Source organism: Schistocerca nitens, chromosome 2, assembly GCF_023898315.1.
Source record: "Schistocerca nitens isolate TAMUIC-IGC-003100 chromosome 2, iqSchNite1.1, whole genome shotgun sequence".
Taxonomy (NCBI): domain Eukaryota; kingdom Metazoa; phylum Arthropoda; class Insecta; order Orthoptera; family Acrididae; genus Schistocerca; species Schistocerca nitens.
The window spans coordinates 881,714,886-881,786,974 of record NC_064615.1 but is presented as its reverse complement, the minus strand read 5'-3'; the positions used below and the strand labels follow the sequence as shown (position 1 = coordinate 881,786,974).

Below are 72,089 nucleotides of genomic sequence, written 5' to 3'. Positions count from 1 at the left end.
TTGACTCAGTTTAGTAGAAAAATATTCTTTTGGTTTGATTTCGTCTCTTTTATAAACACTTTCTAAATGATGCTTTAATTTTCTAGGTAGCATATGTTTCTACGGAAAGTGTTCCGGCGTATCGTCCAGCGCCGGCACGACGATCGAGGAACTGAAGAGCAGAGAGGGCTGTGAGACGACGTCAGCCAACAGAACGCCGACAGACCCCTGTCTAGGACGACAGCGAGGTAGGAGCGGCATCTAGAGCCGGCCAAGAGAACATAAGCTCCGCTCCGCCTGGCCGCGACTCGAGTTGAAGATGAACCGTCCTACGAACACTGCAGCAGTGACTTAGAAACTGTATTGGTTCACATGTATTTCGAATTGTACATACTGAAGAAATTGCTTATGCTTGGCTGTCGCCCCTGTCTTGCGACACGTCTCTATCTCACAAACTTAAGTATTGTTGTCATTTGCTTTTGTAATAAACAACACTAATACGATTTGTTTGAATTGTTGTCTAGTGACCCGCGAAAGCAGCTTTCCTAGGCACCCTATATTAGACGAGTGGGCAGAACACAGCAGAAAGTACTTACAAACACACTGTGGATGCTCTTCATTGTTCACAACATCGGACGTCGAACCAAAATCTAAGTAGCTATCGTTGTATTTTCTGTACTTGAATCTCCTATCTTTCCTTGGTGACCTTAGCAAGTTTTCGTTTTTTACTTCCACTTGAGAAATTTAAAAACTTTTCCATAGCATCGCCTTTATCAGCTTTATAACAAAGTCACAATATAACAAAAACTGGTTGAAACACACAACAATCACTGCTGGTGCTAAGTGTAACATGTGACGGTTCAGCTTCGAGGTTATGACTGCTTAAGCAGGCAGACGATTTCTAAAGTGGAATTTCTCCAAGTCCACACAAGTTGACAATAGAAATTAAATTTCCTTCAGCTGTCTTTTTTGTCACTAACTACGAAAAAAACGCACTGCGCCCCAGGAAGTCATTCTTAGTGCAGCAGGACGCCGTGGTTCTAAGTGATGCAGGTGACTATAGCTCATTAACTACGAATCTGCGGACGCGTGGGACGTTGGCGAATAGAGGTCGCCTCTATATTCACAAAGAAATATTATTTAAAGATAGACAAACTCTCAAACAATCTCCGCCTTTATCCATACTCTAGCGAGCCAAAGCGACGAATGGACGTGGCGTGTGCTCGGTGAAGCCTATGACATCTTCAACAAAAATATTGAATAATCAGAAATACAGTTACCGCAAAATAATTCATGTGCGATGGAGGTAGCACTTTTTTTTTTTTTTTTTTTTGTTTTGATGCGGTGCACCACGAATTCCTATATTGTGCAAGACTCTTCCTCTCAGAGTAGCGCTTGCAACCTATGTCTTCAATTATTTGCTGGATGTATTGTAATCTCTGCCTTCTTCTACAGTTTTTACCCTCTATAGCTCTGTCTAGTGTTGCAGTGGATGTTATTCCCTGATATCTTAACAGATGTCCTACCAACCTGCCCCTTCTTCAAATGGCTCTGAGCACTATGGGACTTAACATCTGAGGTCATAAGTCCCCTAGACTTAGAACTACTTAAACCTAACTAACCTAAGGACATCACACACATCCATGCCTGAGTCTGGATTCGAACCTGCGACTGTAGCAGGAGCGCGGTTCCAGACTGAAGCGCCTAGAACCGGTAGGCCACATTGGCCGGTGCCCCTTCTTCTTGCCAGTATTTTCCACATATTTCTTTCCTTGCCGAATCTCCGGAGAACATCATCGTTCCTTAAGGGTCCATCTAATTTTCAACATTTTTCTGTAGCACCACATCTCACATGCTTCGATTCTCTTCTGATGTGGTTGGTTTTCTCACAACCCGTGTTTGACTACCATGCAATGCTGTGCTCCAAACTTACATTCTCAGGAAGTTCGTCCTCAAATTAAGGCCTCTTTTTGATGTTAGTAGACTTCTCTTGGCCAGGAATGCACTTTTTGCCAGCGCTGGCCTGCGTTTTATATCGCCCTTCCTCCGTCCGTCATGGATATTTTGATTCCTAGACAGAAGAATCCATTAACTACCTATCCTTCGTGATCACCAATCTTGTCTCGCTGTTCTCATTTCTACTACTGCTCATTACTTTCGCCTTTCTTCGATTGATCCACAGTGCATATTGTGTACTCATTAGACTTCATTCTATGCAGCAGATCAAATATATAAGTAATATATGAAACTGTTATTGTGTGGAGGGAGATATATATAAATCCTGACTGTAGAACATTTATATGGTTTTAACTAGGGCAATGTTTAAGATGAGTCAAGCAGAGCAGAGCAACACGCAACAGCCTTCAGCTGTGAGCACCGACGATAATGAGGTAGTAAGAAGTGTTGTAGAACCGATCGCTACAGATAGCGCAATAGAACGCCCGGTAGACACGGCTGGAGATGTAACAGCAGGGATGCAACATGGATTAGATCCATTAGTAATTATAATGAGACAGATGCAAATGATAACCGAGAGTATGAATAATATGAAAACCGATATTAACGCGAGATTAGCCTCAGTTACTGAAGGGCAAAACCAATTGAATACAAAATTAGCCTCAGTTACTGAAGGGCAGGAAAATTTGCAAACCGACATTAATGCGAAGTTAGCTTCAGTTACTGAAGGGCAAAACCATTTGAATACAAAATTAGCTTCAGTCACTGAAGGGCAGGAAAAATTGAAAGCTGAGATTAAGCAGCACTTACAGGCCAGTTTTTCCGAATTAGAGCAGCGGATAGAGGAAAAGACAAAGGAACTAAAAGATCAGGCCGAAGAGACGGAACGAAAATTAACTGCACAAATAGAATTGGTTAAAGCTCAATGTGAGGAATCTACTCAACGTGTACGTGTAGAAATGAAGGAGTATGTGGCCATTAAGATAGATACCGTACGCGAACAGGTGGAAATGGTTCCGCAGTTAGTACAAAAGCAAGATGCCATGTCATGTGCAATTGCGCAACTTCCTGAATTGGCACGTACGCAGACGAACCTAAAGGAAAGTGTGGAACATCTGACAGAACGTCAAGACGTTATTGACCACCAGATTAATGTATTAACGGGTAAATTATCCGAAATCACATTAGAAAACAAAAGGCTAATGTGTGAAAACGTTGAGCAAAATGCTAAAGCAGCATTCCAGAGTCTACGCGCCAAACACGAAGAGAATTTGTTTGCGAAAGGACTTGAGGAAGTGCGACAGCAGTTAGGTGATGATCTCGAGCATTGGAAACAAACGATCGAAGAATCGATACGCGTTTCACAACAAGGCTCAGAACAAATGAATACAGGTCGACAGCAGAAGTTGTCAGCGACTATAGACCCAGTTACTGCACATTCGCACACAATACCGACATGTGTAAGTAACTCGAATATCAAATTGCCACGAGCTAGTTGTTCGCGTGATGTCCTAGCGGATGGAGATTACGAAAGCCTTTGTCATGCCGAAGAAAAAATGATAAAGCATCGGCAATTTCAGATTTTTAACACTGACAAAAGGGGGGTCCATCCGATTGTTTTTATTCGAAGTTTTAGAGGAGTGCTACCCAGAAATTGGTCGGAGTGGCAGAAGATCAGTTTCGTTACTGGGTATATACAAGGTTCGGGGGCGATCTGGGCCTCGGACATGACTTCTGTTTGCTCGACGTATGAAGATTTTGAAAAAGCGTTTTTAGCGAAATTCTGGTCAGAAGGAGTACAGGAACGCCTAAGGCAGGAGGTGCTCTACCCCGAGCCTTTCTCTTTTTCGAAGGGAAGCCTTAGGAAATATTTTGAAAAATATATAAATAAAACAAGATATTGGGACAGACCTATGCCTTTGCCAGACATAATAAACATACTTAAGGCAAGATTACCAACTAGCATCCGGAATCAATTAATTTACGGCAACGATAAAGACCTGGAGTCGTTCCTCACGACGTTAGATCATATAGACATTATAGAAGAGAACAGCCAGAAAGCACGTAATAGCTGATTCCAATATAGGGAGATAGAACCTCCGGCTAATGGTAGGCAAGGGAACGCACAGAGATCGATAAATAATGGAGAAACTCATCAAAATCTCAACAATAATACCGGTAATAGTCTTGCGAGGGGCTATCCAAGGAATAACAGGAATGGGAAAAGATACAATCCCGTATGGGGAAACGAAAGGAATTTTAGACCGCAAGCTTGGAACAATAACGGTAATAGAAAGTGGAATCAACCGGGGGGAATAAACTCAAACAACCAACATCAGTGGGGACAGACATCTACGAATCAACCAGTAATTACCGAAGTGACGGACGATGTCAACCACCAGGCGAATCAAAATCCAACAAACTTGTAAGGACCCACTCGTGCCCCGGAGGAGCGGTCAACAATAGGTTGAGGGGCAACAGGATATGTGTACCAATGCTAACGTACAATGATGGACGATTACTGGCAGATGAATTGACCGAAGACTTAGAACCCAAAGATGAAGATAAGGAACAGGTGGCAGTAGCCGAAGTGCAAGTCATTTTGGAGACTGTACCTATAACGGCGGTTTTAGACACAGCTGCAACCACGAATGTTATTTCGGAGGCTCTATTCAACAAGATCAGAAATATAAGACGAGTACCAATTTTTCCAGTTCAAAATTGTAGAATAATAGGCGCCGTTGGGGCTCGATCGGCGAATGTAAAAGTGCAGTCACTACTTAGTGTAGAAGTAGGAAATGTAGCAATATTAAGCACATTCCTTGTTGTGAAAAATTTGGTGGTAGACTGCATTATCGGAGTCGACAGCCTACGTCAATACGGATGCAGAATAGATTTTAAAACAGGAAAAATTTGGTTAAATATAAATAAACAAGAAATTGAGTTGGACTTGTTGAAAAAAGAAAGCCTTACCAGAAAATATAATAGTGGGATCAGTGTGCAAGTAATCAGGACTGCACAGAATTTTAAACAGCACGCAAATAATGAGTTCCAAGTCAAAGGAGATTTCGGTCAATTAGTGTATGAGAAGTTAAATGAATCTGACTGCATCACTGAAGATCAGAAGAAGCAGCTCAAAGAATTATTATTAGTGTATGAAAACGTGTTTGATGAGAGGCCAGGAGTGATTAAAGGATACATATGCCATCTCTACGTTAAGCCGCACGAAACATATTGTCGAACTTTCTATCCTGTTCCCTGGAGGTTAAAGGCTCAAGTTCAAAAAGAAATAGATCGCATGTTGAAATGGGGTTTGATCGAACCCTCCACAACCCCTACTGTTCACTATTGTTGGTCGTGCCAAAAGCATACACGGGATCGAACAAAATAAAAGGGTTATTTCCGCACAATGACTTAAAAAGATATAATGAAGATTAGAAGATAGGGAGGAATGGTGTTCCGAGTGCCAGAGATGAACACTCGTAAAAAATATAACCATAAACTGTGTGTGTGTAGTGTTAAAAACCTTTAAAATGAAATAGTTAATCAATGACATAGAATATAGAAATAGTGACTAATTATTATTATTGGATGTTGTAAAAAGGATAGTGGAGATAGGCTTCACCTGTGGTTTGAGTGAACATAGGACTTTAGCTTTGCTAATGTGATCAAGATGTATAAAGTATCTGACTGACCTGTGAGAAAAATGAAATGTTTCCCGCAAAAGGACGCTGAATAATCAAAAAAAAAAAAGGTTCAAAGTGAATATTCATATATAATCTCATGTGAACGCTTAGATGGGTAAACGTGAGAAGGGATGTGTTGTGGTAGTGAATCGTGAGTGACAGTTAACGCCGCAAAGACAATTTCCCGCGCAAAACAGTTGACGTCGGCGCGAGAATTAAAATCGATAGAGACGACACAGATATGCTTTATAAGAGACTCGCACCAAGCGCGAGAATAAACTCATTCAGGTTGAACTTTAAAAGGAATAAGTGTCACAATTAGGAGTTAAGAGTTTTTAAAATTATTAATATTTATAGAATTAATAGTTGTTAAATGGTTTGTGTTCGTTTGGGAATTCTGTTTGAAAAATCCAGTTCCATAGATGCGCATGGATGAACGCAGTATGAATCAGAGAGAAAATGAAAGAAGCGAATCCGCATTCCTCAATGCTAATAAATTTTACAATTCAGCACTAAACCGAAGAAATATATGTGTTTAGAATAAAAGGTTTTGAGGATAGCTAAATTATATGACTTCTTAAGGAAATATGGATGATCTCTGGGTATAAAATGAACTACACTTTCCATTATTCGATGATTTGAATCCAAAATCTATAGTAAGTTACATGAATCCTTTAAATTACGAAGGACAAATCAGTCATAGAAAATCTGTTAAAGCGTTTGGATTTATAAGTACCAGTGGGGAGGCAAAGTCAAAAGGAGTATTCAAACAAAAGTAAATCGGATGATGCTTTTGGCAACATCATTAATTAAGAGTTGAATTCATTGAACTACGTCGTAACAAAAAGGATCCATGAAGCCATAAGGATTTTGCTTTCAAAAAGGAGAATCTTGGACGGTGCAACCTAATCAGTTCTCTTACAGGAAGAGTTTCCTTTTTGTTCACTGCTAATTCTTTTGGGAATGAATGTTGCATGTCAATTCGAGTATCCCGGTTCCTTCTACTCTTCCCATTGTGGGCCGCGTAGAAGACCGACTACAAATGTGGACGTCGGGGACATGCAAGACCCGGGGGAGTTTAGCACCGCAAGATATTGTACTAGGAGCAAGATTGTAAAACGCAAATTCACGTTATTTATTGTAAAAAGTTTTTTGCTAGAGGCACAAACTACCTTTTTCCAAATCGTGATACAAATTGATCCCTATCTTTTCTTTAGAGATAAATTTCAAAATTATTTTTGTTCTTCTATAGGCTTTCCTATCTTCTATGTATCGTAGGCTGGGGGTCTAAGCTTAAGAGGTTTTCCAAGGTTTCCCTGCTTAAGAAAGTTCCCGAATGGGTAGACCCTGACAACAGTCTATGAAAGATCATCTTCCTTGGTTGTGCACAGCAAACATAACACCGAGATGCACGTAAAAGCAATACAGCCGCGATACCTGTCTCTTCATTTCTTCTGTTTTCCACATTTCTTTTCTTCGTCTGTCTCAAACATAATATTCTTTTTCAGTCGGAGGACTGACAATCATCACTTCCGGGTTATCCACGATAATAGATAGCTCGCGAAGTGTGTTCGGTGAATCAGAAATGGAGCTCACAAACTTCGCTCGCTGCGAGGGGCATTGTAATATCCCCACGGAAAATTACCCTCTACCACGCACTAATTAATAATGATTAATCAAATCATACATATTTATTTACGTTTGAAAAGTATCTGATCAGATTTCTAGTAAGATATGCGCCGACAGCTCGTCGACGCCAAGGTAGTTTTCTAGTACGTTTATTCTCTGGAACAACAGAGGTAGAGATATGTATGCTCCATGGTTATTATAGTTGGGATAGAGAGAGAGAGAGAACGGAATTTTTTTCCAAAATCGGATTGTTAAAGAAGTTTTAGGTACTCTTCTTCGCACTAAAGCGAACAAGGAAAATTTGTGCCGCTAGTGGGAGAGATAAAGAACTGATAAACCTGTAAAAATAAATCTCCTGAGATTTAAAATACCCGGAAACGGAATCTGTACAACAAAAGGATTTAATATAAACCGTTCATCTGAAATCAGGTTTGTGAACATTTTATTACAGAGTGAATGAAGAATGAGTTCTCTGTATGAATCATTGATGATTGTCTGGGCCTGTAATTAATTGGGAAGTTTCAGCTGTGACGAAGAGAACCTGCAATCTATGAGTTTTACAAATCGTCCAAAAAGGCTTCGTCCACATCTGAAATATTAGATCTGTCGTAAATTGAACGGATTGTTCAAACGATCGATTTTCCCAACTGAATGCAGCGCTTAATAATAATAACAAACGTAAAGATCTTTTCTAGCAAAACTGCCGCTGAATATTAAGACGAGGGGCTCTACCAGAGATTCGACGAGGCTGATCTCAAGTAATATATTTTCATTGTACACAGATAAATTATAGAGAGAGAGAGAGAGAGAGTGAATGTAATTCTAGAAATTACTTACAATCCTCCAGTAGTATAATTGTTTGTCTGTCCTTTTACGGATCAGCCAATCATAATCCACGAAGCCCTGACTTTACTGTACTGATTCAGGCGTGAGAGTGAGGGAGCGATAAAGACGACAGTTACACTTCTGTACAGACAAACACTACACCAAGTTAGCGGCAAGCTGCATTCACACTCAAAGACTTTCATCACGATTCAAAACATCACAAAACAAATAAAAGAAAGAGAGTTTTAATTAGAGGGTGCAGGTATTCCTTCTACGTGGACTTTAATGTACAACATAGTGCAATGTACCATAGCCTAATGGCTGTGAAATCATGACTAACTGTAGCTGATCGCAAACAATCTTCATACTAGCCACGAAGAAACAATCTCTAAAATAGTAGTAAAGTTATCCAAATTTCTATGCGAACTATCTGTGACAAAATATTAACAAACTGTAAGTCCGTAATGCTTAAGGAGTTGAATACTTCAGCACATAGAGATGATTCAGTCTCACAAGAAGCGATGACCGTCAGACTTCAAGCTTTCTGCGAAATTTAGTAAAAAAATGAAAATCGGGGGGCCTCGATTCACTTTCCTGACATAGACGATACTGAAAGAAAAAGTTCTGCATCGAGTGCCACTGACTCGTGAGCACTTGCACTATCTGCTGCTTAGAATGAGGCGCTGAAGCTGCGTACTCCGTCCTATGTGATAAGCGAAAACTGCACATCATCCTCAGTTGTCACATATTCCCCAGTTACCGTAACTGTAAATAGCTGTCTCACCGTGCTACAGCATTACGAGGACCTTGAATGATATCGTGGTGGGTAAATTGCCGGACTTGCCACTGTGAAACGATAAGCAGAATCTGAGTGTCATCCTTACCTGTCGAAACTTTATCTGTTACTATAATAAGAAAACACTGCCATCGTGGTGCAACATTGTGGCAGGTATGAAATTTTCTCTCCGTTCCTCTGCAGAGTATAAATTTAAGCTCTATGAATAGACTTTCCGTTAGCAGATTTTCTTCAGTTTGATGACTCGCTATACTATGCGGATAAGTCCAATAATTTCCCATTGGCATTCTTTCATCGGCAGTCCTCACCAGTTGTCAGCTACAACGATGTGCCATGAAAATTAATGTTCAAAAATGCTTCCAGGTGCATATTAAGGCAAAGTCGTAAGCTATTTAAATCTTGACGCCGCTCTACAGCCAGAATAATATGATTCAAATTTACTCCCGCTGTGAAAGATGAACTATTTTCGTTCAAATTTTCAATAACAGTCTGAACAAAATATACCTCACGAAGAGTGAAATATACGGACTTTCATACTGTGTAAAATAAATTGTTACTGACGGTGTTTTGTGTGCAAGTCAGGCATCAGTAATATGGATGTCAACAGCTTAGCGTAGGTGCCGGCACAAAAAAAAGAAGAAGAAGAAGAAGAGTGGATGCAGCCTTTCTTATCAGATAAGCGAAGTTAAGCGCTGTCGGGAGTGGCCAGTACTTGTATGAGTGACTGTCTGTGTAAGCCAAGTGCTGTTAAAGTGCTGTTAATACCTGTCCCTTTGCCTTTACGACAAATAGGACAGGAGGGATGGTAGCGTAAAGTAGCTGATCGCCAGTCTTTGAGCTAATGTCGGAGATTCAGTTCCAAACCTCTACATACCTAGTGTTTCATGAAGTGAGGGGATGCGCCTCTGCTGGTGGGATGGGGACATTCACCTCAGCGGCCCCCATGGTGTTCTTCAAAAGGAGAAGGCTACACGCCGAAACCCTCCCCCTTCTCTCACCGCCTCCAACACGTACATGACACTACACAACGGACACACTCACTACAGTCATGTACAGCTAACAGATCCACACAGACCATAACAGGAAATGAAGAGACTTGCACAGACGGGACTAGCAAGCACAGCTGCAGGAAACCTGTCTTTGGACCGAAGGCCACAAGAACAACAATTACAGATTCTAAGAGGCGGTCAAATGAAAATGAGACAAATGGAAAGAAGTAAGTAGGCTGTTTATTATTCCAAAAGTAGTCGCCATAACTGTTAATGTTTTTATCACAATGTGAGATGAGACTTCATGTGACACTGCACAGAGGTTTGGAACTGAAGCCATGACATTGGCACAATGACTGAGTAACACCGAAAATGCAGGATGCGTGGCACCTGCTACCGATATATAACTTTTTTTAATTGTATGTAAATATTTGTAATTTAAATGCTTTCTTTTAATAAGTAAGGACAGTACTTCACTGTATGTGTGCATTTAGATAGAAGTCTGTTGACGTTTCATTGTCTTTATCTGTGTTTCGCCGTGAAACTTATAAGCTCTGGGAAAAGGCTAAAGGAATTGTTATTTGCATCGACTAGCAACGATAATAGCAGTGCTTGTGCGTTGTAAAATCTTTGCGTAAGGAGTTGTTGTGCAGAGCGCGCGGAGAGAGCGAGATACGGGTTCCAGCGCTTGTAGTGTGCGGAAGTGTGGTGTTCACGCTCTCGCAGTAGAGAGTACCATTTTCGGCGACATCATGTACGCGCGCCGGCCAGATGTCTAGAGCAGGAGTACGGACAGTAGACGGGCGTAAGAGGCTGTATTAATTACGATTGCCCGTTCCTATAACTAGCCATGACTCCAAAATATGCTGCCGTCTTCAACAACAGCAGCAGTTCCAGCAATACAGTTTCGTCGTCGGCTCCGAGTTTCGTCGTACGTACAGCACTGAAGTAAGACTGTTCATTGGTAGAAAGTATTAACAGCTAACCCAGCAGCACAACTGAATGCGATTTGATTGATAAGATTTATTTAAATAATAATCAGTTATCCTCAGGGCGATTGTGTCCTCATTGCCCCCAGACGTTGTTAACAAGCAGGATCCTTGCTCCTTTTTTTCCCCCTTATATGCTGGGTGTCATAAGAATCAAATTGAATAGTTACAGCCAGTTTATTGGTGAAATATTTCTTTTTTAAGAATTTTAGCCTTAGTCTACTTTCAATTAACTGTTGTACAACAGACGCTTCAGTATATGACTAAAGTAAAGCAATTTCATTTTTCAAGTTTGAGAATCAATCACTGGAAAAAATCCAAATCTAAAGAAATGCACAAATTATGAGCGTGGAAGTTTTATTTATTTTACATATAGCTTGGAGCACATGGCTGTTTGGTTTGGTACGTATTCTAGTATTTAATTCTTTTCAAGTCAGTAAAAAAAAACGGCTCAGTTGTTCAGATAATAATACGAAATCCAATTAGCAAAATAAGGTCACTGAAAATCATTGTTCACGTAACGAAGCTCAGCACTAACATACAGTTTAATTGCATATTTTCAAATCATTACTCGATTCCATTTTTCAAAATTTAATGCCAAAGATAACTTAAGAGTGACTTCTCAGTTTTCTTTATCATTACATAGTCACTTAAAATTAGTGTAAAAAAAAGTGTTTAACAATACATGTTTTTCTTTCCCATCATCTTGTGCAGGATTGACCAAGTGGGCTGGCGACCGTTAATTACTTCCTTTTCGTTCATTAATGTAACTTTTGGATTCATGATCAGTGGTACTCCTTTCTGTCCAGTGTTGTTCGTGAGTGAATGCACAAAATAACTTTCATTTTCTAAATTATAGCCCTGTTCGGTTTAATTACTTTTATTTTTAGTAGACTTTCCATCAGAAGGGTCGGTTGTACACTTTCCTCCCACTTATCGGCATCACTTCTTCAGGAAAGATAGCCTTATACAATTAGAAAAAATCCATTAGGCATACACGCGATCCACGGTCATATTTTATATCACAAGCAGGATAGGCCGATTAGTAAGAGGGAGGTTACAACTGGTTTCATGGAAAAAAATGTTTTCGGTTGCCTGCAAAACCACGATTGCACACGGGCCCACCCACACGTTGCCGAGGTTGTTTCGACAACGCTGCAGAAGTTTCTCTGGGAAGCCCTTACACATCCTCGATACAGTCCCGATTCCTCCCCACGCGATTTCCATATTTTTTGGAGCCTTGAAGAGACATTGGGTCACGTCGATTTCCTTCAGATGAACAAGTGCACGCCTGGGTGCAATCATGGTTCCATGGGCAATCGCAAAAATTTTCCCACGAAGCCACTGAGCGTCTTGTGTCACAGTGAAATAAATATATGAGCAGCTAGGGGGATTACATTTGAAATAAACGGTTTACTTATTTTCCTCCATCTGCCTCGCTTTCATTTCACTGCCCCTAATACCGGGAGGCTATAGTTAAAGGGCAGATTCTCACTGAGGTCCAGCGTCGGCTGTATTTTCGTATGACACTGAAACTTGGAATATATGCTAATGCGTTATGCGAACCGATTTACTATGGAAAACAAATTAGTTCCAATTTTGCCCACCAAGAGAAAATATGCCGCTCTAGACTCTCAGTATGACGGTATGACATCCATGCTGTCAACTGAAAAGCCATAACGTAACGTATGGCTATCGTCAAAAGAGACCGTGCACTGTTAGCGAAACTGTTTTATGTGATGGCAGCCATTTCGGTACTGCACTGAGAGATTATCGCCAACTGAAATGCATGAAGACAGGCTGCATTTAAAGACGATGATAATGAAATTCGAAAACACGGGTGAGCTTGGTGTGACGCCTGGCAGAGGAAGGCGTCCTGTCCCAGTGGGAGCTATTGGCGAGCTTGCTGTTGCTGTAAGTTACTATTCAGCACGTGCCCTAGGCAGTGCTATTCCTCGTGCAGTGTCACGAGAATTGTACATTCCATGGTCAACAGTACGGAATGTTTTGCGGTATATTTTACTCTGGTAACCCCAAAACATCCAGATGGTGTAGCAATTCAAATCTCATGATCCGCAGCAACGTTTTAAATTTGTTCTTTGATTTTTAGCACATATTGAAGTTGATGACATGTGGCCGGGCAATGTCCTATGGAGTGACTAGGCACATTTTGCGTTACGGGCTGCAATGAGTAGACGGAATTTCCGAATTTGAGGTACTATTAAACCGCACGTTATGCATGCAGACTCACTACACTCGACGTATGTGACTGTGTGATGTGAATTTACAAGCACCTTCACTCTTGGGCTATCCTTCTTTGAAGAGACTACAGCCAGGGGGCCTGTCAGGTGCACCATGATGTCTCCACGTTATCGAGACCTCCTTGTATAGCATATGATGCCTGCTTTGAAAGAGCTCAACTATGTATAAACCACTGTTTTCATGCAAGATGCCGGCCGCTGGTGGCCGAGCGGTTCTGGCGCTACAGTCTGGAACCGCGCGACCGCTACGGTCGCAGGTTCGAATCCTGCCTCGGGCATGGATGTGTGTGTTGTCCTTAGGTTAGTTAGGTTTAAGTAGTTCTAAGTTCTAGGGGACTTATGACCTCAGCAGTTGGGTCCCATAGTGCTCAGAGCCATTTGAGCCATGCAAGATGGGGCGACACCTCATGTCGCTTGGCCAACGAAAGATCTGCTTAATGCAACCTTCCAAGAATGTGTTACCTCCAGACGTTTCCCAGATGCATGGCCTGCCATGTCACATGATCTAAACCCCTGTGACGTTTGGCTCTGGGAATACCTAAAAGAATTCGTTTAGTAGAGATAAATTCGATATCTATGTGATATGAAGGCCTGTAAAAGGAACATGTTACTCCGATCCCACTGCAACTGCTGCCTACAACTGTTGATCACGTCGTTTCACGGATGTAGCGTCTCGTCGACGTCGCCATTGCTCATAATGAACAGACTGTGTAAGTGGTGGTTAATAATAAAATAAACATTATGCTTTTCTCACTTGTTTGACTTTTTTTGCCCACATCTCGTTCCTAATCCATTACATATGGACACATTGGTATCTGTTTTTCTTTCATTTACAGCACCAGATTTGCACCTGGTGATCAAAAGTGGAACTATTTTTTTTTCTACCGTAAATCGATTCCTTATTAACACATTAGAATATTTACCGAAGATTACAGCCCACACTGGACCTCTACAGTAGCAACATTTTAATGATTGCGGCCACAGTAATTAAATATTTATAGGCACCCTAATCGGTACAAGCCTGTTGTCCACAAGTGACCAATATGTCTCTGTTTATAACGATTGCTTACTCATTCGTAAAACAGAACAGCAGTTAAGACGCGAAGGCACGTCCTCTCTAAAATCTCAAAACGCTCAAGGGTAATTCCGTTGAGGGCCTTCTTTGGTATTCCACTCTCTGTTCTTGACCTCCATAGTCACCTACGTCACACTTGCGAAGTCTGTCAGATGTGATATTCATGTGCAGACAAGAAAATTATTACAATTTCGGAAAAAATGGATGATTTATTCAGGAGGAAGAGCTTCAGAAATTGAGCAAGTCAATAACGCGTTAGTCTTCCTCTGGAGCGACCAGTGTAACTTGGAGCTGAGTTTTCTCTCCTGAACTTTGGTGGTCCGTGCTGAGTCATGTCAACTCCAAGTTACTGCCTCGCTGTCGTGGTATCGAGAGCTGTCACCCCTGGAAAGCATATACTGTACATTCCAGCTGTATCGGTTGTAAGCCACTGCCTAAACGTGCTGCCACGTTCTCGCACTAGAGCAGTATCTGCTGTCTTGTCAGTAAAATCTAGGCCACTCGTTCCTGGACCGATAGCAACATTTGCTACGTCCTGGTCTCCCGTTGTAAGATGAAGAAGCAGAGCCACCGTGGTGAAATATTGCGACAGAATTTGTAATTTACCACGTATATTTCACAGAGCATAGATATGAGCTCTGTAGAGATTTCATTAGCGACTTTTCTTCAGTTAAAAAGTTATCGATGGTGCTGAGCCAATGTCGTAACAGCATTTTTTGAAAGAATACACCATCATTTGACTGCACATTTTACCCACTTTGGGCTGACTTCACCAGATATGACGTGTTGATGGTATAATAACTTGTAGCATTGTACTCGATAATGGCCTAAAAACCGAAATATAGACTGTACAGAAGAAAAATGCAGTAATACACAGTCAAATGGCAGTGTGTCCGTTCAAGAAAATTTCTTTAGTTGTTTGACTCGCGATGTAACGTTGACGGACGTCACAGTTCAACTATTAAGCAATATTGCAAGCTCTTCATGTCTGCCTTCTTTTATTCATTGACAACTGTGAGATTTCAGACTGTCAGTGGTCTTAACATTGTCAGTTACTTTACAGTAAGTGCGAACGAACTATACGACACAAAAATTAAACTCAACGTTTTACAGCTGTGAATCGAAACTGCTTCTTCAAGTTGAAGACATGCTAGTCAGGAGACGTCCGTTGCTCTAAGGCCTGAACACAGGTCCAACGTTTATCCCGCTTACACTGAACCATGACAATCCACATTAACGAATGTCAACTCAGTATCGCCATAGAAACATTTTTTCCGTTTATAAACACTTTTCCGTGGGTTACTTCTTATGCAGTGGACAGGTTGGCAACATGTGGTATGAGATGAAGCAACTTCTGCTACAATGATGAGTTGCTGTTGAAGGTTTGAGGAAGCTTCAAGTTTATTTTCTTTTATTTATTTCATCCAAGGACCATCTCATGATGATATACGAGCTGTCACGGTAATCTAACAAAAATAAATAGCTCACAATTGAGTAGATACACACAAAATACTTAAGGACGAGTTTTAAGGACTTTATTTTTATATTCATAGCGTTCTCTGTTTAATCAACTTGAGACCTGTATGACCTGTATGGGTCTCTGGCAACGAGGCCACACCGTAGGCATACCTCAACATCAAATCTATTCGTGTAAACCGCAGAAGTAAACCTACAGCACTTTAAGGGAAGTTAACTATCAATTTTAGAATCACTTCTCGTTAGTGTAATTGTGTTTTTTTGTGTTGGGGTACGTACATAAATGTTTATCCGATATCTAGGATTCCACCAGATGATCGACGTAGGAAACTTGTGACATTATTGAAGACCAACATCCGATACGCAACGAACTTTCTGAGACTACACACTATTTCCGATGTTTTCCAAATACATCCAACACCCTACTGCTGAGCAGAAGCAGAAATTCAAGGGCATTATTGTCTCACTGAAACCAACACTCAGGAATGGTCAAAATTTGTTGCGCCTGACCGTCACTGATATAGTTTTCAGAACTTTAGTTCGTCACTCTGAGCGGGATCTGATATCACAGTTCGATGACTGGAGAGGTACATTTTGCCCACTGTCGAAAACCATTTGAACGGTGTCACATAAAGAACAATGGGTGGACGAAGGATTTCACGGCATAGAAACACAGACTAATAAAAACGTAACTTCGTAAAGGAAGCAGAAAATAAGGTAAAAAGGTGGAGAAATATTTGGAAAAACTGCATAGTTGCCCAGACAAAATTGCCTCATCAGCAAATCAGGATGAGGAGTAAGAAGATTTGGGTGATTCAACATGCTTTTCTGAATTTTAAAAAGCTAGGCACGTATTCTGAAGAAAAGTGTCGAAGTATTGATGAAATTACCAGCGGAAATAATACGGCATCAGGACAAAACGGAAAGCAAAAGCTCATATTTACCCAACCGACGAATTTCCACTAGACTTGGAATACACTATAATTATTGAAATTTCAAACCTACCAAGAGAGGGTTGATGTGTAACTGCCGCAAAATAAGCGGAAATCGCAGTGATCTAAAGTACTCCTACTTTATCGAAGAATAGAAGGTAAAACTGAAAGTAGATTAGGCGGAGACCAGCTTGGTTTAAGGAAAGTAGGGACAGTCGAGAAGGAATTTTAGCTTTGCGTTTAATTATAGGGAGCAAATAAAGAAAAAACAAGGAAACTTAAAATACGTTTGTGTATCTGTAGAAGTACTTTCATAATGTATAGTGAACCAGAATGTTTTCCTTTGTTAAGCAGCTACAGGAATAACAGCTTAATCCACTCTCTTAATGCGAAAGAGTGTCCAGTAGACAGAGGTCACTCAGGTACATTGAAAGCAGATTATACGTTCAATTAATGTTTTGGTCTTAGTTAAGTATCAGACAAAAGTGATGTGGATAACTATCGAGGCATATTCCTACTTCAGACCGCATACAAAGTTCTATCAGCCTGTCTTCTTCAAAGAGCACAAGAGCAACTGGAAATAAAAATAGTTGTATACGTAGGTGGCTTTCGCCCTAGTAGATCCTGCACAGAACAAATTTTCAATCCAAAATCCGTGCTAAAATGCAAAGCAGTCAGAAACAGACCAATAATTTGCACGTTTGTTGACTTTAAAAAGGCATACGACTCAGTTGACTGACAAGCACTTTTTGATATCCTTGAAGAACAAGGGTTAGCTCCATAAACCCTTAACCTCATCAAAGAAACATTGACCCATACTACCTCCAACATGAAATTCATGGTTGAAATATCAGAGCCCTTTCTGATAAAAAATGGCGTCCGACAAGGTGATGGTCTGTCTCCTCTCCTATTCAGCCTTGTACTGGACAATGTCATCCGCGAATGGGAAAAGAAATTGAAGAATAAAAACTGCTGGAAACGTATGCAGATGGGGCGAGTCAAGGATGACATAAGAATTTCATATTTAGATTTTGCTGACGACTTATCTTTACTTAGCGGATGATGAGATAACAGAAATCGAACAGGTTGAAACCCTTAAAGAATGTACAAAGAAAGTTGCTCTGCAAATGTCTTTCCTAAAGTCTGAGTTCATCGCCACAAAAACTGACACCCAAAACTTGACTACAAAATACGGTCATATCAATAAAGTTCCATATTTTAAATACTTAGGTGAAGTCCTTGAACCTACAGGGCGAGAGAAAATAGCACAAAACATTCGCCTCCAAAAACTAAAGAGAGCCTATGGAAGGAATTACAAGATGTACAATAAAAAATGCTTGTCCAAAAACACTAAAATGAGGCACTATAACACAGTATTAAAACCTGAAGTCATGTATGGCAGTGAATTCCTGACAGCCCACATATCTTATGAAAGAAAGAAGGTAAAAATCATCAGAAAGATACTAGGGCCAAAGAAAACGGAAGAGGGCTATAGACTACAATCTCGTCAAACAACTGAGAAACTGAAAATACTAGGGCCAAAGAAAACGGAAGGGGGCTAAAGGCTACAATTTCATCAAGCAACCTTGCAGCAGACATTACAAAAAGGCGATTAAAATTTTATGAGCACGTCTTTAGGCTTCCCAAAACAAGACTTACGCACAAAATTCTTAAATACATAGCAGGACTTACAACTAAACCCTGGATACAAGAGGTCGAAAAGGACCTACAAAGCACTCAGATAAACTATTCACATATTTTTGACACAAACGTATTTAAACAGACAGTTGACACATGGGAAGTTAAGTCAGGGAACGAAGCTCCAAAGAAAGCAGGAACAAAATGGACAGAGGAAAGGTAGACAGCCCTGCAGAAAAAATGAGAACAGTGTGAAAAAAAGGAAAAAGAATGAAGAAGCTTTGCGATATCCAATAGGGTGTAATCGCACATAATAATAATAAGTATACTGCCAGGAGCAGGGCCTTGCAAGGGGAATAATCTGGCTGGCATACTGGCTGACATTTTTCATTGATGATCTAAATACGAGTTTCAACACATTTCAAAACTTTAAAGATCATTTGCTGCACTCGCTACGTAGGTGATCTCCCAGTAATGCTAAAAACTAACGCAAACATCGTTGTTTTCGCACAAGCGTTCTGTTTCATGCATCCCAAAATTAGCTTTCCTAATGAATTAGAGAAAAATAATTAGGTTAGCCCATTGGTTTTGACGAGCACTAAAATTAAGAACAGACTGCTTCGCATTTTTGTAGGACACCTACATGTGCTGATAATATTATCGGTACCACATCTTGTCACTGAGTGTAAAACTGCAGAGTTTTTTTCACTTCTGTGATGTACAGTCTTGTTCAACAGCTAGGCTTAGTCAAACAAACAGTCTTAGCGGATGGGTACATGGAAAGCCAAATAGTGCGACAGTATAATCAGATAAAGCGTAAAAGAACAATGCAAACATTTTGTATCACAGACGACAGTAAAGAATAACATCAAATTTGCTCCTATGACATACTGTGGTAAAATGTTGTAACGGATAAGGAAATAATTTGAAAACATAGTAATGTTTCGAAGCTTTGATTCATGAACAAGATAAGTAAAAACGTAATCAGATATTGGATTTTAAGGCGTACCCAAGAGCAGTTATCGAATCAGATGACAATTTAGTTATGATGAAGGATAAATTGAAATTTGAAAGAGTCGTCTGGACGAACCAGTGTGGAAGCAAGTGGGGTAAGGAATACCACGGTAAGCAGTTCAGGTGAAGAAGAGTGGATTTGTCTAAAGGGGCAATCAGAGATGTTGCACAGACAAACATTGGTAGAAGGAAGATAACTGTGAAGAAACCTTGGGTAGCACAAGAAATACTTCAGTTTATCGATGAAAGAAGAAAGTATGAACATGTTCAGGGCTAAACAAGAAAACAGAAACACAAATCACATGTGAATGGAATAAATAGGAATTGTAGATAAGCCAAGGTGAAATGGCTACAGAAAGAGTGCGAAAAAATTGAGAAAGAAACGATCGCCGAAAGTACTGCTTCAGAAATCTAGAAAAGGTAGAAAAGTCCAAACAAACCGCGGTGAAACCAAGGGTGGTAATATTAAGAGTGCAATGGGAATCCAACTGTTAATCACGAAACAGAAAAAAATGGTTCAAATGGCTCGGAGCACTATGGGACTAAACATCTATGGTCATCAGTCCCCTAGAACTTCTTAAACTTAACTAACCTAAGGATATCACACAACACCCAGCCATCACGAGGCAAAGAAAATCCCTGACCCCACCGGGAATCGAACCCGGGAACCTGAGCGTGGGAAGCGAGAACGCTACCGCACGACCACGAGATGCGGGCAATCACGAAACTGAGAACAGGTAGACTAGAAAGAGTGCATTGAAGGTCTAGTTGTGTGATGACGTGTTGGAAGACGCAGTTGGAGTTGATATGGAAGAGATAGGGTTCTAATATTAGTCAGCATTTAAAAGAGCTATGGAAGACTTGAGATCAAATAAAGCAGAAGGGATAGATAACTTTTCATCGGAATTTCTAAAATCACTGCGGATAGTGGCACCCAAACGACTATTCTGGTTTCTGTCTAGGATCTGCGACAGGCGACATAGCATCAGACTTTCGGAAAAGTATCATACACACATTTCTGACAACAGCTAGAACAGGTAAATGTGAAGTCTATCGCACAGTGTGCTTAACATCTCATAATCCAAGATGCTGACAAGGACAACATGCAGAAGAATGGAAAAGAAGAGGGTCTGTTGTATGAGGATTAATTTGGCTTTAGGGAAGGTAAATCCATCAGAGAGACAGTCCTGACGTATCGCTTTGCAGTGAATGCAAGAGTGAATGAAAACCAAGTCCCGTTCCTAGGATTTTTCTATTTGGAAAAAGCGTTCAACAAAGTAAAGTGATGCAAGATGTTCGAACTTTTGAAAAAAAAAAAAAACAGGAGTAAGAACGTTGGGTAATTCTAAATATGTACAAGAACCAAGAAGGGACAATGACACTGGTAGACAAAGAACGAAATACTGCAATTAAAAAGTGTGTAAGAAAGGGATGCTGTCATTCACCCCTCTTGTTCAATCTATTAATCGAAGACCCACAACAGAAATAAAGACATTTTCAAGACTGGGATTAAAATCCAGATTGTAAGGGTATCAATGGTAAGATTCGCTGATGGTATTGTTATTCTAAGTGAAGGCAAATAATAATTTAGGAATCTGTTGAATGGAATGAACGGTCTAATGCATATGGGATATGGACTTAGAATAAACCGAAGAAAGGCAGAAGTAACGAGAAGTAGCAGAAATGGGAAGAGCGAGAAGCTTAACATCAGAACTAGTGATCAAGAAGTAGACAAAGTTAAGAAATTCTCCCAGCTTTGAAGCAAAGTAGCTCATGAAAGACTAAGCGAGGAGGATATAAAAAGCAGAACAAAACTAGTGAAGACGGCGTTCCTGGCCAAAATAAATCTAATAATATGAAACATAGGTCTCCATTTGAGGAAGAAATTTCTAAGAATGTACGTTTGGAGCACAGCATTCTATGGTAATGAATGATGGACTGTGGGAAAACTGCAACAGAAGAAGATCAAAGCGTTGAAGTATATTGCTCAGGAGAATGCTGAAAATTAGGTTGACTGATAAGGTAGAGAATGGAGTTCTCTGCAGACTCTACGAAAAGAGCTACAGCGGCGGAATTCGTTGCAGGGTGCATAAAACCAGTCAGAAGACTGATAACTAAAAAAAAAAAAAAAACAACGTTAATGCAGACTTAACTGTTTGTTCCAGTAGTTTGAATCATTTCTCAGAGATATTTAAATTTTTGGACTTTATTGACGTACAAAACTTTGTATTTCACAGCTTGTTCGTGAACTTGCTATTTGTTTGACTATCATCCGACAGATTAGTGAGATGACAAAGTAAATGGCGATAAGGTAGTGCCAGAGAGAGTGTGCGGATCGCCGCCTTCCTTATCAGTCAAGGTGTATCCGGGTGGAGCTCGAGCTGTCGCTGTGGAGGGGAATGATGGTGACGCAGCAAAAATGGTTCAAATGGCTCTGAGCACTATGGGACTCAACTGCTGAGGTCATTAGTCCCCTAGAACTTAGAACTAGTTAAACCTAACTAACCTAAGGACATCACAAACATCCATGCCCGAGGCAGGATTCGAACCTGCGACCGTAGCGGTCATGCGGTTCCAGACTGCAGCGCCTTTAACCGCACGGCCACTTCGGCCGGCTGTGACGCAGCACTTTTCCCCGACGCCGGAGGCCGGGCCTATATGAATAGAGTGGGGCCGGGGGCCTTGGTAGTCAGTCGCATCAGGGCAGCAGGCATGGGCATCGAGACGTACGCAGGCCGCGTCGCGCTGGTGACTGGCGCCAGCTCCGGCATCGGCGCCGCCATCACACAGGCGCTGCTCAGACGCGGACTCACCGTCGTCGGCCTGGCCAGGAGGGTCGACAGGGTCAAGGTGGGCGTTCCCCAGAAAACACACCTCCCGTAACCAAACCACTCAGTCTTTTTCTTTCTGTACTCTCTCTCTTTCAACTACTTAGTGACTAACAGTCATTGGTCTCTTTCTTACCTATTACACGCAAAATTGCATTCCTTTGTTCTGCATATGCTCCTTCTCGTTTCATGTGCAATTTTTTCTGCCGGCTGGTGTGGCCGTGCGGTTCTAGGCGCTTCAGTCTGGAACCGCGTGACCGCTACGGTTTCAGGTTCGAATCCTGCCTTGGGCATGGATGTGTGTGATGTCCTTAGGTTAGTTAGGTTTAAGTAGTTCTAAGTTCTAGGGGACTGATGACCACAGATGTTAAGTCCCATAGTGCTCAGAGCCATTTTTTTTCCTCTGTCGTAGTCCTTCCAATTCCAAACCAGCTGTTCCAGAACACCACAGCACTTGTTCCACTGACCTATTCTCATTTTGTACGGGTTTTTACTAACGAGACAACTCCGAAAGTCTAAAAACGACTGGAAAAGGAGTTAAAATTTAACGATGAGCCTACAGCTACATCTACGAGGTAGTGAAAAGTATTGAGACTGATTTTTTTATCTACCAAAGTTTTTATTTCAAACGAAAATATTGTTACCTTCAAAATAGTTCCCTTCGGCAGCTACATACCGGTGGAGTAGTAGTTCTCATTCTTGCTCACAGCGCGGAGAAGCTTCAAGTGGTAGAGCCATTAACATGTTGGTCACATTCTTTTCATCCTCCCAAATTGACGTCCTTTGAAGATATTTTTCAAATCTGGGAGAAGAAAAAAGACACAAGGACTCAGATCAGTTGAACAAGGGGGCTGTGGAACAGCAGGCATGCTTTTTGAAATCGAAAATTCCGTCATGGAAGTGGTCGTGTGGCATGGGACATTGTCATGATCCAGCATTCACTTGTCTGCAGTGTCCAGTCTCACTCGATTGGCCGTTTTCCAGCGTCTTTCAAGGACATCTTCGTAAAACGCTTGGTTGACAGTTTGTCCTGGAGGAACAAATTCCTTATGCCCGATACCCCTAATGACAAAGAAGCAAATAAGCACTGTTTTGATCTTTTATCTGCTCATTTGAGTTTTCGGTCGAGCAGATGTCTCAGTGTACCACTTCTCACTTTGCCGCTTTGTCTCAGGACTGTACTAAAAATCCAAGACTGATCACCTGTGATCAAATGACTGAACCATTCGTGGTCATTGTAGACTTTTCAAGAAGATTAGCAAAGACATTTCTTTAACTGTCCTGCTCAGTTGTGAGGTTTCTCAGTACCTTTTTGGCAAAAGCCTTTCGCAAGTGCAAATCTTTGATCAAAATTTGATGCGTGGTAAAAGTGTTTAACAGGTCACCTGTCATCCTTAGTGTTAAACATCGGTCTCATCTCACAAGAGCACACACGTATTCGTCGGTTTTTGAAAGTGAAGGTCTCTCTGAGCGAGGTTCATCTTCAACGTGTTCTCGGACTTCCAAAAAAGGTTTCTGCCAGTGAAGAACTTGTGCTTTTGATAAATAATGTTCCCTATAGGCCTATTTCAACTCTTCGCAGATTCACCAAGTTTAACATAAAACTTGATGGCATATCGTTACTATAAATTCCGTTGTTCCATTTTCGAAACACAAAAAAAAAAAAAAAAAAAAAAAAACGCAAAACACAAAAATCACACGATCGCTGTAGGAAGCTGAAATGCGGACTGTGTGTACAAGTGCAAGGGATGAACACATTGCTCTACACAAGTAGAACAACACGGTGTTGGCAGATTGCACGCACTGTTGTCAGTCTCATTACTTTTCTCACCAACCTCATATACTCCCAGAGCGACCTTATTTTGTTTGGCTGACGATACCCCTTTCCTGTTCCAGTCGCGAATGGGGTGAGTGAAGAAGATAGTTCTTAAGCCTCCTTGTGAGCTCGGATCTCTTGAATTTTAGCTTCAGAGTTTTTAAACGAATATATTGAGGGAAAAGCAATGTGTCAGTTGGTACTTCTACTAACGTACACTGTCGGAATTTTAATAATAAAACACACCTTGACGCCTACACTTTGCTTGCAGCATCTGTCACTGGTGGGTTGAGCATTCTCGTGACACCTTCACGTTTACTAAATGAACCAGTGCAGAAAGTGCTGCTCTTCTTTGGACCTTCCTCATTTCCTCTATCAGTCCTATTTGGTACAGATACTTACATGAAATGTATTCGCACTTCCGAATATGAACAACCATCAGCTGTATAAGGCAATTATGACAGTGAAAATTTTTGCTGGATCGGGACACGAACGCAGGTTCAAAAATGGTTCAAATGGCTCTGAGCACTATGGGACTTAACATCTGTGGTCATCAGTCCCCTAGAACTTAGAACTACTTAAACCTAACTAACCTAAGGACATCACACACACCCATGCCCGAGGCAGGATTCGAACCTGCGACTGTATCGGTCACGCGGTTCCAGACTGAAGCGCCTAGAGCCGCACGGCTACACCGGCCGGCGGGACACGAACGCAGGTTTGCCATTCTACAGGAGTGGTCGCCTTAACCACTTTTCCTGTCCCTGCACGACTCACAGTTAGAACGAAACTTCTATATGTCGTTGTTCCTGCCTCACAGTCAGTATTCATGCACACATTATGTAATTCCCGTACAGGGGATGACATTTTAATTGAATGTTGCAATCTGATGCCGGCGGAAAAATATGAATTTACAGTGCCTGTGTTGCTAAGAACATGCATGCATGCCTGGAGGAATATTGCATTGTTCTTCTCAGCAATACAGGCTACTTTCTTTTTGGATGGAGTACACCTTTCAGTATATCTCAGCCTATCATCTGTCTTACCTGCGGTTGGTTTTATGTGGGTGTTCCTCTTTAAATCTTCACTTGTACTAGCACATATTATTTAATGGGCTTGACTGCTTCCAGGGTTCTTTTTGAAATCGTGCAATCATACAATTATGGGTCTTTCCGTGTGTTTATGCTCAGTATGTTGCATTTGTGTACGTTGAGGATAAACTTCCGACTCCTGCGCCAAGTGTCGATCCTCTGCACGCCTCCCTGTGTTTCTCTACGCTTTTCTAGCTATTCGCCTTCTTTGTACATAACGCAATCATGCGCGAAAAACCTCATGGAACTTCTGACGATTCCCACTACGTCGCATATAGATATTCTGGAAATTAACTGTCCTTTAACAAACCCTCGGGATACATCTGAAGTTACATTTACGTCCTACGAATTCTCTCCGTTTAGAAAAATTTGAATGACTTCAGCTATTAATGTCACTGAATTGTAAAAGTGCGTGTGCATGTGATAACGCCATCTGCAAGTCACAGTACTAGCCTCGCTCTTTTTATATCTGTCCACAGTGAGAGAGAGGCTGTTACTGTGTTTGGTAGTGCTGCGCACTTACAACGGCAGCTGTTAGTGAGTGGAAGCCAATGAATCGTGTGGGCGTTGGCAACTGATAAGTCAAAAGTTGCGTTGCATTTACTCACTGGGAGAGAGAAATGGAGTAGAGGATGAGTTGTTTTCATGCACATAATATGCAAAATTGAAAGCGCAAAAATTCATACAGGCACTTTGGTGAGGAATAGTGATTGTGAGACTAATGAAGATGAAAGAGAAGTCCCGAAATGAGACCTCCAGCAACAAAAGGAATCACAAGGCAACGTGAATAAGCACATTCAGCCCCATAAATACCACGACATGTGTACTATGGAGAGGTGATGAGCGAACACTGGACAACATGAGGACTACAATAACCGCAGTTACAATTTCTTTAGGAAACTAATGGGCCGAGATAGCTGTTTTCTTTCGAAATCTAACTAGGGGGTGATTTTAGATGTGTTGTTGCGCTAAAGGCAGGATGTAGGTCCCTCCAAGGAAACGTAACAAAAAAACTGAAGACTTTAAAGGAGTCTGTAAGAGCGTAGTTTGACACAGATAAGGACAATGGATCAAACTATCAAGCGGCTAGAACTGTTCTTCCGGACGACTTTAAACCTCGCTGGCATAATGTGAGTGCCTTCAAAGAAGAATCTAACATTTTGTCTAGGCATATTACAGCAGACTTCGCTCGCTAATGCAAGGAAGAAACAGACAGCATAATCATTTGCGGCAGATGAGAACACGTTTATTAAAGACGAGAACATAAGAAAGAAACGCGTGTGCAGCAGTGGCCAGATTCCTTTTTTATGGACTACCGCCGCGTAGGATTAGCCGAGCGGTCTAAGATGCTGCTGCCATGGACTGTGCGGCTGGTCCCGGTGGAGGTTCGAGGCCTTCCTCGTGAATGGATGTGTGTGTTTGTCCTTAGGATAATTTAGGTTAAGTAGTGAGTAAGCTTAGGGACTGATGACCTTAGCAGTTACCTCTCATAAGATTTCACACACATTTGAACATTTGAACATATGGACTACCGTCTTCGTCAACGCTATCACACATAGTAGCAACATCCATGTTAAGCGTTTAATAGTGGCTTTCACCACCCGTCTTCACTCCGTTGCCAACAACCAATTTTCTGCACTACAATACATCCTTTTATATGCGTGTCAAAGCTTTCATTAGTAAATTCATATTTCTTTTGTTATCACATTTCATATGTGTTAACTGTGGTCTTTAATGTTGGAGTACTGCAATGTGGATGCACCGAAAATGAAGTAGTATTCCTAGATGTTGCCCATGTCAAGTCTGTACACTATTCCATCTGCCCGTGCTTTAATCACTCCACTGAAACTCTACGTTAATACTTTGATAACGAATAAAGGAAGAACGAATAAACCAGCAACTTCTATTTTGGGAAACATGGCTCAGTCAGTACAGAATATGACGTATTGTTTCCAACAAAATTTGGATTTATGCCAAATAATAACTTAGTTACGACTTGTGACTCTGATGGCCATTATTGACGGTAATATGGTATTGTTTCTTCAGCGATCTGTGCTGATATAGTGCAAAGTGGCATTGTACACCAATGCGGAGAAAAAAAATGGTTCAAATGGCTCTGAGCACTATGGGACTTAACTGCTGTGGTCATCAGTCCCCTAGAACTTAGAACTACTTAAACCTAACTAACCTAAGGACATCACACACACCCATGCCAGAGGCAGCATTCGAACCTGCAACCGTAGCGGTCACGCGGCTCCAGACTGTAGCGCCTAGAACCGCATGGCCACTCCGGCACTCCGGCACCAATCTCAGTTTCATTATGCAGTACTGTGCTCTCATCGTACAGTATTAATAACTTCTTTGTCAGTTCAACCTGTACATTCGATGCAAGAAAGCATGTTTTGTAACAGAAACCCTTTCTCACGCAGCAATCTGATTATTATGTGCCCCGTGCCATGGTTTTCTTTTACTTAATGGATAACAGAATTCCTTTATTTCTTCCGCTGTGTTTTCCCAACCGCTGTTGTAATTTTTACAACACATTTCTACCTTCGTCCAACTTTTGTCCCTGATCTTTTGGGTTTCATCCAGTCAGTGGCTCATTGAAGCATTCCTTTCTCGCTATTGAAGTTGTATTTATTGCTTAACATTTTGTCATTGCTTCTTCGCCACGAACTATAGTCATCATTGCGATAAGTGGGCAACCTGTATGACGTTTTCTTCGACTGCAAATAGCTTTTCCTGCTGACAGGAAGTGTAAAGATCTGTAAACAGAAGTAGTTACCTGACCACTGTTTTCCTTTCGTTACTCAGTGTGTCAGGGTAGCAGTAATAGTCCAAAATTAGTGGGGTCCTAAGTGAAAAGAGATGGAAACTCGTTTTTTTCACTTTTGATTTTGACTTTCACTCTGTGGATGTTTGCGAATTCTAATGATTGGACGGCACACAGTTGAGCTGTTAGGGAAGTAAGTCTTTTTTTTAAATCTTTGTGATAGACAGGAAAGCCTGATTTTTTAAAAAAAATGTTCAAATGTGTGTGAAATGTTATGGGACTTAACTGCTAAGGTCATCAATCCCTAAACTTACACACTACTTAACCTAAATTATCCCAAGAACAAACACACACACCCATGCCCGAGGGAGGACTCGAACCTCCGCCGGGACCAGCCGCACAGTCAATGACTGCAGCGCCCTAGACCGTTCGGCTAATCCCGCGCGGCAGCCTGATTTAACTTGTGGCAATTTACGTTATTGTACATAACACTAAGTGTAGTGAAGTTATTTGGACTGTCTCAAGTAGAAGTCTTTTTATTATATTGAGCAATATTTTTGTAATTAAATTTATTTTTTACACTATCGGCTGCTATGTATTACACTTTAGAGATATTTAGTGGTGAAAACAGAGCATAGTTCAGGTATGACATATCGTAAAAAGCGTTTAAGTACTTTCACACTTAAGTACTCACATCAAGTATTAGCTAAAAGAATGTATACGACATTTAATAATTACTGCTTTCATACTGTGAACCGTGCACACTACTTTTCCTTGGGGCCCTGGCTCTGCTAGAGTCCTGTGAGTCACAGCGCTTCGTCCGCTGTTTGCTTCTTTTCTTACAGGCACTCGCGCTCAAGGACGCCCCTGGTAAACTGCACGCTATTCAGGGCGATGTCGCAGACGAGAACAGCGTACTGGCAGCGTTCAAGTGGATCAAAGATAACCTGTCCGGCGTCGACATCTTAATCAACAACGCTGGCCTGATCACTGAGGCCGATCTGACGTGTAAGTATGCGAGTGTCTTCCGAAAAGTTCTTACGACACCATACAGCACGATGAATGCAATGTCTACTCATTCTGATAAAAGCATGAGTCTGTTAAGCACCGTTGAAGATCCGCCGATGTTGTCTGCCGTTGGAGCGCAACAAAAAGTATGTAGTAAAAGGCTCATCCACTGACACTACTTTCATCAATTTTGATGGAACTGTCACAGCGTAAGTACACAGTTGATGGACATGACAGTGTCGCACAGTAACACGCCACGACCATTAGTTTATTAGTAAAAGGGAACTTTCCTTTTTTTATGACGCATTTAGATTATGCAGTCGTCTGAAAGGGTACTGAAGTAAATAAATGAAACATGACTTTCAAACACCACAAAAACAAACACACTTTCTTAAAGAAACAGTATAAATACTATGGCTCCAAATAACATTTCACTCATTAAAAAAAAACACACATGTGTAGTAAAAAATTGGCTCCCAGAATTCTAAAAGCTAAATAAGGGAAAATCGATAGACTTTCTTATAAAGAAAACTGGTCTGCAAAACATTGGTTACGAAATTCGCTGTTAAAAAATGTAAATAGCTTCCTAGATTCAAAAAATATCCGTAACAAAACTTTCATTTCAAAATACACGAAACTGGGACACTATAAAAGACTCATAAAACAAGATGTTTCTTAATAGAGCCTGTGACACTCATTTTAAAAAGACAGATGGACACTGAAGAAATCCGAAAGAGAAAAAGAAAAGCTACCAGGAAAACTGTAGGTCTAAATTATATTAAACATGGTTCATACAGACCAAGAGCAAATATATAATTTGAAAAGTGTACCAATATTTATTCGGACATGAAAAAACGCAGACTAAAATTTTATGGACAAATAAGAAAAAAAGGACTCAACCAAATTAACTTGACGGTTTCTGGAATAAAAGTCTCCGTGAAGTTAAAACTGAATCGGTGTTTTAAAAGAAAACCTGAAGCAACCAGGAATAATACAGCTTGTTGCAACACTCAGAAAAAAGTTACGCGGAGAATTCTGGATTGGACAGTTAGCCTGACAAGTACACTGACGGAAAAAAAATTACAACACCAAGGAAGGCATCGTGCCACCTAAACGAAAGTTGGTAGGCGTTTTCCTACAGCTGAGAGATGGTGTCTATTCAAATATCGCGCCAGTCGCATAAGAGTGTCGCTAATAGCGCCACTATGAAGATGCAAATCAGGTTTGTTTTAAATACATGCTGTAACGGTAGTTAGCGTTAGGTACCTTTGAGATTGGACGTGGTAAGTTGATGATAGTCAAGAACGCCTTTAAACCAACAAAGACGCCATAGTCTACATCTCACAGAGTTTGAACGAGGTCGTGTAAGAGGGCTATAAGAAGCTGGATGTTTCTTCTGCGATACTGCAGAAAGACTTGGCAGGAAAGTAGCCACCATAGACGACTGCTGCAACGGTGTTCATAAGAATGTACACTGCTGGCCACCGTAAATGCAACACCCTGAAGGAAGCATCCGAATCAAGTGAAATTTACACCATGGGTTTGCAGCGATGAGATATGCAACTGATTAGAATTTCAGCGCAGACGCACATCACGCGCGCCTGTGGCGCCACCTCATAGCGCCATTTAAGGCTTGGCGATTTCGACGAGTGTACGTTCGGCACGTGTGTTTACCTTGTGGTTATTTCACAAGACGATCAGTTATGCCTCGTAGACAACAGCGAACATCGTTTTATCAAGTATCCGAGTTCGACAGAGGAAGGATAGTGGCTTACCGAGATTGTGGATTATCATACAGAGAAATCGCTAGTCGTGTTGAACGAAACCAAACAACTGTAATGCGGATATGTGACCGTTGGATGCAGGAGGGTACGACGGACCGACGTGGTCGATCGCATTCACCTCGGTGCACCACTGCACGTGCTGATAGGCAAATTGGGCGCATGGCAGTGACGGATCGCTCAGTGACCATAGCACAGCACATTGCGTCTGTAACGCATCATCCAGTGTCTGCGCATACCATTCGACGCCGTTTACAGCAGAGTGGTCTGTCCGCAAGACGTCCATTGCTTCGTCTACCATTGACGCAGAACCACAGACGTCTCCGTCGCCAATGGTGTGATGACAGACGGATGTGGACGGCAGAATGGAATGACGTTGTCTTTACTGACGAGGCACGCTTCCCGAGGATGCTGGACAGCTGCATTATGCACCGCCACACTGGTCTTGCACCGGGTATGATGGTATGGGGCGGTATTGGATATTACTCTCGCACGCCTCTAGTACGCATTGCCGGTACTTTAAATAGCCGGCGCTACATATCCGAGGTGCTGGAGCCAGTTGTCCTTCCTTACCTTCAGGGCTCGGCCACAGCCATATTTCAACAGGATAATGCGCGACCACACGTGGCACGAATTGTCCAAAGATTCTTCGTCAATAACCAGATTGAACTGCTTCCCTGGCCGGCTCGCTCTCCGGATCTTTCGCCGATAGAAAACATGTGGTCCATGGTTGCTCAACGAGTGACCTAGATTACATCCCCAGCTGCCACACCAGATGATCTTTGGCAACGTGTGGAAGCTGCTTGGGCTGCTGTAACCCAGGATCACATCCAACGTCTCTTTGACTCAATGCCGAGACGTGTGGCAGCGGTGATCTCCAACAATGGCGGCTACTCTGGCTACTGGTTCTGGCAGGAACCACATGTCACAGACGTCTGTAAACGTAATCATTTGATACTTGGTCAACATCTTATCTACAAAATAAATTTTGTTGTGCTACCTCTTGTCTTTCTTGGTGTTGCATTTACGGTGGCCAGCAGTGTACACTACTGACCATTAAAATTGCTACACCAAGAAGAAATGCATATGATAAACGGGTATTCATTGGACAAATATATTATACTCGAACTGACATGTGATTACATTTTCACGCAATTTGGATGCATAGATCCTGAGAAATCAGTACCCAGAACAACCACCTCTGGTCGTAATAACGGCCTTGATACGCCTGGGCATTGAGTCAAACAGAGCTTGGATGGTGTGTACAGGTACAGCTGCGCACGCAGCTTCAACACGATACCACAGTTCATCAAGGGTAGTGACTGGCGTATTGTGACGAGCCAGTTGCTCGGCCACCATTGACCAGCATTTTCAGTTGGTAAGAGATCGGGAGAATGTGCTGGCCAGGGCAGCAGTCGAACATTTTCTGTATCCAGAAAGGCCCGTACAGGACTTGTAACATGCGGACGTGCATTATCCTGCTGAAATGTAGGGTTTCGCAGGGATCGAATGAAGGGTAGAGCCACGGGTCGTAACATATCTCAAATGTAACGTCCACTGTTCAAAGTGTCAATGCGAACAAGAGGTGACCGAGACGTGTAACCAATGGCACTCCATACCATCATGCTGGGTGATACGCCAGTATGGCGATGACGAATACAAGCTTCCAATCTGCGTTCACCGCGATGTCGCCAAACACGGATGCGGCCATCACGAAGCTGTAAACAGAACCTGGATTCATCCGAAAAAATGACGTTAAGCCATTCGTGCACCCAGGTTTGTCGTTGAGTACACCATCGTAGGCGCTCCTGTCTGTAATGCAGCGTCAAGGGTAACCGTAGCCATGGTCTCCGAGTTGATAGTCCATGCTGATGCAGACGTCGTCGAACTGTTCGTGTAGATAGTTGTTGTCTTGCAAACGTCCCCATCTGTTGACTCAGGGATCGAGACGTGGCTGCACGATCCGTTACATCCATGCGGATAAGATGCCTGTCATCTCGACTGCTAGTGATACGAGGCCGTTGGGATCCAGCAGGGCGTTCCGTATTACCCTCCTGAACCCACCGATTCCATATTCTACTAACAGTCATTGGATCTCGACCAAGGCGAGCAGGAATGTCGCGATACGATAAACCGCAATCGCGATAGGCAACAATCCGACCTTTATCAAAGTCGGAAACGTGATGGTACGCATTTCTCCTTCTTACACGAGGCATCACAACAACGGTTCACCAAGCAACGCCGGTCAACTGCCGTTTGTGTATGAGAAATCGGTTGGAAACTTTCCTCATGTCAGCACGTTGTAGGTGCCGCCACCGGCGCCAACCTTGTGTGAATGCTCTGAAAAGCTAATCATTTGCATATCACAGCATCTTCTTCCAGTTGGTTAAATTTCGCGTCCGTAGCACGTCATCTTCGTGGTATAGCAGTTTTAATGGCCTTTAGTGTAAGATCACAAGACTAGGCTCCGGACGACTACGTGGCACTACAGTGGCAAAACCATTGTTTTCGGCGTCTGGCGTTGGCGCATCGTGCTACATTTGTAGCGCCAATTTGAGCAGCAGTTGACACAACAATGACACAACGAACTGTTACAAATCTGTTATTTCAAGGACATCTCCGAACCAGGTGCCCCGTAGCGTGCGTTCCACTGATGCCAAAACACCGCCTTTTGCCACTTCAGTGGTGTCAAGCGAGAAAGCCGGATCTGCCTTGGTGCCAGTGATGGCCGTGTGTTGGTCAGGACGAGGCTTGTAGAAGACCTGCACCCAACATGTCAGCGTGATAGACCCGCTTGACCTACTCCTAGAGGTGTGGTCTGAGGTGTGATTTCGTATGACAGTAGGTGTATTTCCGTGGTTATCTCACACACCCTGACTGCATATTTGTACGTCAGTCTGGTGCTTCGACCTGTTCATGAGCAGCATTACAGGAGGTGTTTTCCAGCAGGATAACTCTCGCCCATATACCGTTGTTGTAACAAAAACATACTCTACAGAGAGTCAACATATTTTCTGGCCTGCTCGAACGCCAGATATGTCTTCAATCGAGCGCATATCGGACGTCATCGGACGACAACTCCAGCGTCAACCACAAACAGGATTAACTGTCCTCGTACTGCCGGACCAAGTGCAACACGCATGGAACTTCATCCCACAAACTGACATCTGGCACCTAAGCAACAAAATGCATACAACACAATGCATGCACGTTTGCTCGCTTGCGTTCAGCATTCTGGGGGTTACACTGGTTATTAATTACCAGAATTTAATTATTTTTTCTTTTTCTGTCATCAGTCTTCTGACTGATTTGATGCGGTCTGCCACGAATTCTTCTCTTTTTCCAAACTCTTCATCTCAGAATAGCACTTGCAACCGACCTAGTCAGTTATTTGCTGGATATATTCCAATCTCTGGCTTCCTCTACAGTTTTTACCTTCTACAGTCCCCTCTAGTACTATGGAAAATTTCCCGTTTTGTCTTAACAAGTGTCATCCCATCCTGTCTCTTCTTGTCGCCAATGTTTTTCACATATTACTTTTCTCGTCGGTTCTATGGAAAACCTTCTCATTCCTTACCCGGTCAGTCCACCTAATTCTCAACATTCTTCTGTAGCACCACATCTCAAATGTTTCGATCCTCTTATGTTCTGGTTTACCGACAGTCCATGTTTGTAGTGTACATTGCTGAGCTCCAAACGTACATTTTCAGTAGTTTCTTCCTCAAATGGTCTCTGTTTAATATTGGGAGACTTCTCGTGGCCAGGAACGCCCTTTTTGCCAGTAGTAGTCTGCTTTTCATGCCCTCCTTGCTCCATTCGTCATGGGTTGTTTCGCTGCCTAGATAGCTGAAGTCCCTAACTTCATTTACTTCGTGATCACAATCCTGTCTCGCTTTTATCATTTCTGCTACTTCGCATTAGATTTGTCTTTCTTCGCTATCCTGTCAATCTACACTCTGTACACATTTGCCTGTCCATTCGGTTCAGCAGATCCTGTAATTCTTCTTCAATTTCACTTAGAACAGCAACGTCATCAACGAATCTTATCCTTGATATCCATTCATCTCGAATTTTAATTCCACTCTTGAACTTTTCTTTTATTTAAGTCATTGCTTCGTCTATGTATAGATGGAACACTAGGGGCGAAAGACTACATCCATGTCTTCCACCCTTTTTAATCCGTAAACTTCGTTCTCGGTCTTCCACTCTAACAGTTTCCTCTTGGAAACCTCAGAACTGTCTCTGGTGCCTTTATCATTCCTAAAGCCAAACTGCTCGTTGTCTAACACACCGTCAATTTTCTTTTCGAGTCTACTGTATGTTATTCTTGTCAGCAGCTTGGAAGCGTTAGTTGTTAAGGTGATTGTGCGATAATTCTCGCACTTGTCAGCTCTTGTCATCTTCGGCATCATTGTGTGGATGATGTTTTTCCGAAAGTCAGATGATATATCGCAGGACTCATACATTCTATAAATCAATGTGAATAGTCGTTTTATTGCCACTTCCTTCGGCGATTTCAAAACTTCTGATGGATTATTATCTATCCACTCTGCCTTATTTGATCTTAAGTCTTCCTAAGCTCTTTTAAATTGTCATTCTGATTCTGCATCCCCTGTCTCTTCTATATCGATTCCTGTTTCTTCCATCACATCTTCAAAGTCTTCCCCATCATATAGGCTTTAGGTATACTCTTTCCACCTACTTTCTCTGCATTTCACGCTGGAATTCGCATTGCATTATTAATGTTGTCACCCTTGCTTTTAATTTTACCGAAGGTTCTTTTGACTTTTCTGTATTCGTCCTTTCGACAGTCATTTCTTTTTCGATTTCTTCACGTTTTTCAAGCACACATTTCGCCCTAGCTTCCCTGCACTTCCGATTTATTTCATTCCTGAGTGACTAGTATTTCTGTATTTCGGAACTTCTCTGAAGGTTTTTTTAATTCCGTCTTTCGTCTATTAACTGAAGTATTTCTTCTGTTACCCATGGTTTCTTCACACTTACCTTCTTTGTAAATATATTTTTTCTTCCAGCTTCTGTAATTGTCTCTTCAACTGTACTGCCTACTGTGCTATTTCTTATCGCAGTAGCTATAGCGTCAAAGAGCTTCAGGCGTATCTTCTCATTTCTTAGTACTTTCGTATCCCACTTGATTGCGTATTGATTCTTCCTGACTGATCTCTTAAACGTCAGCCTACTCTTCATCACTGCCAAATTGTGAGCTAAGTCTGTATCTGCTCCTCGGTAGACCGTACAATCCAGTATCCTATGGGTATCTTAACAGGTGGGCCGGCCGCGGTGGTCTCGCGGTTCTAGGCGCGCAGTCCGGAACCGTGCGACTGCTACGGTCGCAGGTTCGAATCCTGCCTCGGTCATGGATGTGTGTGATGTCCTTAGGTTAGTTAGGTTTAAGTAGTTCTAAGTTCTAGGGGACTGATGGCCACAGCAGTTGAGTCCCATAGTGCTCAGAGCCATTTGAACCATTTCTTAACAGGTGGAAGAATCATAGGGGAACTGGAAGATGGGCGAAGTCTGATGAGTGTTGCCCAGAAATACGGCATTACTCACGGTACTGTTTCACGTGCGTGGCGAGCGTTCCGAAAAACAAGCATTGCTGCCTGAAAGAGAGGAAGTGGTCCACGGTCAACTACAGCAGCAGATGGCCGCTAAATTGTGTAAGAGGCAAGAAGGGACCCACGTCAAACGGGGTGTGCAGCTGCGATCACAGTTAAAAGGTTCAAATGGCTCTGAGCACTAGGCGACTTAACTTCTGAGGTCATCAGTCGCCTAGAACTTAGAACTAATTAAACCTAAGGACATCAAACACATCCATGCCCGAGGCAGGATTCGAACCTGCGACCATAGCGGTCGGTCGGTTCCAGACTGCAGCGCCTAGAACCGCACGGCCACTCCGGCCGGCTCAGTTAAGAGGACAACAAGGTGCGGTGGTACCTAACGGTCACTGCGGGTGTAGTTGCTCTTCTAAACATCATCCGATAGGGGGAAACCAATTGCGTCTTTACCTGCGGTTACTCGTACTTTAGGTATGCACCGGTATGTTAAAAATTAATAAAAAAAGATGAAAAAAAAGAAACAGATCAATGTAGTCATAGGTTCGAGCCGCGCACGTCTGCTTTCTTGCGACGCAGCTAATTCGCTGCATATTATATCCTGTAGCTGTGATCCACCAGTCAAAGTCTCTGCATTGGCTAAATTGCGATTTAATAAAATACACGTAAAAAAGTTAAATGAATAATTTTCTAATAAGGGTTCCATTTCAACATCTTTAATTGGCGTCTGCAAAATGGAATTATGTTGAACAATGTTTATTCGAGGAAGGACATCTTAAATAAGTGGTCCTACAATATGCAGTTAAAATAAGAACAGAAAATATCCTTATCAAATGCAGTAAAGTTATTTTAAGCGTTACGAGAATGGTAGTAAAGTCACAAATTTAAGTAGTCATCGAAAATACGTGAAAACTAAGTCCATTTCGTAATCACAGTACACGAAACATTCACCGGCTAAAAGCAGTTCATAGCTCAACATGATGATTTATCAATTAAGACCTTCGAGATGGCGAGTAGAAATTTATACTGTGTCTGTCCTCAGTTCTGTAATACAAGCGGAAAAAGTTAGCGGGAAGAAGACCTCTCGAAATACAGTATAAAGTCTCTGCAAACGTTAGAGTATTTTAGCCGCCATTCACCACCCAGAATGTCACCTACTGGATCAGATATCACCCATTATCATAAGAAGGTCTGCCTTCTTTCATAACGAACTTCCAAGTGCCCAGAATCGCTCCCTTGAGCTCTTCATTCGAAAAGTCCCAGTCTCTATTTCACTCCATTAGCGTTCTGCTGCTGTCCATTTTACCATTGTCTGAAGGCTGTTACTACCAAAATATATAGTTCTTAAGTTCTACTTTCATGATCTGACTCAGCCTGACCACTTCCCAGACTAAAGTAATATATTATAACAATATTTAAATAAAAAAGCTTAGCTTTTAAATATTTCGCCACACTCAGTTCATTCGCAAAATTACAAATATAGGTTTGTTCATAAATAACTAAGTTAGTATTTTTGTACAAGTGTGCTCACGTTAAATGACAATGAATTGTCATCAAATATTTATATAACAGTTATTTATTCCTTCTTGACAGAAGTTTCTCTTGTTCCTCTTTTCTGCTATTGTCTACTTTTCCACCAAAAATACTGTACATCGTTCTTAAACTGTACAGAAATGATTTAATTCAACTTGACCACTTACTGTACTAAACTAATATATTAGAGCAATATTTAAATAAAGAAATGTAATAAATATTCAGTCACACTCAGACCATTCACAGTATTTCCAAATAAAGGTTTGTTCATAAATAAATATCATTCTTGCGCAAGTCTACTCACGTTAAATGACAAAGATTTATCATTATGATTTCTTGACAGAAGCGTCTCTTGGTTCTCTATTCAGATGAGGTATCCACTAACATATGCGATTCACCACTTTTAAATTAGCAAAGCTTTTGATAACACTTGCAAGCAACATTTAAATAAAGTTACCAGCAAAAAGGTAAACTGCTCATTAAATAACTACACAAGTACGTCAAGATATGAGGTATTCATGGTATTCATATTCTGTGTAATTGCGGAGACTACTACGTTTAAGAGATTAGCAGTTGCTATTTCAGAGATTTATTATGAAAATGTTTGGTCACTGTGAAATATTAACTTCTGTAGTTTTAAAGACATTGAAAAATACTGTCTAATTGGATGTGCCTCACTTTTCTGAGATCACAAATGTATTCGGATTTGCTTCAGTACTTGGCAGTAAGTTATTAGAGATTCTCAGAGAATTGTAAGATACCATCTTGCAGCTTGTCTGCAACTCCGCCGTTGTTCAAATGGTTCAAATGGCTCTGAGCACTATGGGACTTAACATCTTTGGTCATGAGTCCCCTAGAACTTAGAACTACTTAAACCTAACTAACCTAAGGACAGCACACAACACCCAGCCATCACGAGGCAGAGAAAATCCCTGAGCCCGCCGGGAATCGAACCCGGGCCGCCGTTGTTGATGCACCTCCTGCACAGCGGGTATGCAAGTAAGAGCAGCCGAAATTCCCAGCTTTTGGATTTATTCATTTCTGCCTTCTCTGCTCGTCTTTGTACCTGGATTCGGCCATGCCGGTCACCTAGCTGGAACTGCCATGGCACTCTTGATACCTCGGCTGCTAGCGTTCAGCCGTACAAGAAATTCATCTTACCTCGTACCAGTACTGGGTGGCCAATTAGCTAGCCTACATACGCGTAACTTTAAAAGGCACACGATCTCGCACTCCCCTGAGATACTTGCCGGTCGTGGTCTCTTTCTCTGACGATCGTGACATTGTGTTCCGTAAACATTCGCACATCGGCGGCGCCGTTTGCAGCGGTTCCAAGCGCGTAGGGAATGGACCAACAAGGAACATATTCTGAGGAACATATTCTGAGGAACACATTCTGGATAGTAATTCTGGACGTACCCTCTTAACGTGGGAGATGGGAACGCGTAATACAATCAGGACCATTGTCAAACATGACCGTCCTGCTGCTTCAGGTGTTATGGGGTGAAGAGGAAAACGTCGCAGAGGCGCACTGCCATTCAAGTCTTTGAACACACTACAATCGCCAGTCAACATTATTGTGACTACAACTTCCCCATATGCGTCTTTTTAGGGACGCACTATGCCCTAATTCATTTTTAGGCTTCCGTACCTCATTTGGAAAAACGGAATCCTAATGGGATCACTTTGCTGTCTGTCTCTCATTCTGCCCGCTTCCCTGTCTGTCTGCCAGACGGTTCAAAGCCTTTTTCTCAGCAATGGGCAGATGTGTCATGCCGAAATTTATGTCACACATTATGGGAGCCCGCCCAGCTAGCCGCGCAGTCTAACGCGCTGGTTCCCGAGCGGGAACGCATGCCGGTCCCCGGCACTAATCCGCCCGGTGGAATAGTGTCGAGGTCCTTTGTGCCCGTGGATGGTTCTTCAGGCGATTTTCCACCTACCCCGGCGAATGCGGGCTAGTTCCCCTCATTCCGCGCAAACACCGGTAACACCCTGTATACATACATACATACATATATTATGGCATGTGTCCTTTTTTGATGCATAAAAGTGAAGCATCTAAATCAATGCAATTAAAACAAGCAACCATTTATATCGCCATTTTGACATTCGCAAAGCATTCGTCTAAACATACAGGCCACTTCCCGTTGACCTAGAATCATGAAATTTGGCAATAAGCAAGGTTTCACACCACAACCAAAGGAAAAATTCCAAATATTGTTGATTTGTAATTACATCACACGAAAAAAAAAATTCATTTGCTATCCGACTGTCTGGATGTCTATCCATCGGTTAAGACCCCTTTTTCTCAGGAACTGGGAGACACGTCAAACTAACTTTTATGTCAGATACTGAGGTCTATGGTCCTTTGGTGGTTTAAAAATATTACGCTCCTAAGTCAATTCAGTCGAAAGATTCGGCCGTTTATGTCACATAATTTGATATCCGCAAATTCACTCATTAAAACCTGTTGGGTACCTCCCCTTGATGTACAATTATGAAATTTGGCAAGAAGAAATGTTTCACAGTACAATTAAAGTAAAAAATCAGGAAACTATTATAATTATATTTATAATTGTATCACACGAAAAATATTCCTTCTATGATTTATTATTGGATTTTACACATGAAATTAAGTTATTCTGGAAATCTTCGAATCAGTTGGACCGATATCTTGCCAGTATCGATGTCGATAACAGCCAAAAATAGTCGAAATCCTAGATTCCCGAAATGGATGAGCTGTCTACATACGTCTTCGAGTTTGTGTGGAATCCTCCGTGCGTGAGTCCTATTCTCGTGTGCCAAATTTTTATGGATTACAATGAGGGACCAACCCATAAAGCGCGGGAGAAAGAGCTCTTGAAACGAGATGATATTCAACAAATGGACTGGTCTGTCCGTTCGCCCGACTCAAATCCCTTTGGGAACGTGTGGGATGCTGCGGGAAGACGTACTGCAATTGCAGCACGACCACAGGCGCCAGCGAACATCCAACGACTGTCAACTGCCCTGATGTCGGAATGGAGCACTCTACCACAAGAGCTCCTTACCAGACCTGTGGCCAGCATTTGAGCATGTTTCAGAGCATACATTTCTGTCCACGGTGATCACACACGCTATTAAAAATCATGTCCTGCCCTTTTGTAATGTCAAGCGGACCATCATGAATCGTCCTGACTTCAGTGTAACTGATGTTTTTGAATAATAGCGTCATACCTGTTCGTCTCATTGCTTATTTGTTTCACTTACCTTCTGTGCTATATTGTAGCAGTTCCTTATATGTATGGTTCAAGTTTGAATCAAGCTGTGTTACTTGGCAGTGACATCATGCGAAAGGTACTTTCCTCCTTAAGTTTGCCACACAAGTGTACACTGAAGATCCAGAACTTTATGACCACCTGCATAATAGCTTTTTTGTCAGTCTTTGGAACAAAATACACCACTGATTCTGCGTATCAGGGATCCGACAGTCTGTCGGTAAATTTCTGGAAATATTAGGCATTAGATGTCTACGCATAGGTAGCCCTAGCGTAATTCGCGTACGCGATAATGGCGCTCGATAGCGTCCCCTGTGGGTTGTACAGGATTTAAGTCAGGCGAACTTTGTCGCCGAGACATCAGTGAAAATTTACGATAAGGCTCCTCAAACCACTGTAGCACGGTGGTGGCTCCGAGACACGGAAAATTATACTGCTGAAAGATGACATCCACGTCGGGGAAGACATCGAGCATGAAAGGTTGCAGGTGATTCGCAGTTGTCAGCGTACCTTCGATTAATACCGTCGATCCCATGTAAGCGCAGGAGAATGTCTCCCTCAGTATAATAGTGGTTTCACAAGCCTGCGTCCGCCAAGCGCTGCACGTTTCGAGCTGCTGTTCAGCTCGATGACGTCGTTCGTGGAGACGACTATCGACCTAGTGTAACGAAAATGTGATTCACTTCATGAGTTAACAGGTTTCGACGGTCGAATCCCGATGGTCCTGTGCTCAATGCAATCGTAATTGACGATATCGTTGGGTCAACGTGTGAATACGTAGGGGTGGTCTGCTGTGGAGCTCGATGTGCAACAATGTACGTTGAATGCTGTGCTCCTAAACACTTGTGAGTGAATCAGCATTGTGCTCTTTCGGCAGAGACGGCACAGATCACCATCTGTCGTACCTTACAGGCTAGACGAGCCTCCGAACCCCAAGTTCTGTGAAGAGTCGTGGACCTGTAAACATTTAGTACCTAGTGGTAGTTTCACTGTCCTTCTACCTCTTTCCGTAGTTTCTCACGACAGTAGCACGTGAACATACGACCAGCTTCGCCGTTTTCGAGACATTTGTTCACAGACTCTGCATGATAATAATCTGCCCTTTGTCAAAGTCGTTTATCTGAATGAATATCCCCATTTGTAGCCCATAGCTTCGCTGGGGTCATCCCCCGTCCGTGTCTGCTGTTCTTACATACCTTTGTTACCGTGTGACGTGCCCGCAACACCATCAGCCTGCATCCAGCGTCGCGGTGGTTAGTGGTCATAATTTTTTGGCTGATCAGTTTAAGTGCGTGTTGACTATATTCCTCTACTGAAAAGCTCCTGTTTCTATTTGAACAGCTGGCAAGACGGAAAACTGGAAGCGCATCCTGGACGTGAACGTGCTGGGTCTGAGCATCTGCACCAGGGAGGCCGTGCAGGACATGCTGAGCCGGGGCGTCGACGACGGCTTCATCATCCACATCAGCAGGTATGGAGAAATAGTTCCCTTATCTACTTGCCAGCCCACTGGTTGTTGTACTGTAGCCTGCTCATCTACTTCAGAAGACCACTCATATTTAACAGTCCATCAGAAATTATACTCTCATTCGTATTCCTAGTAATGTTATCATCTTACTCTGTCTTACGGACGTGCAGAACACGTCAAGTGCCATAACCCGATTTCCCAGAAACTTCACTCAGTGGAACAGAGGTAAAAACAGCGAATATGTGTCTCAGGTTATCACTAGATATTTGATAGTTTCTGAGAAAACGACAATACAAGTTTTCAGTGTAATTGAGACGCATTTTTATGGGGAAACAGTCCAATCAGAGCGATGGCACATTGTCCAGCGTTGCGGATTCACTTTTTTGCGCCTCGTGTTCGAAAACTCGATTATTATTTTTAATTTTGTTATTTATTTATTTACCCATGTCCGTAGAAGATTACTACACGAATGATGTCCGTATTCGTCTACTAATAGTAAGCCTGGAGAATGAATCTAAAAAGGAAAACAATAAAGTAATGTAAAAAGTTTTTGAAACTGTTTTCGTTCAAATTACTGTAGTGCATTTCTTAATCGATTGGAAGGGCCAGTTTTCGCAAAGATGAACCGTTATGCATGGTTTGTCGCGAAATTATTGCCAGTACATCAAATCTTCAGCAGTGTTAACGGGTTTTCTTTCCCGAGAGAGATTCATATGAAGAAATGTTACTGTGACAGGCATGCCTTTGCGATATCCTCGTGATGTTCGAAATTTCTATGTTTCGAATGTTTCTATGTTCATTGTCATCCGAGGACCGCACCAAATCTTTGTGAAGAATAAACATAACAATAAAACACAAGAATTGATATAAGACTGAAATATAAGACTATGAGAATATAAAAAGATTGTAACCGTGAAAATACCATACACAGAAATATTATGTTCAAAATGGTTAAAATGGCTGGTACAGGTACCCTGATTCAGACTTTGGTAACTCATCTGTGACATTTTCACTGCTTGCTAACTCTTCAGTGGTCCAGGCAGCTGATGGCGTTGAAAGAGTGTCGTCTTCGCTACTGTCACGTTTAGTGGAAGAGTCTAGATTGTCGGTGATAGGTATTGAAACATTATCGTCTTTCTTGGAGTCTTCCTCTGGTTGTTGGGATGAATGTTGCGTTGACTCTGTGTGTGAATCATATGGAGACGGTGGCATATCGGAGAGACTTATTTCGGCCTTATTATAGACTGTAGTGATTTCGTCTTTGTTGCTTGGAATCGGAACTATGGGACTTAACATCTGAGGTCATCAGTCGCCTAGAACTTAGAACTACTTAAACCTAACTAACCTTGCAACGTCCCCTTAGAACAATTAATGAGTGGCTGTGCTGGTAAACCTCTTACATTATTTGCTTTTCAAACAGCTGAGCAAAACTGAACGTACTCAGACATTACTCTCTTTACTTATTCTGATCAACACTAAACTGACACACAATATTTTTTAGCGCAACGCAATCTGACTTTCAATAATCCCTACAAAAGAATGGCCCTGACTAACACTAACCTATACCTTTCACAAATCACTTACCTCACAAAAATCTTCGTTACTCGAACTACTGCAATACAGCGAGTGCCACTACTGCCAGCTAAATAAAAGATTCAAACTACTGAAGGCACTAACTACTAATAGGCATAGTTAGCAAATGTAAGATTTTAATAGAGAACAAACAATGTACACTCCTGGAAATGGGAAAAAGAACACATTGACACCGGTGTGTCAGACCCACCATACTTGCTCCGGACACTGCGAGAGGGCTGTACAAGCAATGATCACACGCACGGCACAGCGGACACACCAGGAACCGCGGTGTTGGCCGTCGAATGGCGCTAGCTGCGCAGCATTTGTGCACCGCCGCCGTCAGTGTCAGCCAGTTTGCCGTGGCATACGGAGCTCCATCGCAGTCTTTAACACTGGTAGCATGCCGCGACAGCGTGGACGTGAACCGTATGTGCAGTTGACGGACTGTGAGCGAGGGCGTATAGTGGGCATGCGGGAGGCCGGGTGGACGTACCGCCGAATTGCTCAACACGTGGGGCGTGAGGTCTCCACAGTACATCGATGTTGTCGCCAGTGGTCGGCGGAAGGTGCACGTGCCCGTCGACCTGGGACCGGACCGCAGCGACGCACGGATGCACGCCAAGACCGTAGGATCCTACGCAGTGCCGTAGGGGACCGCACCGCCACTTCCCAGCAAATTAGGGACACTGTTGCTCCTGGGGTATCGGCGAGGACCATTCGCAACCGTCTCCATGAAGCTGGGCTACGGTCCCGCACACCGTTAGGCCGTCTTCCGCTCACGCCCCAACATCGTGCAGCCCGCCTCCAGTGGTGTCGCGACAGGCGTGAATGGAGGGACGAATGGAGACGTGTCGTCTTCAGCGATGAGAGTCGCTTCTGCCTTGGTGCCAATGATGGTCGTATGCGTGTTTGGCACCATGCAGGTGAGCGCCACAATCAGGACTGCATACGACCGAGGCACACAGGGCCAACACCCGGCATCATGGTGTGGGGAGCGATCTCCTACACTGGCCGTACACCACTGGTGATCGTCGAGGGGACACTGAATAGTGCACGGTACATCCAAACCGTCATCGAACCCATCGTTCTACCATTCCTAGACCGGCAAGGGAACTTGCTGTTCCAACAGGACAATGCACGTCCGCATGTATCCCGTGCCACCCAACGTGCTCTAGAAGGTGTAAGTCAACTACCCTGGCCAGCAAGATCTCCGGATCTGTCCCCCATTGAGCATGTTTGGGACTGGATGAAGCGTCGTCTCACGCGGTCTGCACGTCCAGCACGAACGCTGGTGCAACTGAGGCGCCAGGTGGAAATGGCATGGCAAGCCGTTCCACAGGACTACATCCAGCATCTCTACGATCGTCTCCATGGGAGAATAGCAGCCTGCATTGCTGCGAAAGGTGGATATACACTGTACTAGTGCCGACATTGTGCATGCTCTGTTGCCTGTGTCTATGTGCCTGTGGTTCTGTCAGTGTGATCATGTGATGTATCTGACCCCAGGAATGTGTCAATAAAGTTTCCCCTTCCTGGGACAATGAATTCACGGTGTTCTTATTTCAATTTCCAGGAGTGTATTTACCTTAATAGTCATAATATATATAGCAGTTCATGACATCCAGTCTTACAAATTTCAAAACTCCGCCATCTCTCTCCCCACATCCACCACTGTTGGTGGCTCACCTCCAACTGAGCAACGCTACGCGCTGTTCGCATCCAGCTGCCCAACACTACAATGGCAGACAACAATGCAAACTAGCCACAGACTGCACACAGCACATCCAGTGATTTTCATACAGAGCGCTACGTAACGTTGCCAATAATAAAACATAAACAGCCTACTTACACACATCCATGCCCGAGGGAGGATTCGAACCTGCCATCGTAGCAGTCGCGTGGTTTTGGACTGATGTGCCCAGAACCGCTCGGCCACCGCGGCCGGCAAATATTATGCAATAAAAGTAGGACACTTATTGTGAAACCAAGTAGTAATTTTACAATTAATATAACGCTCTTCTGTTGTTTAACTTGATAAGGAACATTGTGTAGTGACCTGCTACAGGCGTAGGCATGGGTAGATAAATGAAAAACTAAAATAAAGTAAAATAAAATAAATAAAAACAATGACCTGGTTTCAATCACAGGACGGAAAAGTGAGAAGCCGCGATGCCACCAGTTGGGCGCTAAAAGCCATTCAAATCACATCGAAAACTTTGGCGATCGTTTTTTCAGAAACGGTAGAGTATCTGCAGGTAACCCGACTCACGTGTTGGCTTATTTTGTTCCTCTTCCACCGAGCAAAGTTTCTGGGAAATTAGGCTGTGGCACTTGTCCGTTCTTCTCGTGAGTGCAACATTCTTCTACATACTTTTAATATTGACCTCATTCTCAGAGTTTCATGAAACAGACTATGGCGAGACACAATACACCATTCTCTTCCTTCTTTTTCTATTTCACGTTGCCGTCATAAGAGTAAAATATAACATTAAATGTACTATTCACCTATTAAAGTCTCGTAAAGAGTACGATTCATCGTAGCGTAGCCTCAGAAACGATGTATGAAGGATGAAAAGTTAGTTTAAACTTGGAGTTCACTATACGCGAAGTGCAGATAGACAAAAAAGGAATATCAAAATTTTTTCGGGCAACTGTCAACAGCATCGATATCCTTGGAGAAATGCGTGGTACACACTGTTCTGTTTTACAAATGTATTTATTCACAACCTGTTTCGATTAATGATCATCTTCACAGTGGAAAAATCTTGTGACAACTGCACGTCACACATGCTATTTAACCAGAAAAGACGCCACACCTGACTTGCAAACATAAAAAGAAGGTACTTCATGGCGGTATATTTCTCTGAAGTTTGGAAGTCAGCTTTGGCATCTTTTCTGGTTAAATATCATGTATGACATGTGAAGTTATCACAATATTTCTCTCTGTGAAGATGATCAGTGATCGAAACCGATTGTGAATAAATGAGTTTGTAAGACACAGCAGTATGTACAATCCATATCTTCAAGGGAAAAAAGGCACAATGAGAACATGGATAGTACTGCCACTTCAGATATTTCCAGGATCAACAATCACGGTTCCATTCTTAGAAGTTTTATGGAGTACTGAAACGAAATTATTTGTGTGTGCGTGTGTAGCTTACGATGACTCTTGTGTATTTCTCGACCTGGGAATAACAGATAGGCAGCCTATCGATTCCGTTCAGCAAGTTTACTATTTCTTCCTCACCTTCGGACAGAAAAATAATTTAAAGTTGAAACGTCCCCATTGATATCTTTCTTCCTATTACTTTTGTATCTGCTGTGAAGACTGGTTTCACTTCCTGCGTTGCGCCTTCGGTCTAAAAGTTAGCAAGAGTTTTGGTAAGGTGCTATATTGCTTCATATCCTCCTTTATGTTCCCCTCTTCGATTTTCATTTCAATTATGGGCATTTCGTTTTGTAGACTCATCCATCTCTGCATTCTTACCCATTTAAACCGGACTCAGATCAGTGTAATTGTTTTCTTAACAAGAAATCGACGTGACTTTGTTTTATTTGACCAGGTTTTAATTTTGGTATTTAGCACATGATCCTTCACAGACTGCTGCCTATTAATCTGCTAGTACGTCTTTCTTCAAGCGTCTGAGAATGTTGTTTGCTGATTTTAGACGCATTCTTTTGAACTTACTACTTGAGTGCTACGACTCTTGGCCTGAATAGCTCCAGGCAAATCCCGGGGTGATCCTTTTGAAAGGGAGCAGCCGATTTCCTTTCACATCGTTGAAACAGGCCGAGCTTGTGCTCCCTTTGTTGTGACCTCGACGTCGACGGCATGTGAAACTCTTACCTTCCTTTCTTGGTCTTCATAAATACGTAGGTATTACAATTAAAAATATTTTTGAGTCATTCATTGTAAGAGCTGGCACTTGTTCACAATTTTATTCAGAAGATTCTTTACAGCTTTGAACAAATTATACGAGACATGTTCAATAAGTAATGAACACATTTCTTTCTCTGCCAACTTCTGTTGAAAAAATTTGGAATTTGTTGTGAGACATCGTGTGGAACACTCCTATAATTTCATGAAGTTTCCCTAGATGGCGGAGCTATACGTAACTTTCAAAATGACATCGGTAACAGAGGCGCGTGCCAAGTAGGTGGAACGCCAGAGCATCGCAGGTATTCATAGTCCTTGCAGAATGTTTACGGAGGCCTATCAGTGAACGAAAGCACGGTGGGTCTTAGGGCGAAGCGTCAGTCATCATCGCAATAAGATTGCGCAATCCTCTCCGATATCACGCATGCCAGACGACCTTACACAGTGAAAGTTCGCTTTAAATAATGAAAATATCACTCACGTAGTCTATTTTGAGTAATAACAGCTGTGCAGAAGTAATAATCAACTGTTGTAGACTACTGAACTGTAGTAATGAGAAGGCAAGCCTTTAATACTGGTGAACTGAGTATTCTGACTGCGAGAATTTTGAACACTATAAATGGCCTGAATAATGAACTTTGACATAAAATCTACGATAATTAGTATTGCAAAACTGATCCCGGATCCCTAACTGTCACTGAATGACATAAGTTGGCCCTGATTGAATTTAAAAAACCAAAATATTTAGTTGCAACCTCTATTCTGCGAAAATCTGGATAACGCGTTGCAGTACTGATTTGTCTTGGGCGCGGCTATGCTAAAGCTGCAAATTACTGTATCTGTACAGAGACACTCGTAAGTAGCAATGAGTTCTCTGTTAGATGCAAATCGAAGTATTTTCGGAACACAGTTCTTTTTCTATTTTTGAAAAAACCATGATCAATTAAAAATTGTAAAAGAAAGATAGGTGAAAAACGGTGCTGCAATAATAAAAGTGTAACTTCAAAAAACTACCTTATAATTCCTCTTCACGTAAATAAAAGATTCCATTACACTTCCTCCTTGTCAGATCAATTATATTACATAATCTTCTTAATTAAACACATCGATCAATTGATACTTTACGTCTGAAACAACATTACAACTGCTTCCATACTGTAAGACACCTAACCACTTTTTGCTACTGCGCCTTCGGGCACACCAAAGATAACCTAACCCTGCGATCAGCAAACAACATCGCTGATAACTCACATGTAACAGCTCGAGAGCAAAGATATGACGTTATTGTTCAATCTATCAATACTCAGATGACACCAATCAACGGCTGTCGCTCCTTCAATGTTGGACACCCCCATTCGAAGTGATCGACGGACTGCAGTTAAACACATTGCTGCTCAGTGGGACGTCTCTGATTGTAGGGCTGACTCTCTCATCTTCCCTCACTGTGCCACGATCACCTCTGAAGTGTATTTTGCCACCTTTAGGAAAATGAAGAAACAACTTCAGCGAGTTCGACGCCACAAAAAAGTAAACGAACTTCTCCTTCTCCATGACAATGCAACGCCCCACACAAGTCTGTGCACCCCACAGGAGCTCACAGAACTTCTTTGGACTGTTCTTACAAACGTCATGAATGACGTATTATTTAGTCAAAACTTAACAACTACTTGAAATATACTGGGCAAATCACTTAAAACTGACACCGCAAATATTGCGCAAATAGAAAGTGCTATTGCTGTGCGGTTTTCACATAGCCGGTTGGTAGTCGGTATCTTGCATTGTTAGCCAATAAACAGATAAAGCAATACTTAGAAAGTGGGTTTCTTGGGCAGACATACACTTTTTAAAAATGGATCGATGCCTGTTGATATTAACAGACTAAAAGTAGGGTAAATCAGAATGTCGGTGGTGTTTGTTGCAGCATTCTAGTGCGGGTGGTTTATTAGATACCGTGTTTTGAAAAGTTTCTACTGCGACGTTTGTTTGTGCCATTCAACCGGCATAATTGCTAGGTACAGTGTTGTTATGTTTGCATGTGACAACCGCACATCAATAACACTGGTAACTGCAGCTTTTGACATTACATTACTGTAGCTTATTCAATGAAAATAAGTCTGCATGTCCACATGTCGACCTCGTCAAGAGAGCACACTCTCCATTCAGCTTCGTTTTAGTTACCCCAGCGAAACCCCCTATTTGCTCTTGTAGAACGTATAATGGAAGAGGCTACGATAGTACAGGAACCTGTATTTCGGGAAATATGACATGCGTACTGCATGTGTGAACATACATTGTTGCAAGCAAATGTTTAGTTTTTTGTCAAATGATATGTACAGCTCCCGTGAAAATTCTGGCCGTAATCGTCCGTTACAGTGTATTGTTTATTCACTGACTTGTCCAGCGGACCACATGTCGGCGATTTAAAATTATTTTCGTTTTATTACATTAACTGAATTTTCAGTCGGTGCTTGATAGAACATGACAGACAGCAACATTAAACAGGTAAGACATTTGTGTCGTTATGCAAAATATTACTTACATGGGAACGAAATGGCTTTCAGCTTATTAGACCATGGTCTGGTGACAACTGCTTGTCGCGAAAACGGACAAAATGTCGTGTGAGATAAATAGATATCACTCATACAGATTTAACAGAACGCCAGAAAAATGTAATACTGATTTTTGTTTGCATTTGGTCGTTCGGCCTTGGGGCACTTCCACGGTCATTGAAAGCTAAATGTCAATGAGTAAATTTTCCTGTCTTCTCTTTGTGTACACAGCGTAGTGGGACACATGCCGCCAGGCAGCAGCTCCGCAGCGATGTACACGGCGAGCAAGCACGCCGTCAAGACGCTTCTCGAAGGACTGCGGAAGGACCTGGTCGCCAAGAAGAGCAAGATCCGCGTTGGGGTGAGTCCACAGTCCCAGACAGCTGGCGACAGTGATATCTGAGCGCAGCTTGTCACATGGAAAGTTACTTAGCACCACAAATTTTTGATGCAGTCGAGGCTATAAAGAACGATCGGAATTTTTTGGCAAATAATTTAGTCTCTGAGTGTCAAATTTTACTCTATGCAAAAGTACTGCAGTAATGTCAGCTGTTTAAACATATCGACGCCTGTTTATTGCAAACGTGATGGTGTTGATGAGGTATTTTGAAAGAAACACTGGGCAGTACTTTAGGTTACAAGCTCAGTTCAAAGAAGGGTACAGTATCATAGGGAGCTGGTCCAAGTGCGAAGGTATATACAGTATCGGCATTTTAGTTGAAAATAATCATAGCTCTGTTGCGAAAGAAACCGAGTACCGAGGCAGAAATCGTTATAGGTACCGGTACTGAAAGTTAGCTGAAGCAGGAGATAAGCTCAACCAAAGAACCTAACTGTACAGACAGGATAGATTAAATTCAGTTGGTAGCAGAGTGTTTGTGGCTGTTAGGAGCATTTTCTAGAGTAGAACTAAAACAAGTACTTTCTTTCACTTGTTATAATAGTATAACTAAATAAATTAATAATTTGTTCATTTTATCGTCAATGCGATTCAGATGGTATACTTGCTGAAAAGTTCGAGATAAATTTGAGTCTCGTTTCGAAGATGTACGCGCTTCCTACAATTGTAGTAGATGGAGACTTCAATTTGCCCTCGATATGTTGGCGAAAATATATGTTTAAAGTCGATGATAGGCAGAAAGCGTCCCAAAACACTGAAAAATATTTTCAGCAATCAGGTATCCAGTTCGAGTTGAAATTGTTGCGATAACATACTCGACCTTCTAGCGCCAAACATTCCTGAGCAAACAGAGAGCTTCGTTGCAGCGAGACTGAATACCACACAAGAAAATTCACAAATAATCAAAATACAAGGGATGGACACAAGAATGGCAACACCAATAGCGCATGACCATTGGCATTCAAAACAGCTTCTAGTCGGCTCGGAAAGGATAAATGCAGTTTCTCTGTGTTTTTCAAGGCAGTCTTATATCATGCTTCTTGCGAAACAGTGGCAAATTCAGGCAATAATGATGAAGGTAGATTACGATCACGCACCGTCTCTCCAAACTAGACGACAAAGGCTCAATAACACTGAGATCTAGTGATTGTGGTGGCCAGGGAAATGTGACAATCCATCCTAATGCTTACGAAATCATTCCTGGACGATGCAAGTTGTTTGAACAGGGTCCGTGTCGTCTTGGAATCCAGCATCAACACTGCGGAACAAACACTGCACCGTGAGATCGAACTTAAACGCCAAAATGAGCACATAATCCGTGCCAGTATGCGGCCATGCAGAGCACCCATGGGGCTCACGGAATACTGCAATACGGCTGCCCAAATCATCGTCAAACCTCCGCTAGGTTTCACTCGTGGGACATAATCTCGACCAGAAGTTCGAAATAGAGTGCAACTAGACTCTCCCGAGCAAATGATTTTCTGCCACTGCTCTATAGTGGCTTCGCCACTACGTTTTCCTGTTATGGGTATTTGCGACACTGATGGGTAGTTTTGGAATTCCATTTCGCCCGCAATTCCCAGTTTGTGGAGCTGCCTTCGTGTTGCTTAGGTGCTGACAGGGTTCGCAAGTGCGACTTTAAGTTTCGCAGCTGTCGACCTCTTTATTTTTCGTCACAGTCTTTTTCAATGACCGTACTTTCGTCCGCACTGTGACTTAGCGGATGATGTTTTTCCGCTTTCCCTGCATGTGCTATAAAAATCTTCGATTTGGTGTCTCTTAAAACACCAACACTCCGGCTGCCTTGGTTACCTAAGTGTCCACCTTACCAGCACCAACCATCTGCCCACGTTTGAATTCACCTAGCTGCAACATAATGCACTCACAACTACAAAGAACACTATTCTAACGACGACTGAAATCCGCAACGTGTTGAGGATATTTCACAGGCGCCATTTGCGTTCAAATACAACAGCACAACCTGCAGTCTTTGGTGGTATTTGCGTTTATCTACAGGCATGCATTTCTCCCAGTATTACCATATCCACTTCCTGTATATTTTTTAAAACTGGAGAAAAAATTTGCTTGATGCCTTCCTAAGAGAAACTCGCCGTTCCTGCAGTGTACCTCAAATTCAGACCAGTGGTGATGGCGGGAATTGAGAGTCTTATACCAAGTAAATTAATAGAAACCGAACAGATCCCCAGGATACAGAAAAAAGGTCAGGCACTGCTGTAGAAACAAATAAAAAACAAAAGCTACATTTAAAACAATGCATTATCCCTAAGATTGGTTATAGTTTACAGATTCTCGAGTTGCGAGGTGATTTCAGTAGATTCCACAAAGAAACTGTCTCGAAATCTGGCAGAAAATCCAAAGGTGTTCTGACCATATTTAAAGTAGACCAGTGCAAGGCACGATTAGTGCCTTATTGTGCGTTACCGATGACAACACACTGAAGTGGAGCTACTAAACACAGTTCTCCGAAATCCTTTAGCCAAAAATGATGTATAAATATTGCAGAAGTGGAGCAACTTCAGTCACTTAATAAAGGGAAACCTTACGTTCCTTGTTGTATAACAATTAGGGTCCCCTCAGGGTTATCTGATGAAATAGCTCCAATTTTAGCAATCATGTAGAACATCTCACTCGACGAAAGATCCCGAAAAGTGGAAAGTTGCTAATACATAAGTAGAAAAATAAAAGCAATCCGCTGAATTATAGACCTGTATTATTGACATCAATCTGTATTAGGATTCTGGATCATATAACATTCAAAAATTACGAAATTACCAAAGAAATCCGCCTGTTCACATGTAACGAGGACGGATTCAGGAAATAATGTTCTCGTGAAACATGTCTGGCTCTTTATTCACTGCGTTATGGGCATGGACCTCTAGTCAGTCCAAATTTCTAGACTTCCAAAAGTCTTTTGGAACCGTTTCTCATAAGCGACTTCTGTCAAATTTTATGCCTGTGCACTATCATCTCAGTTACGCGAGTATGGTTCAAATAGCTCTGAGCACTATGGGACTTAACTTCTGAGGTCATCAGTCCCCTAGAACTTAGAACTACTTAAACCTAACTAACATAAGAACATCACACACATCCATGCCCCAGACAGGATTCGAACCTGCGACAGTAGCGGTCGCGCGGTTCCCGACTGTAGCGCCTAGAACCGCTCGGCCACTCTGGCCGGCAGTTACGCGAGTACATTCGTGATTTCCTGTCATAAAGATCAAAGTTCAGATTATATCTGTGGTCAGCTGAAGAAGCGTCTTAATCTGTATAAAAGATTAACTGGGAAAAGCGGTAGTTGACCACTCACAACAAACAGTGAGAGGTCCTCCAAATCATTGCTAAAAACACTCAGTTAAATTTCGGTTAGATGATAAATAACACAAATTTAAAGATTCTCCGTTCAACTAAAATATCTAGGGATTACAGTTACGAACACCTTAAATAGGTAACATTAAAAAAACGTTGTGTGGGAAACCAACCAGTGACTGTGTTTTATCAATAAAATGCGTATAGCGTCCTGTTCTGGAGTACCGCTGCAGGATCCTTACTACACAGGGATCCTTCCAACCGAATCAATGCGTGCATCCAAGCCAGAAGATGTGCAAAGTCGTACTGATAAGTGGCGTTCATACTGCAAGGTTTCTTCCTAAATCTGATTCGATACTGAAATTACTTAAATTATGTCACATATCCTCTCAATCCACGAAGTTTCGTTCTATTTTCTCCTCTCCTTCTGGGTACTTCACTTATTTTCTCAGGCAGTGTAGTTGTGAATTTAGTTTATAGACGGAGGTAATATTTTTGAAGTTGAGGGCTTTATCATTCTTTAGTGGTAAAGATAATCTGCATTTTCTGTAGCGTACAGAGTTCATCATAACGTTTTTCTGGGTTTAGTCGTAGTACCGCCAAGCGGTCCACCCAGTAATTAAGAGTGTTTTTTCTGAAAATTAATACTGGCTCCAATTATAAACAACTCGACCCATCCAGAGTCACTAGTACCTGATCAAGCCTAAAGCAGCAGGTGTACAGCAAGGTTCACGGAGGTACTGAGTTTGCCAGTAGCGACTGATTCTGTCGACACCAGCAAACATCACAATGTGGGACTGTACGGCTTTTCTTTAATAATGGATGTCACCCAAGTGTCCACCGTCAGGCTGCACAGTGGGTGACGAAGCGTGGCCATAGCTCACGGTTACAGAGGATAGGCGGCGCACCCCAGACCCGGGTTCAGGAACTCTCGGCTCTACAAAGCTGCCCACTGCCAAGATCGGGTCGAGTTGCCTGAGGTGCTCGCCATTTGACAGTACCCAAGACTCACGTAAATGAAATGTTTGAAACTCTTTGCAAGAAAAAGCTGAAAATATTTAAATGTCTACGCACAGAAGTACTTGGGCGTGGTTTCTCCTTTAGTGGCTCCCAAATATAGCTGAAAGGGTGATATACAGTGAGGCGACAAAAGACACGGAATAGCGATTTACACATATACATGTCGGTAGTATGATGTACACGGTATTAAAGGGCAGTACATTGACGAAGCTGTCATCTGTACACAGGTGATTAATGTGAAAAGGTTTCCGATGGGACAATGGCAGCGTACCATGTAAAAATACAAGAAAAACCCTTGTTTGGGATGTTGTTCTCTCCACACGACAGACTGACTTGAATGTCGATTACGTCGTCAAAGCGTCGACCGTTCATGTGAATTTCTGCACTCTTTCGTTTCGCAGTAGGTTCGTACTGACAACACCAAGTTCTGTCACCTATAATGGGTTTTTCAGGAAAAAACGTTGTCAGAATTTTACATTTCAATCAAATCGCGGCCTTTTGTTTTGGTTTGGATCTCACGGCGTGCGGGACAAACTTTAAAAATACCTTTCTCTTGTTCAATTCTGGAAAACGTCTTGCATGTACTAGATTTAGAAATGTTGCTCCATTGCGATTTGTGGCACAACAACACAGACACAATGCGCCTATCTGTCCGCTACTTAACATTGCCTGCTCACAACTGATTTGTCTAATGCGCATCCGTTGTTTACAGTTGTTAGTTGAAGCTGACACCGCAGTTTCAGCGCTGACGTCTCTTCTACTCTCGAAATAAAATGAGCCTCGTAACTTTTCGGACGGAAAATATGTTAAGTATTATTCCACATAAATCTCTGGCAATGACCACGACAGGAAGTGCAGAGAAATTAGAGCTCAGTGGAGGGTTCCCGGGAGCCATCTTCCAATGCACCATTCGCGAATTTATCAGGGAAGGGTAGAAACGAAAGTGGTACCAAAAGTATCCTTTGTCACAAACCATAAGGTTGTTTGCGGTGTACAGATGTAGATATAGAAGTAGATTATGGTGGATTTGATGGAATACTTGGATCAACTGTGCGGTAAACTGAACTCCCCTTTCTGTAGTAACAATTGTCTGAGGCCTTGAATATTACAGGCGTCGCTGTTACGTCGACGTGCAACCTTGACTGACAATAATACATAAGTGTTGTTTACTGGAAAATAGATACTTTAACTTTTTGGTTTGTAGTTATACTGTCTTTTTTCACACTAATTATTTAGACCAAAAATATTTTCTTCTTCAACAGGAAGTTTCTCCTGGAGCTGTGAAGACTGAGTTTCTGTCCAACATGACGTCGATACCACCCAGTATTTTCGACACTATACCCTATCTGCACTCTGAGGATGTTGCGGAAGCCGTTGTCTACATGCTGTCCCAGCACCCACGAGTACAGGTAAGATCGTGCAGCCCTTGAGCTTCACTTTGTTTCTGGTACTTTTTCTCTTCCATTTGGGACGCTATGAATCGTGAAGAAACATCTGCTAGTAGACTTATAATACCATTACGGGAAGCTTTGTTTCATAATCGTGTTTGGCAGTTCTCGAGTACAATGTCGTGGATCATTGTCGATTAATGCGTTTAAACCCAAAGGTCTTGCTGAACGTAGAGAGTCACTAACGTCGAAATGATCCTCCTTAAATGGGTAAACCATTTTTTTTCCGTGCTCTGTCGAGTGGCATAGTCTCCACATACGGCGCAAATGTTTGTGATTGCCTCCGCTGCTGTCACCCTCTTTTGAAATCAAACGAGAAGAATATGTCGGAAATGTTCCGATTTCTCCACTTGGCACTCCATTTTCTAGCGTCCACAGCCCCACTCAGTATGTCCAGATGACTTAATGACAATATGTAAACTTACGCAGCTACAGTGAACTACAAATAATATATGACAGTTGATAAATACTCCCAAAGCAACTGAAATACCGATATGAAAAACCAACCTTGAGACAGCTTGTAGATCTTAGGCAACGATTCGCAAAATAATTTGTACCAGTAAAACCTGCGATACTGTATAGAGTAGCACTCCTGTATATACACTCCTGGAAATTGAAATAAGAACACCGTGAATTCATTGTCCCAGGAAGGGGAAACTTTATTGACACATTCCTGGGGTCAGATACATCACATGATCACACTGACAGAACCACAGGCACATAGACACAGGCAACAGAGCATGCACAATGTCGGCACTAGTACAGTGTATATCCACCTTTCGCAGCAATGCAGGCTGCTATTCTCTCATGGAGACGATCGTAGAGATGCTGGATGTAGTCCTGTGGAACGGCTTGCCATGCCATTTCCACCTGGCGCCTCAGTTGGACCAGCGTTCGTGCTGGACGTGCAGACCGCGTGAGACGACGCTTCATCCAGTCCCAAACATGCTCAATGGGGGACAGATCCGGAGATCTTGCTGGCCAGGGTAGTTGACTTACACCTTCTAGAGCACGTTGGGTGGCACGGGATACATGCGGACGTGCATTGTCCTGTTGGAACAGCAAGTTCCCTTGCCGGTCTAGGAATGGTAGAATGATGGGTTCGATGACGGTTTGGATGTACCGTGCACTATTCAGTGTCCCCTCGACGATCACCAGTAGTGTACGGCCAGTGTAGGAGATCGCTCCCCACACCATGATGCCGGGTGTTGGCCCTGTGTGCCTCGGTCGTATGCAGTCCTGATTGTGGCGCTCACCTGCACGGCGCCAAACACGCATACGACTATCATTGGCACCAAGGCAGAAGCGACTCTCATCGCTGAAGACGACACGTCTCCATTCGTCCCTCCATTCACGCCTGTCGCGACACCACTGGAGGCGGGCTGCACGATGTTGGGGCGTGAGCGGAAGACGGCCTAACGGTGTGCGGGGCCGTAGCCCAGCTTCATGGAGACGGTTGCGAATGGTCCTCGCCGATACCCCAGGAGCAACAGTGTCCCTAATTTGCTGGGAAGTGGCGGTGCGGTCCCCTACGGCACTGCGTAGGATCCTAGGGTCTTGGCGTGCATCCGTGCGTCGCTGCGGTCCGGTCCCAGGTCGACGGGCACGTGCACCTTCCGCCGACCACTGGCGACAACATCGATGTACTGTGGAGACCTCACGCCCCACGTGTAGAGCAATTCGGCGGTACGTCCACCCGGCCTCCCGCATGCCCACTATACGCCCTCGCTCGAAGTCCGTCAACTGCACATACGGTTCACGTCCACGCTGTCGCGGCATGCTACCAGTGTTAAAGACTGCGATGGAGCTCCGTATGCCACGGCAAACTGGCTGACACTGTCGGCGGCGGTGCACAAATGCTGCGCAGCTAGCGCCATTCGACGGCCAACACCGCGGTTCCTGGTGTGTCCGCTGTGCCGTGCGTGTGATCATTGCTTGTACAGCCCTCTCGCAGTGTCCGGAGCAAGTATGGTGGGTCTGACACACCGGTGTCAATGTGTTCTTTTTTCCATTTCCAGGAGTGTATAATAGCTTCAAACGTCTGAATGTGTTAAATACTTTGCGTTAAGGATTTAAACGAGAAAATTTTAACAAAAGCTTTGAAATTAAGTTTAAAATGTGTGGGAAGTTATTAAGTAATCACATTATCAAACAATGGATGAGTATAATCTGAGTAATTTATAAAAGCATCTCAGTGTAAATACGTAATGTCTCTAGAGTTATGCGTCGTACGGTGACATAATTTTGCAGGTGCATTCAGCAGCATATCTTATGAATAAAATTTCTAGTGAAGAAGTAATCAATTAAAATATCATGCATGATGCTGAAGTTTTACTGCACGAACAACGAAGATATTATAAGGAATAAACTTGTCTTATTTCATCATTTTGCGAGGGGTGTGGTGTCAGCTAGGAAGACTTTCATAAATATATGAAATTATGTACGTATAAAGTTTGTTGGATGTCGCTAAGCGCTCTCACTCTCAAATATTGGATGAATACATTCCAGCGAGAAGAACATGACAAGTTCCGTAACCTGATTTCTCAGGAATTTCGTTCTGTGGAAGAGGAATCGAAATCGTGTCACGGCTTATGCGTAGATACTCGACCGTTTCTGAGAAAACAACGGTCAGAGTTTCCAGGTGCTTTATGTACCTTTCAGCGGGTAAATAGTTCAACCAAAGCGGTGGCATAGTGGCTAGCGTCCCGCCTTCGAAACCCGATATTTATTTTTATTTTTGTTGTTCATTGTTCTACCAATGTCCGTAGAAAATTAATACTCTAATGTTTTCCAATGTATATTGAAATAACATTGCCCTTTTTTGTCTACTAGTTGTATGATGGGTGAATGCATTTTACGAAAATTTAAAAATAAAAGTAAAACATGAATGAGGAAATAATTTGAAATGGTTCTCGTTGAAATTTCTGTTGTGTACCCTGACCCGCAATCAATTCAAACCCCAGTTTTCGGTAAAGTGTTGCGTTATGTGTGATTTGCCGCAAAATTATTTCCAACATGTGAAATCTTCGGCAGCGTTAACGACGTTTCTTTTCCGAGTGAGATTCATACGAATAAATGTCACTTTGGCAAACCCACTTTCACGGGATGCTTCTGATGTTCTGAATTCCCTTGTTTCGGCTGATTCTATGATTGGTATCATCCAGGGGAATGCACCAAATCTTCCTGAAAAATAAAGATAGGAATAAAACATAAGAATGAATATAAGAAAGAAATATCAGAATGTGAGAATTTAAAAAGATTATAACCGCTGAAAATACCATACACACTTATATTAATGTATGACACTTACTGTGAAACCTAGTTCTAATTTTACAGCTAATATGACGCCATTGTATGGCCTAACTCGATTAGAAACATTCGTACGGGTAACCTCCTATATGGGGAAATAAATAAAAAAAAGAAAAAGAATAAAAGAAAACAATAATCGGTTTCGAGCACGGGGCGAAAAAATTAGAGGTCCCAACGCTGCTCACAGTGCCACCATTTCGGCTGAGAACATCGCACGATGTAAAGCATCTAAATTAAGCAGAAATCTTTAACCGTCGTTTACTCAGTGAAGACCAAGGAACTACGGATAAATCGAGACACGTTTTCGTTTATTTTGACTCCTCTTCCACTGAACGAAGTTTCTGGGAAATAGGGATATGGCACTTGCCGTGTTCTCCACGTAAGTAATTGGCGTAGCGCGAGTTATGGTGCCTTAGGATTTGTACAGTTTCCACCTACAGTACTTGTCTTACTGTGTTAAACCCTTAACATAAAATTATGGCTCCCAATGTGTAGATTGTGCCAGCATATTCATTTTTAAATTCAGTTAATAATTGTATGAAATACTGAAAATGAAAATTTTTATTGCCTCTGGAATCCGTTAGATAGGTAACATGTAACTGTACCTGCACCAGGTTAGTCGTTCAGTAATACAGTTAATGGCGCTGTGGCTAAGTAAGCCAGAATGTGACAAACTACACTCCTGGAAATGGAAAAAAGAACACATTGACACCGGTGTGTCAGACCCACCATACTTGCTCCGGACACTGCGAGAGGGCTGTACAAGCAATGATCACACGCACGGCACAGCGGACACACCAGGAACCGCGGTGTTGGCCCTCGAATGGCGCTAGCTGCGCAGCATTTGTGCACCGCCGCCGTCAGTGTCAGCCAGTTTGTCGTGGCATACGGAGCTCCATCGCAGTCTTTAACACTGGTAGCATGCCGCGACAGCGTGGACGTGAACCGTATGTGCAGTTGACGGACTTTGAGCGAGGGCGTATAGTGGGCATGCGGGAGGCCGGGTGGACGTACCGCCGAATTGCTCAACACGTGGGGCGTGAGGTCTCCACAGTACATCGATGTTGTCGCCAGTGGTCGGCGGAAGGTGCACGTGCCCGTCGACCTGGGACCGGACCGCAGCGTCGCACGGATGCACGCCAAGACCGTAGGATCCTACGCAGTGCCGTAGGGGACCGCACCGCCACTTCCCAGCAAATTAGGGACACTGTTGCTCCTGGGGTATCGGCGAGGACCATTCGCAACCGTCTCCATGAAGCTGGGCTACGGTCCCGCACACCGTTAGGCCGTCTTCCGCTCACGCCCCAACATCGTGCAGCCCGCCTCCAGTGGTGTCGCGACAGGCGTGAATGGAGGGACGAATGGAGACGTGTCGTCGTCAGCGATGAGAGTCGCTTCTGCCTTGGTGCCAATGATGGTCGTATGCGTGTTTGGCGCCGTGCAGGTGAGCGCCACAATCAGGACTGCATACGACCGAGGCACACAGGGCCAACACCCGGCATCATGGTGTGGGGAGTGATCTCCTACACTGGCCGTACACCATTGGTGATCGTCGAGGGGACACTGAATAGTGCACGGTACATCCAAACCGTCATCGAACCCATCGTTCTACCATTCCTAGACCGGCAAGGGAACTTGCTGTTCCAACAGGACAATGCACGTCCGCATGTATCCCGTGCCACCCAACGTGCTCTAGAAGGTGTAAGTCAACTACCCTGGCCAGCAAGATCTCCGGATCTGTCCCCCATTGAGCATGTTTGGGACTGGATGAAGCGTCGTCTCACGCGGTCTGCACGTCCAGCACGAACGCTGGTCCAACTGAGGCGCCAGGTGGAAATGGCATGGCAAGCCGTTCCACAGGACTACATCCAGCATCTCTACGACCGTCTCCATGGGAGAATAGCAGCCTGCATTGCTGCGAAAGGTGGATATACACTGTACTAGTGCCGACATTGTGCATGCTCTGTTGCCTGTGTCTATGTGCCTGTGGTTCTGTCAGTGTGATCATGTGATGTATCTGACCCCAGGAATGTGTCAATAAAGTTTCCCCTTCCTGGGACAATGAATTCACGGTGTTCTTATTTCAATTTCCAGGAGTGTATAAACTGTAAGCTCCGGAGTTTCGCCATCAGTTGGTTCTAGGATTTTCCCGTGTGACTTAAATAACCCAAGATGTGTTAATGATAAAAACGGCAACTTACAGGATGGTTCAGATTCAGTGTTGCTTTCCAGGTCCCCCTATATCTGAGTGGGTAGAGCCAGTTGGTAAGTCCAAAGGATGATGCAATCCATACCTAGTAAAGCACTGGCTGTTCAAACTGATCTTCAGGTTCAGGATAACATTAGTTTTAATGCTTCTAAATTCTTCGTAGTAACCTTGTGAATATCTAAGTAAAACGTTATTTGTTACAGGTACATGATGTCATTATCCACCCTACTGGTAGTTCGCTGTGACGACGCTGTGTATCGTGTCAAACAAACCAGCTGTAATATTTTACATGTATTTGTACATAATAAACGTAACTTAATTCAACGTTCGAACTAAAAATTTGTTTCTTTATTAATCTCTTATATCTGTATTACACTGTAAAAGATCTTTGTCAAATATGTTTTGTGAAAGACGTCTCATAAAATTTTTGATGTTGTACTGTGACACTTTTAATATATCTCTTAAAAAATTTTAACTGGGACCTAGCTTTTGTAAAACATTTGTCAAAGAAATTCCACAGTGTAATACTGGCCTTACTGAAACGCTATTCTCCATATCCATGTAATTTAATTGCATATGTGTCTTAAACGAAATAATTTTACTAATTTGCTGATGTTTTTCGGCCACTGTACGTATTCAATCGAAGCACAAGGAGTACAAAGTGTCAGAAGAACAGTTATACGTGTATAAGCAACCATGAAATGGCAGGAAAAAATCAACATAAAGTATTTTGTCACGATTGCTGATACCACATACGTGTAAACTGAAACGCGTAGGTGACGTGTAGGAAGACGTTTTTGCCAAATATCAGCCAGATATTGGTATTTTTTATGAACAGAAAAGTACTTTTGAGTGCAGTTGTACCAGTGAACTACTTTAGTTCGTAACATGTAATTAAACAATACCTAATGATCGAAAATTTACTTCCTTTTTTGTGTCCCAACGTTTGTGTTCTTGTCCCAACGAATTGTTGAACCAACAGTCCTAAAACCCAGATTTTCTGCAAATAGGGTCTAGCAATACTAGTACCAACACACACAGAGAGGGCTGCTGCTTCAGCCGTTTAAACCGCAGTAGTGAGAGCTTGGTCCCACATCGCTGTCCCACAAGCTGCTGGTTTTCTCCGCAACTCTAGCAAGAGAATGTCACAGGTTAGGCGTGCTAAAAGCAAGGCCAACTGGACAGAGGCTTCTTCAAGGAGATACAGTAACAGGGAAGAGACAGTAACAATAATTTAGCAAACACGCAAGTTTTGAATACATTTTTAACATTTTAAACAACTGTGAACTTCGAAAAGAACTATTATTTTTGCCTCTGTATTATTGGAAGATGAATGTGCTCGCGTCCAACTAAACGATCGCGTTCAGCCTCTCCATATGATAACTCTGTACTACATGAAGAAATTAACACTCTTTTGAATAATGACGAGTCTGGTAATATTGCCAGTTCTTCAAGTTGCAAAACTTTGGAAATATAAATACCCACGGCGTTAAAAAATAACAAAATTAAGTACAGTTCGTTGCTGCTATTTTTCGAGAATATCTGTAAAGTAGAAAGGAATATAACACATAAAATAAGTGTTTTCAAAAGTATGGTATAAACTTTCTCATTACGCGACCAATTTGAAATTAAAAGAAAGGTGCTTGCCATGGCAACTGCAGCAGAAATGAGAACTGCTAAAGAATCGCAACTATTTGTTCTGTTGATGTGACGACTAGTGGAAACAACTACAAGACTTAAGTAAAGAAAGTAATTTCTGCATGCCCCGCCGCCGGCCGCGGTGGTCTAGCGGTTCTAGGCGCTCAGTCCGGAACCGCGCGACTGCTACGGTCGCAGGTTCAAATCCTGCCTCGGGCATGGATGTGTGTGATGTCCGTAGGTTAGTTAGGTTTAAGTAGTTCTAAGTTCTAGGGGACTGATGACCATAGATGCTAAGTCCCTTAGTGCTCAGAGCCATGTGAACCATTTTTTTGCATGCCCCGCCAAGTATCGAGAGCAGTCATTTAGCCATTTAAATTAATGCAGTGGATGATTTGTGATGGAAGTGAGTTCAGACTTCTAATATACTAATCCATGTAAAAGAAAAAATGTAATTATTTCTAATTTTTGAGAACAATTCTCGTAGAGAACAGCCGTTATCCTTAGTACTTTAGAATGAGCATTAACAGTCCCGACCGCTAGAAACCTCTGTTTTTGTGGCAGGCTGTGGCGGTTAATAGAGCAGGCGTCAACTGCTACACAATTATCAGAAGTCGCCACACCTCAGGAACGAGCCCACTGTGGCTTGTTATGCGGAAACGAAATCACCCACAGGCCCAGATCTACGGGAGGATGGAGGGGAGGGGCAAACCGGGGTATCTGCCCCGGGCGGCTATTTCAGGGGCGCCAAATTCATATTCTTGAAGAAAAAAAAAGCCTTGCCACTGAGTTCATATTCTTAAAAAAAAAAAGCCTTGTTTCATAAAGCGCCTAGCATCCAACGCACGTTGGTCTATCGAGTATTCATATGATTTTGAAACGCATACCAGTTGGTTTTTGAACATTTTTGAACACATTCTAAGGTGGTTTCCAAACGAATCGTAAGTTGATTTTTGAATGTGTGCATAGTGTACTTGATGGCCAGGGGAATCCCCGCCGCATCTAGAAATAAAAAGCTTTCTCGCAGACAAAACAGGACGGGGCTATACGAGATGAACCGAATAAACCCGAACGGGTTAATGCCAATCGCTGTTTGCTTATATAGTAGATTGAGTATACGAAATCCTTAGATACGGATTACCAGAGCGCAAATAAAGGACTAACAGAAATAATAGGTAAGAAAGATTACTTATTATCTTCTCGGTTCATCCAAGAGGACAGAAAATTTTTTGCCAGATCGCTACACTACCAGTGGTACAGTCCCCGGTTAGCACCCACTTCAAGTTCTATTCTCGGAACAGCGCGGGAAACGGAATACGGCCTAAGCGGAGAATAAACGTGGGTTAACTGTACCTGTGATCCTGGCAGAGTTAATGAAGTTAGCTGAAGGATAAGTTTTGCCAAAGGAATAGTTACAGAATTGCCAATGACAAGATTGTTTGTTAGAACGAGGAAGGAGGGGAAGCAGGGACATCACGCAAATTATACAGAAGAATATGAGGATTACAAATATTTATAACAATTTCGTACTACTGCTTCTCGATCTCATGCTGAGAAACTGGAGCGTGTGAATGATATGTGAAACTGTTTCCCAACATAAAACTTTCTCCTTGTAGTAGCCCTATTAGGCATTTAAGTTTTTGCCTCGGTTCGAAAATATTGTAGATCCAGGTTGAATTTACCCACTGCTGTCCAAAGAAGTTTCCGACACAAAGGAAGCCACCATATCACCATATGTTAGGCACAGGCAGTTAGGTTCTAGCAGAAAACGAACATCTGATGAAATCAGTTCGCCGAGCAACACGAGAACTAAACATCCCTCGCCGAAGAGCTCATAAGGTGCTGCGTAAACGATTTCGCCTGCACACCTACAAACTTCAAAGTGTACAAGTATTGAAGCAAAACGACTTTCAGCTTCGTCACGAATTTGCTGTTGAGATGTTGGACAGGATCGGGCTAAATGACTACTATCTAGAAAATGTTTTTTCTGACGAACAACGTTCCTGGGAAGGTGAATCGGCACAATACTCCCTTGTGGGGCTTCAGAAAGCCCTCACAGATTTTGGGAACATGTCAGAGACCGTGAAAACGTAAATGTGTTGTGTGCACTGATGAAAGACTGAAGAGATGGAACATTTTTCTTCATCGAGCAAACAGTAACAGGAACCGTCTATTGGTCCGTGCACGTCATTTTTCAGGGGGTCAAATCTCAGGTTTTACTCATCACAGAAATAAGAGCTCAGGTGTTTTAGATAGCCCTTAATCTAGCGCTCATTTGCATACCTATCGGAAGAACGGGGATACTGCGTCCTACACTACAGGGTCAAAATTTAAAGATATCACACTTCTTCCAACCCAGGCAAGTAGAGCAGCTCGGTTGGTTCTTTTGCATTAGGTGTGGCCTAGAGGGGGCGTCTTATGGAAATGCCGTGTGGCTAGGGCCTCCCGTCGGGTAGACCGTTCCCCATGGTGCAAGTCTTTCTAGTTGACGCCACTTTGGCGACTTGGGTGTTGATGGGGATGAGAAGGACAAGACAACACCCAGTCCCTGAGCGGAGAAAATCTCCAACACAGCCGGGAATCGAACCCGGGCCGTTAGGTATGACATCCCGTCGAGCTGACCACTCAGCTACCAGGGGCGGACAACGTCTTATTAAAGCACCATTTGTTGATAGGCAGCTGAAGAGTACCAAAGGAACCAGTACTGGGGATGGCCACGTCTATAATTTATAGTCGTGCCAAATCATCGAAATTTTTATTGTATGTTTCTAAATCATGTGCCGCGGGAACTTCGAAACTTTTTTCGATGTCATTATTCGTCACTGAGATCAAGAGATTCAAAGTTACCGTGCTTATGCAGAAAACCGCAAAATCCAAAAACTTGTTTTTAGCACTTTTTCAACTGTGGGCCACAATTACCTAAACAGCTAACTACAGAAAATGGCTCAAACTTTAAATGTACTTTCCTTAGACATTTATCTAGAAACATCTTTTATCCATTTTCGAAAATCGTTTCTCGTTTTCGAGATAAATCCGAAAAACCATGATTTTTGGGCACCAAAAGTAAAAATTGTAGGTATGGGTACTTCTATAATTTCTCTTCACGGCAAATCGTCGAAATTCTTACTATATGTTCTTGGGGTAAGTATAAACGATTTTGGACGTCATTATCCGTTATCGAGACACACCGTACTTTTGCATGCAAAATACGCTAATCAGCCAGAACATTATGAACACCGACCTACTATCGATACAGACCCTTCCAGACGATGGCAGCGGCACTTGGCGACGAATGACTGCTAGTCTGACACACGCACGATGCTAGCAGTATCAATGTTCATGCTGTCCATGTGTGGGATGGGGAAGATGCTAGATCTGAGCTTGACCGAGGGCAGACCGTGATGGCCCAGAGGCTCGGCACGAGCATAACGGAAACTGCACGACTTGCTTTAATCATAAATATATGTCTGAGTGATGCTAAATGTTATCATCTTTACTTAAACAAGAGTATCATCTTCTCAATAACCTTCAAATCGTGTGCAATTCCCTGAAATTTTATATATGAATTTAGTGAATTCACTCATAGCACTTTTGTTGCCTTGTCTGCTGTTTCTTTCAGAACTCAAATTAATAATCAAATTATCTAATTGCATGAGATCGAACCTTGAATTGCTGGTTTACTTATTTATCACGATAATAATTAAAAACAGTGAATAGTTGAGGGAGTATGACTGAGACCAGTGGCGTATTTAAGCTTACAAAAATAATGACAATTTTTCATTAATACTTTTATAATCTTCCCCCATGAACCATGGACCTTGCCGTTGGTGGGGAGGCTTGCGTGCCTCAGCGATACAGATGGCCGTACCGTAGGTGCAACCACAACGGAGGGGTATCTGTTGAGAGGCCAGACAAACATGTTGTTCCTGAAGAGGGGCAGCAGCCTTTTCAGTAGTTGCAGGGGCAACAGTCTGGATGATTGACTGATCTGGCCTTGTAACATTAACCAAAACGCCCTTGCTGTGCTGGTACTGCGAACGGCTGAAAGCAAGGCGAAACTACAGCCGTAATTTTTCCCGAGGACATGCAGCTTTACTGTATGATTAAATGATGATGGCGTCCTCTTGGGTAAAATATTCCGGAGGTAAAATAGTCCCACATTCGGATCTCCGGGCGGGGACTACTCAAGAGGACGTCGTTATCAGGAGAAAGAAAACTGGCATTCTACGGATCGGAGCGTGGAATGTCAGATCCCTTAATCGGGCAGGTAGGTTAGAAAATTTAAAAAGGGAAATGGATAGGTTAAAGTTAGATATAGTGGGAATTAGTGAAGTTCGGTGGCAGGAGGAACAAGACTTTTGGTCAGGTGATTACAGGGTTATAAATACAAAATCAAATAGGGGTAATGCAGGAGTAGGTTTAATAATGAATAAAAAAATAGGAGTGCGGGTTAGCTACTACAAACAGCATAGTGAACGCATTATTGTGGCCAAGATAGACACAAAGCCCATGCCTACTACAGTAGTACAAGTTTATATGCCAACTAGCTCTGCAGATGATGAAGAAATTGATGAAATGTATGACGAGATAAAAGAAATTATTCAGGTAGTGAAGGGAGACGAAAATTTAATAGTCATGGGTGACTGGAATTCGTCAGTAGGAAAAGGGAGAGAAGGAAACGTAGTAGGTGAATATGGATTGGGGGGAAGAAATGAAAGAGGAAGCCGCCTTGTAGAATTTTGCACAGAACATGACTTAATCATAGTTAACACTTGGTTCAAGAATCATAAAAGAAGGTTGTATACCTGGAAGAATCCCGGAGATACTAATAGGTATCAGATAGATTATATAATGGTAAGACAGAGATTTAGGAACCAGGTTTTAAATTGTACTACATTTCCAGGGGCAGATGTGGATTCTGACCACAATCTATTGGTTATGAACTGCAGATTGAAACTGAAGAAACTGCAAAAAGGTGGGAATTTAAGGAGGTGGGACCTGGATAAACTGAAAGGACCAGAGGTTGTAGAGAGTTTCAGGGAGAGCATAATGGAACAACTGACAGGAATGGGGGAAAGAAATACAGTAGAAGAAGAATGGGTAGCTCTGAGGGATGAAGTAGTGAAGGCAGCAGACGATCAAGTAGGTAAAAAGACGAGGGCTAATAGAAATCCTTGGGTAACAGAAGAAATATTGAATTTAATTGATGAAAGGAGAAAATATAAAAATGCAGTAAATGAAGCAGGCAAAAGGGAATACAAACGTCTCAAAAATGAGATCGACAGGAAGTGCAAAATGGCTAAGCAGGGATGGCTAGAGGACAAATGTAAGGATATAGAGGCTTGTCTCACTAGGGGTAAGATAGATACTGCCTACAGAAAAATTAAAGAGACCTTAGGAGAGAAGAGAACCACTTGTATGAATATCAAGAGCTCAGATGGCAACCCGGTTCTAAGCAAAGAAGGGAAGGCAGAAAGGTGGAAGGAGTATATAGAGGGTTTATACAAGGGCGATGTACTTGAGGACAGTATTATGGAAATGGAAGAGGATGTAGATGAAGATGAAATGGGAGATAAGATACTGCGTGAAGAGTTTGACAGAGCACTGAAAGACCTGAGTCGAAACAAGGCCCCGGAAGTAGACAACATTCCATTAGAACTACTGATGGCCTTGGGAGAGCCAGTCATGACAAAACTCTACCTTCTGGTGAGCAAAATGTATGAGACAGGCGAAATACCCACAGACTTCAAGAAGAATATAATAATTCCAATACCAAAGAAAGCAGGTGTTGACAGATGTGAAAATTACCGAACTATCAGTTTAATAAGTCACAGCTGCAAAATACTAACGCGAATTCTTTACAGACGAATGGAAACACTGGTAGAAGCGGACCTCGGGGAAGATCAGTTTGGATTCCGTAAAAATGTTGGAACACGTGAGGCAATACTAACCTTACGACTTATCTTAGACGAAAGATTAAGAAAAGGCAAACCTACGTTTCTAGCATTTGTAGACTTAGAGAAAGCTTTTGACAACGTTAACTGGAATACTCTCTTTCAAATTCTGAAGGTGGCAGGGGTAAAATACAGGGAGCGAAAGGCTATTTACAATTTGTACAGAAACCAGATAGCAGTTATAAGAGTCGAGGGGCATGAAAGGGAAGCAGTGGTTGGGAAAGGAGTGAGACAGGGTTGTAGCCTCTCCCCGACGTTATTCAATCTGTATATTGAGCAAGCAGTAAAGGAAACAAAAGAAAAATTCGGAGTAGGTATTAAAATTCATGGAGAAGAAGTAAAAACTTTGAGGTTCGCCGATGACATTGTAATTCTGTCAGAGACAGCAAAGGACTTGGAAGAGCAGTTGGACGGAATGGACAGTGTCTTGAAAGGAGGATATAAGATGAACATCAACAAAAGCAAAACGAGGATAATGGAATGTAGTCAAATTAAATCGGGTGATGCTGAGGGGATTAGATTAGGAAATGAGACACTTAAAGTAGTAAAGGAGTTTTGCTATTTGGGGAGCAAAATAACTGATGATGGTCGAAGTAGAGAGGATATAAAATGTAGACTGGCAATGGCAAGGAAATCGTTTCTGAAGAAGAGAAATTTGTTAACATCGAGTATAGATTTAAATGTCAGGAAGTCGTTTCTGAAAGTATTTGTATGGAGTGTAGCCATGTATGGAAGTGAAACATGGACGATAACCAGTTTGGACAAGAAGAGAATAGAAGCTTTCGAAATGTGGTGCTACAGGAGAACGCTGAAGATAAGGTGGGTAGATCACATAACTAATGAGGAGGTATTGAATAGGATTGGGGAGAAGAGAAGTTTGTGGCACAACTTGACTAGAAGAAGGGATCGGTTGGTAGGACATGTTTTGAGGCATCAAGGGATCACAAATTTAGCATTGGAGGGCAGCGTGGAGGGTAAAAATCGTAGAGGGAGACCAAGAGATCAATACACTAAGCAGATTCAGAAGGATGTAGGTTGCAGTAGGTACTGGGAGATGAAGAAGCTTGCACAGGATAGAGTAGCATGGAGAGCTGCATCAAACCAGTCTCAGGACTGAAGACCACAACAACAACACTTTTATAATTAAAAAGAGCTGATAAATGTAACAAAAAATGAATAACACATATCAGAAAAGGGATGGCGCTTGATTGGCAAAGCATTCCTTGGTGTGGAAACTATGCAAATTCTCCTCTGAACTAATCCATTTTTGAACACAATCTGACATAGTTTACATGAATCCACTGCGAGGTCCAATTCTGTTCAATTGGAATCAACTACGACCAAGTACTCCACAAACTATGGTTCACTGGAGAACAGGGAGCTGTAAATACCATTTGATAATCCTACGCCAGTGCAGCAATACTTTACCCTTTCACCTCGATTCAGGCGGCTGCAGAAAAAAGCGCGATGTGGGCGAGGAGTGGCGTGCTGTGCCAGTTTTAATGTTGTATGTTCTAACGTGTCCACAGAATTTGCAAACTACACAGTCTGGTGTTATGATCATTAGAACGTGGGAAAATTCCCTATCAGAGCCCTGAAATCCCGGCGGTTGCGCGGTTGGAAACTACGAGTGGTTCTTAGTCCACCACAAGATACAGACCACAAGTCTCCCCCACTAGGGGAAGACCTGAAGTTCTCCACCAGGGGAGGACCAGAAGACGAAGAAAGCCAAGAATTATAACCACTTTCAGCAAGTCTCCGTATGGGAGCCGCATTAGCACAAAAGAAACTGAATCCACATTTACAAACCAATCGAACTATCCTCAGTCATTGAATCTCTCCTCTTGTCCGTTCTGTTGGCCTGGTAGCCAATCCAGACATACCACTGGGGTTCCCATGCTATGGGAGCAAGCCTCTGCTTGGCATACATTGAGAGCAGCCAATCAGCGATTCAGAATCTCTCTTTTCTCTAAAAAGAAGATTATAGACTAAGGGATGGCCATGTTTCGACAAAAAACGTCTACCTAGACGGGACCACAGTCCCTCATTTATATAGGGATCTAATCTTTCCGAGATAATCACTTCCAATTTCTGAAAGAAGGCTGTTAAACTTCCCAGACAGTCGCGCCTAAGAGATATATCTTTTTGTGGCTCACTGAAAGAACCTGGCGACTTTCTGGTGTGAGGGGAGTTACAGTCTTGCTGCTCTGTCCGTATCATCACAGCTTCTAACGTGAGAATGCTCAGAGTTTTGTGACCTTCCCACCGTTTACGCAAAAGCTCAGTTCACAGCAGTCTCTCTTAAATGGCATCCAGGACCCACTTTCTGCCAACTGGCCACCTTTGTGATGAACTGTTGCTTGGCTTAGATAAAATGTTTTGCAAACCGGTGCCCCCCTTCGCCGACCCT

At 42.5% G+C, this 72,089-nt stretch overlaps 1 protein-coding gene across 1 annotated transcript; it reads left to right on the top strand.

Annotated features, from left to right (window-relative positions):
* The first annotated feature begins 21,954 nt into the window (after positions 1–21,954).
* On the top strand, positions 21,955–62,422 carry LOC126237186 (farnesol dehydrogenase-like). The gene is made up of 6 exons (XM_049947062.1): positions 21,955–22,095; positions 28,599–28,761; positions 42,247–42,376; positions 50,606–50,735; positions 56,384–56,530; positions 62,291–62,422. Exons 1-6 carry the CDS (start codon positions 21,958–21,960, stop codon positions 62,330–62,332), a joined length of 750 nt encoding a protein of 249 aa, XP_049803019.1. The 5' UTR covers positions 21,955–21,957; the 3' UTR covers positions 62,333–62,422.
* The last annotated feature ends 9,667 nt before the right edge of the window (positions 62,423–72,089 follow it).

Bases quoted from the DNA above. Each gene is read 5' to 3' on its own strand.
- LOC126237186 (XM_049947062.1), top strand. From the start codon at position 21,958: ATGGGCATCGAGACGTACGCAGGCCGCGTCGCGCTGGTGACTGGCGCC. The intron at 22,096-28,598 runs GTGGGCGTTCCC...CTTTTCTTACAG, and splicing joins GGAGGGTCGACAGGGTCAAG to GCACTCGCGCTCAAGGACGC. The intron at 56,531-62,290 runs GTAAGATCGTGC...TATTTGTTACAG, and splicing joins CCCAGCACCCACGAGTACAG to GTACATGATGTCATTATCCA.